The following is a 72,089-nucleotide window of genomic DNA, read 5'->3' on the forward strand; positions in this document are numbered from 1 at the left end:
AGCGGAAATCTCTCATGTTGTTGCATATTTATAGATTGGTAGAACCATTCTGTTGAGGTGTCGTCAAGCCTTACTTCTACCTTTTCAATGCTTGGTTTTGCCTTTTTCTCTACCAGTCATGGGCACAGACATGGTCCTTCAGGAGTTGAGGCCAACTTTGCCAATCTATCTGCCTTCTCATTTTTCTCTCTTGGGATTCTATGGACTTCAACATGTCTGCCCTCCAATCTAGCCTCTACCAATAGATCCTTAACCATCTGAAGGTATAGCTTTATCGAATCCTCCTTAGTCACATACTGATTGGTTGACTACTAGCCTTGAGTAACTTTTTATCATTGCTATATATGGCTTGATAACCTTTCGGATATAGAGGGCTTGAACCATTGCCTAGTACTCTGCACCATTATTGGTAGCTGAGAAGTTTAATCTTGCACCGTGCCTCGAAGTGATTCCGTTTGGGCGCTTTATATACACACATATCCTCACACCATCCCTTCATGCACTTCCATCGATAAACAACTCCTAAATATCCTTAGAGAGTTCTGGATCGCTCATGTCCTTCAGAATTTCCACCAAAAAGTCTGCTAAATCCTGAGCCTTGAATGCTCTGTGAGGCTCCAATGAAAGCTCAAACTCAGCGAGTTTTAAAGCCCATTCAACCATCCTTCTAGATGTCTCAGATCTTTGGAGGATCTTTCTCAAGGGCATGTCAATTTGTAGCACAATTGGGTGGCCTTGGAAGTAATACCGAAGCTTTTGTATAATTAACACCACGACGTATGCTAGCTTTTCCAACCTCAGGTATCAGGTCTCAGCATCTCGCAATATTGTGCTCACATAATAAACTGGGAATTTCTCCCCATCTTCTTCTTCGATCAAAATTGCACCTACAGATTCATCGACCACATTGATGTACAAGTAGAGTGTTTCCCCTGCTTCTAGCCTGCTTAGCAATGGATATGTTAAGAACTTTTTCAACTCCTCAAATGAAGCTTGGAAATCGGTGGTCCATTAGAAGTATTTCAATCCCTTTAAGCTCTTATAAAACGGTAGGCACTATTTTACCGATCATGATATGAAACGTCCCAGTGCGTTCACCTTACCATTAGCTTTTGGACATCGTTGAGATTTTTAGAAGGTGCGATCTTCAGGATTGCTTAAAGTTTTTATAGGTTGGCTTTTATCCCTCTCTACAAGATCATGAACCCTAAAAATATTCCTGAGTACACGTCGAATGTGCACTTCTCTGGAATAATCCTCAAGTTGAATACCTTTAGGGTCACAAAGACCGTGTTGAGGTCTAATGCATGTTCTTCCTCGTGCTGTTCTTGGTGATCATGTCATCCATATAGACTTTCATTTTGTCCCCAATTAGATATTTGAACATATCGTTCACCAACCTCTGGTACGTCGCTCCATCATTGAGTTTTTTAGGAGGTGTCATATTCAGGATTGCTTAAATTTTTTATGGGTTGGCTGCTATCCTTCTCTACGAGATCATGAACCCTAACAATATTCCTGAGTCCACGTCGAATGTGAACTTCTCTAGATTAAGCTTCAAGTTGAATACCTTTAGGGTCACAAAGACCGTGTTGAGGTCTTATGCATGTTCTTCCTCGTGCGACTCTTGACGATCATGTCATCCACATAGACTTTAATTTTGTCCCTAATTAGATCTTTGAACATATCGTTCACCAACCTCTAGTACATTGCTCCATCATTTTTTAAGCTGAAAGGCATAACGTTATAACAATACGTTCTTTCATGGGTGGTGAAACTCGTTTTCTTTTTATACTTTGGGTTCATAGGGATCTGGTGATATCCTTGAGCCGCAGCACATATGGAATAGATGGAATACCCCATTGTTGAATCGATGAGCATGTCGATGCATGGTAGAGGTTAAGAATCCTTCGAACATGCTTTATTCGGGTAAATTTCACCAATGGTGTACAACCTTTGCCTTATTTCACACTTTGGTGTACAACCTTCAATTTGTCTTACTAATACGTACGAACTTATAGGTGACCTCCCACTATGGTGTACAACAGATAAAATGACCAGTCAATGCTCAGTCAACGTGCCACCTCAACTTTGACCGGTCAAAAAGTAAAAAAAATGATAAATTACTTATATACCCTTATTTAAGGAAGACTTTTCTTTATTAATTCTCTTTCTCTCTCTTTGCTTTTCCATTGCTCTTTGTTAGACTCTCTCTCTTTTCTCTTTTTTTTTTCTCTCTCACAAAATAACCATGTAAAAGCTTCAGTTACCAAATAGAAAGTAAACTTGAAAATCCAAATCCAAGTTAAAATCTCAATTTAAAAAACACAGATTAGGGGGTAAATTACATACGTGGTGTACAACCTTTACCCATTTTCACACTTTGGTGTACAACCAAAAATTTGTCACACTAAACTGTACAAGCTTCAGGTGACCTCCCAATAAAGTATACAGCCGGTTTTTGTGACCGGTCAACGCTGGTCAACTATGCCACATCAACATTTTTCATTATAGAATTAAAAAAAAGTGGGACCCACTCTTTATGGAATGACTAATATAGCCTTATTCCTTATAAAATTACTAAAATATCCTCCTCTTCTTCCTTCAATCCCTCTCTCCCATTTCTCTCTCTACGTCTTCTCTCTCACTCCTCTCTCTACCATTTCTCTCTCACTCCTCTCTCTTGAGATCCAAATACAGATAACTCTTATTTTCACCATTTCAGTGTGGTGATAATAAACCTTACATTTTCCTTTCTTTTATCTGATTCCTCTTCTAGTAACCACCCAATTTCCAATTTTGCACTTTTTTCTTCAGTAATTTAGTCTCCACTTTGCCATGATTTCGAGATTCTTAGACTCACCCAACTCTCCCAATTTGTAACAAACCCTTTCACTACTCTCTTCTGAATTATGATCTCATCATTACTAAACTTGGTCGCACCAAAATGTTTAACGAAATGGAGGAAATTCTCCTTCAGGTCAAAGAGGAAACACGTTTTACCCCTAAAGAAGCTTTCTTCTGCAACATCATCACTTTCTATGGTCGATCTGGCCTCTTTAATAATGCGTTCAAAATGTTGGACGGAATGCTGGTGTGTTAAATATGGACGCTAGCAAGTGTACTAGGTCGTATGGAGTATTTGGTAAGACCAAGTGTCGTATTCCACAGGGATTGAAACAAGTTGCTTAAATGAGTTACCTTAATTGTTAGAATTGAACATTTGGTTGAGTTGGCGTTTGTATTAACTAGCATGAATAGGTAAAGTAAACGCGATAAAAGAAAAGATAAATCTCAGAATAAACAAGCACATGCTTAGCACTGCGCCTACGAACAACTATAAACAGACTATTCCATTCATTGAAGTACATCCATATTCTTGATTTGAGTCTCTTTCTCAGTATTCACTAAGGTTCGGTCTCCCATTTCTAAAGATTCTAAGCAAGTAACAATAACCAAGTCTCCTTGCGTTAAGCACAAGCCAGCATTACGAAACAGAACGCATTCATGATTGAAACCTCAATATATGGTAGTTTTCATCTCCGTCCATTACGATATAAGCCACATAGTTAGTTTAGTTACGTCGGAGCACTGTCGTGCCATCCTTGATAACTAGCATATAGATTGGATCCTAATCTACACATTTTGCATACTATAGACAATCATTCATGGATGGAAATACTTTATTAAGCAAAATAGTTACTTACAGTCGTCGTTTATGGTTGGCTAGGCCTGCAAGACGAACTACTCACTCATTCTCATGAGTGAACAACTTGTTCTTCCCAAAATATTCCTTCTGACAGAAAACAAAAACAGAGAATGAAAAGAAAGGAGGCTGAAAACGAGGTGCCCCTTTCTAGCTAACTATTAAAGTATTTATAGGACACAAAAAAAACCTAAAACAAGGGCAAAATAGTACTTAAAGTATATTACAAATGACAACTAAATTAACACCCTCCACTTGGCACAAGATGGATGTTGCCTTGCCATCCACGTTTGCTCTCTCCTTTGTCTTGCTCGACCCACACGTAAATCCGTAACCCACCAAGTTGACCTGTTTATGCTGTTGTTTATGTTGTTTTGTTCTTCTTCTTAGCTGTTCGAGAGGAATCCTTCTTGAACTGTAATTTCTGCCTGTTTCTTCCATTTCTAGTTGAAAACTATAACTTTGAAGCTCTTTCCCATGAATGTTCAGCCTCGTAAACTTGCTCATTTTACTCGTATCAAATTACCCCCAACTTGAGCTCTTGTTTGTCCTCAAGCAACACATCACAAAAAGAGGTGAAGAAATAGGCAGTTTAAACAAGCATAAACAGGCCAGTAGATGCACATTAAAATTCCCAACTAATGTGATAAATTACATGTAGTAGAAATTTCAGGTTGATCTTTAACTAAGCACATAATTTCCCTGATCTATATTACGATCACTTAAGGTTGCTTCTGTTGCACTCTTTGCTCATGGTGTTTAGCTCTTGATTTGGCTGGTTTAAGTCTCTCGACAGCAATGCATGAACAATATAAGTCTGAACTTTGCCCTCCTGTCCAATAGGGAATTCAAACTATTCTTGGCATAATTGAATCATCACAAGGGTAAGGTAAGTTTGGGTGTGTAAAGAGGGTGTGTGGTGGTGTTTGTGGTTCTTGGTTGTTCTGCTAGCGACTTTCAGATGTATTCATGTTTCCTTTTTTTTTATTTTCCTAGAGGAGGAATGTATTATTATTATTATTATTATTATTTTATTTTTATTTATTTTGGATGGAATTCCCTTCTGGTGCGATAGATTTTGGAAACATGGTTTTCAAGGTGCTGACATTTTGAGGCATTTGTAGTTCAGCCATAGGTTTTGATTTGGGTGGTTGGGGATGGGTGATTGAATGTGGAACAAGTGTTTGATGGTGGGTGTATGGGTTGTTCATCTTCTTATACCAACAATTGTTCTATTCCTACTGAGAGGGCAGACAGGGCAAATTTTAACTTAACTATCACATACAAAACGCACTCCAAAAAAATAAATTTGCATAGATATGCATAATTTAGGCACAAGTCTCACTGGTTGTTTGCAACTCACTATGTGATCACCATATTCAGGAAATATATATGCATAGTGTTCAACCAGTCAATCCTATCTATAGAATATCACATCAGTCAAAAATTCTAAGTGCATGGCAACTTAACTGTCAAAACTTATTAAAAACAGCCTAAATGAAAATGGATGGGTGAGATATGGGTGTTGCACACATGGTGGTGGTTATGATGTGCTTTTTTTATGTGGAATGTTTAGTAAGGTGATGCAGAGGTGAAACAAGGTCAATGGGGTGAACAAGTTTACACGAACAACTATTCAGATTGCTAAGACGATGTTCTCCTACCCCCAACTTAAACAAAACACTGTCCTTAATGAGAAACAATATGGGTAGGAAGAACAAACACCAACAAAACAAGCACAACAACAGCAGCAGCAAGTCGAGCAAAGGAGAGAGATAGTTATTGATTACACAGTAGGAGATCGGGAGGACTCAGCATTCACTTTAGTGACAGGTGTGACCTCTTCTTCCATTGCATCATTCCTCTTGACTGGGCTCTTATGTGAATCATCTGAAACAATTATTTTAAGGGCAGTGTTCCTGTTGCCCTCTAAAACGGCTATTCGAGCGTGTAGGGCCTCCATTTCTTGCTCATAGGTGTTTATTCGCTGCTCCAGGACTCGCATGTTGATCAGCACCGTCTCCATACTTATTCTGGCCACGATGCGAAAGATTTTATCATCGCCATAACTGGGTATTGTTTCTTGAAATGCTCGGATTGGTGACACATGCACAGGCTGGGGCATTCCGTCCTCGGACCTCCTTCTTTTGGAAGTGCCAACCAGGTCCTTGTCCTTCTTCTTGTGGTGCTCAGCCTCTCTCCATAGGTACCAAGTACCCTTGATATCACAGCAAATTTCGATGCGCTTCATGACCTGTAAATTCAAAGGTTCCATGAAGGGGTCAATTGTGGGTAAATTACATACGTGGTGTACAACCTTTACTCATAATCACACTTTGGTATACAACCAAAATTTTGTCACACTATACAACCTTTTAGTGACCTTCCACTAAAGTGTACAACATGTAATTTTGACCGGTCAACGCATGGTCAACGCGCCACCTTATCACTTTTAACCTCCTAGCAAATAAAAGTGGATCCCACCTGATGCTAAATGACTAATTTACCCTTACTTATATTTTTTATTTTTATTTTTCTTTTATATTAATTCTTTTCTCCCTCCTCTCTCTCTCCCCTATCTTCTCTCTTCCTCCTACGCGTATTTCCCCCATGGTCGCCGCCTTACCCCCTCTGTATTTTCCCTTTGTGTTTTCCTTCATCATTCTCCATCTACTATAAGTTTGCTAGTTCCTACAGCTTAAGCCAGCCATTTATAATAGATTCAATTCAGATCACAACTCAAGTCGGAGCGGCTACAGCAGATGAACGGCGACGAACAAGTCGCAACGATGAAGACAGAGGTGGAGCAATGACGACGATCCGAAACCGTCAACAACAAAAACATAATCAGAAATCGAAATCATAAAATAAAGTTTCATTAATGAATTTCCTAAAACCTTAAACGGACTTACGAAAGTCAACTTGGAGATGTGAGACAGATTCCAAACGTGAAAAGAAGGATTGAAATTGGAAACTGAGGAACAAAAGCTTCAAATTAAAATCAACAAAGTCAAAAACTCAATCTGATTAAATAAATTAAAAGATAAAGGAAAAGAGAAGAGAAGAGAAACATACCAGAATAAAGCCTAAAGAAAGAAAGAAAAAGAGAAGAGAAGAAACTGGAAACTAAATTAAGGATGTTTGTTTGTTTCAATGAAAAATAATTTACTGAAACCAAAGAAAAAATGGAGCTAAAATTATTAGTAAAGAGAAGAATAAGACACTTGCGAAGGAATTAATGGAGCCTACCTCACTAAAACAGATCCCATCTCTTTCTCTTCTCAGCTTCAAGATTGGATTTTTATTTTTATATTCCAAGGTGGAAATATGAAGTAGAGAAGAAGAAGAAGAAGAAGAAGGAGCCAGTGGAAGAGGCGTAGGGGGAGGCGGAGGCGGAAGAGATATATGGGGAAAAAATAGGAGAGAGAAAAGAATTAATATAAAAGAAAAATAAAAAAATAAAAAAATATAATTAAGGGTAAATTAGTCATTAGTATTAGGTGGGATCCACTTTTATTTGTTAAGAGGTTAAAAGTGATGAGGTGGCGCGTTGACCAGTCAAAATTACCTGTTGTACACTTTGTAGAAGATCACTAAAAGGTTGTACAGTTTAGTATGACAAAATTTTAGTTGTACACCAAAGTGTGATTATGAGTAAAGGTTGTACACCACATATGTAATTTACTCGGCCAATCGTTAGTGTGGTAACCTTGGGGTCAAAGAACCCAAGGTTTTAAGCAATGGTCGTGATGAAGGGACCACAGTATAGACCAACGACATTCTTCTTCTATTGCAATGAGGCGATGTAATCCGTGAAATAATAGCCCACATTCAACGGCTTTTGGTCTCGCAAACAAGCTAAGGCGAACAGGTCGGTGGATAGAACAGTTGCTTGGTGTGCCATGCCAAAAAGTGAGCTAGCGAGTAAATGATGCATATATTTCAAGGAATAACTCTCGATACTTGAGGCCTTTCAGGAGATCGGATTGTATTCAGTCTGACCGGTGATAGAGTGCCAGAACATAGTTGCGTCAAACTCCTTAGGGATTTCACGAATTGCTAAGACATAAGGTTCCTCCTCCAGTTTAGACTGGTCAACGAGACCAAGAAACACGTTCATCTTATGCACTGAGCAGTTCATATGGTTATCCATAAGACGAAACTGGTAGCGCATGTGGTGATTAGGGTCGTGTACTTGACATCTCTTTGGAATGTGGAAATAAAATCCATCGTTAGCTCGTGGTAAGCAAGTTCATCGATGGCCAAAAATCATCACTCTGACTTCTTGGTCCAAACCGACCTCTCGCAGGCTTTCCCAACATATTTGCCTTGTGGCGCAGAGCTCTGTGTTCTGAAAAACCTCGAAGTTCTTTTGCTCGATCTCATCGGAAAATGTTAGGAGTTACTTAGAGAGCACCAGTGAGTCCTGTGTGCTAGAGCTCACGCCAGCTTTCTTCTCCTTGCCCTTGTTCGCAGTGGCAGACCTTGTGTTCTTTCGAGCCATGGTGTAGGAGAGAAGATGAAGAAATTCTTTCGAGAATTATGGTCAAAATGTGAACGACATAGTAAAGTTGGTGCCTTTTAAGCACGAATTGAGAGAGGTATTGAACCATCAGGGGTGGTTCAAATGGGTTTGACCAATCAAAATCCTTATTCCACTGCGAGAATAGGGAATGCATTCATCGTGTTTGGGCACAAAGGTAACTGCATCAGTGCATTGTGACCATTGTGTTTGGTAGCCTGACGTCTGACAAATCCTAATTAAAGGACAAGACGGCTCATGGCGGTGGCTGTCTTTTGAGTGGTGAACAAAGTAGGCATTAGGAATGATTGTTCGTACATCCCTATGTCCTTGAGGGTTTATTTATTATGCCTTAAAAACTTGAAAAGAGAGGATTAGATGGAGTTAGAAATAAAAACTTAGATATAAGCATATTATAAACTTACGTCAATAGACATACCTCAGTCGATGATGTATAATCTTTATTTTATGTAATTTTAGATTTTTTTTCATATTGAGAGAGAGAGACTTACCTCCCCCACTTTCTACGGTTTGGTCAAGCAATGAGTGATTCCCACCGACCCAAGAGGTTCGTGAGCTAGGTAGTGTTTCAATCGTTGGCCATTGGCCTTGAAAACTTCCCCATTGTTGTTCTGGATCTCTATGGCTCCATGGGGGAATACGTGATGGATGATGAATGGTCCCAACCACCTAGATCATAGTTTCCCTAGGAATAGTCACATGCATGAATTGTATAGTAGGACATGCTCGCCTTCTTTGAATTCCTTGGCATGAATACGTTTATCGTGCCACTATTTTGTCTGTTCCTTATACCTTAGTGCGTTTTCATAGGCAAACAGTCTGAATTCATTCATTTCGTTTTATTGTGCATGCCTGTTTTGAGCAATGCCATGTTCATCAAAATTTAAAAATGTGAGTGCCTAATACGCTTTGTGTTCGAGCTCTACCGGTAAATGGCATGTCTTCCCGAAAAGAAGTCGAAAAGGAGACATCCTGATGGGTGTTTTATATGCGGTCTGATAGGCCCACAAGGCTTCATCGAATTTTAGAGACCAGTCTTTTCGTGCGGAATCGACTATTTTCTCTAGAATTCGCTTCAACTCCCTGTTTGATAATTCGACCTGCCCACTTGTTTAGGGGTGATATGGGGTGGCTACACGGTGAGTTACCCCATATTTTTTAAGAGTTTATCAAACAGGGTCTTGCAGAAATGAGACCCTTGGTCGCTTATGATTGCTCTCGGCATTCCAAACCTAGCGAACAATTATTTCAAAAATTTGATGACCACTCTTGCATCATTTGACGGGTATGCACTTGCTTCCACCCACTTGCTCACATAGTCCACAGTGACAAGTATATATTGATTACCAAAGGACATTGGGAATGGCCCCATGAAATCTATGCCCCAAACATCGAAGATTTCGCAAACAACTATGTCGTTTAAACGCATAGCATTTCTGGCCGAAATGTTACATGTGTGTTGGCATTCATTGCACCCTTTCACAAACCTCTGAGCATCCTTATAGATGGTTGGCCAAAAGAATCCAGCCTGAAATACCTTCGCGGTTGTTCGATTTGCTCCAAAATGACCACTTGCTTCCGAAGCGTGACACTGGTGTAAAATTTCTTCACCTTCTTCCCGACTTGCACACCTTTTGATTAGTTGGTCTGCACATAATTTAAACAAATGAGGTTCTTCCCATACATATTATTTTAGCTCAGAATAAAATTTTCGTTTTTGGTTAGTGGAATAACGGAAAGGTTTTATTTTGCATGCCAAGTAATTAGTGATATCAACAAACCAAGAAAGAGTAGAAATGGCAAACAGTTGTTCATTAGGGAAATGATCGAGGATATATGGTTGTTCATGCTCCGTTATGGCCTCAATCCTGGATAAGTGATCAACTGCCAGATTCTCAGAACCCTTCTTATCTTTTATTTCCAAATCGAATTCTTGAAGCAGTAACAACCATCTGATCAGCCTGGGCTTGGCATCTTTTTTGGCGAACAGGTATTTCAATGCAGAATGGTCAGTGTAGACTGTTACTTTGGACAACACTAGATAAGAACGAAATTTTTCAAATGCATAAACTACAACCAGAAGCTCCTTCTCGGTGGTTGTGTAGTTTTGTTGGCCTTCATTTAAGGTCTTGCTGGCATAATATATAGGTTTGAATTTCTTATCAATTCATTGGCCAAGAACAGCTCCCACACTTATATCGCTGGCGTCGCACATAAGCTCAAATGGTGCACCCCAATCTGGTGCAATTAGAATAGGTGCGTGTGTTAACATACACTTCAACTGTTCGAAAGCCTTTTTGCACTATTCATCGAAGATAAAGCTTGCATCCTTGTGTAGTAGTGCAGATAATGGCTGGGCAATTTTGGAGAAATCCTTGATAAATCGTCTGTAGAATCCAGCATGTCCCAAGAAACTTCAAATATCCTTGACGGTTGTTGGAACAACCAATTTCTCAATCACCTCCATTTTAGCTTTATCGACTTCCAATCCTTTGCTTGAAATTATATGGCCTAAAACAATTCCCCCCATCACTATGAAATGGCACTTCTCCCAGTTTAAGACCAGTTGTGTCTCTGTACACCTTTCCAGCACAGCTCCAAATTCTGTAAACAAGATTCAAAGGTCATTCCATAGACTGAAAAATCATCCATGAAAATTTCAACAGTTTTTTCAATCACATTATCGAATATTTCCATCATGCATCTCTGGAATGTCAGAGGTGAATTGCATAGCCCAAAGGGCATTCGTTTGTAGGCAAAGGTCCCATAGGGACAGGTGAAGGTCATCTTTTCCTGGTCCTTAGTAGAGATGTGGATTTGGTTATATCCTGAATAGCCATCCAGGAAACAATAGAATTGATAACCAGCTAGTCGCTCCAACATCTGGTCAATGAAAGGTAGAGGAAAATGGTCTTTTCGTGTGGCCTCATTCAGCTTCCTATGGCTGATGCACATACACCATCCTGTGATTGTTCTCGTAGGGATGAGCTCGTTCTTTTTGTTTAAGACCATGGTGGTTCCTCATATTTTTAGAACAACCTGTACAGGACTGGTCCATACACTATCCGAGATAGAATAGATGATTCCAGCCTCAATCAGCTTTATCACTTCCTCTTTAACCACTTTTTTCATGTGTGGATTTAGTCTTCTCTGCGGTTGAACAGTTGGTCGATGATCTTCTTCCATGAGAATTTTATGTAGGCATATAGTTAGACTGATCCTCTTTATGTCTTCAATCTTCCAAGCCAGAGCTTCTTTATGTCTCCTCAAAATGGTGAGCAATTATTCCTTCTGGTCTTTTGTTAGTGTGGCAGAGATGATAACAGATCGACTGTTAGGTGGATCTAGGAAGGCATACTCCAAATGATCGGGCAGGGGCTTTAGCTCCAGACATCTTGACTCTTCTTCCTTCTTAATGTTTTGTTTTGGCAGAACATCATCTTCCTCCTCCTCCAGGCAGCTTTCATCTATTTCCTCAGTGTGTTATGATTCGAATAGTTGTTCGGTTCTTCAGTCTTATCGGCATCATACTGTTCTTGTAAAAAGGATTGCTCATCTCGTGTATCTAGAAAATAGCATGCATCATCAGAAGCAGGCGCATAACGAACAACTTCATGCATTTTAAACACCACTTCCAGTGGCTAGAAATGGTCATCCCAAGATTATTGGGACTTCCAAGTCTTCAACAATGTCCATTATCACAAAATCGATAGGTAAAATGAAATTTCCGACCTTAACCAATACGTCTTCAACTATGCCCTTAGGATATTGAATAGATCGATCAACTAATTAAACAGTGACCTTTATAGGTCTTGGTTCTCCTAATCCCAGTTGCATGTAAATTTAATAGGGCATAAGGTTGATGCTAGCTCCTAGGTCACAAAGGGCATTTTGAATAGTTAGTGTTCCTATCGAACAAGGTATGGAAAAACTCCCTGGATCTTTCAGCTTCTTTGGAAGCTGTTGTTTGGCTTGTAAAATTGATGAGTTGTCCCTGTTTAGTTGTACTATAGCTATGCTTTCAAGCTTCTTTTTGTTGGTGAGCAGGTCCTTTAGGACCTTGACATACATTGGCATTTCTGATAGAGCTTCAATGAAAGGTATGTTGATATGAAACTTTGTCAACTGTTATAGGAAGCTCTTGTGTCTCTTCTCACAGTTCTGCTGCTTCAGTCGATCAGGATACGGTACTCGTGCCTCGTATTGGGGGCACAGTTGGTTCTTCACTGGCCGGTTGCTTATCTTTCCTTTGTTGTGGTTCAGCTGTTTGCGCCCTCGACTAAGTGTTTTTTCCTGCATCATTATTTTCAAAAGCGTTAGGTATTTCCTTACCTCCTCTGAATGTGATAGCATTGACTTCTTCTTTTGGGTTGGTCACAGTGTTGCTTGGGAGTGTGCCTTTCTCTTTCTAGGCAATGATTGTCGCAAATTGTTGCATTTGAGTCTCAAGGCTTCTGATGGATGACTATGTTTGTTTCATGAATTGCATCATCATGGAATCTAAGTCAGGTTTGCCTTCTTGCTGAGTGGTTGATTGCCTTTGGTACTGTTGGTTAGATGTGCTGGCCTGCTGTGGCCGATAAATTGTTCTTTGGTTATCTTGCCTATATGGTGGTTGAGAAGCTGGTTGTCTTTGGTTATCCTGCCATAAGAAGTTAAGATGGTTTCTCCAGCCAGGATTATACGTATTTGAATAGGGGTTGGGTGGTTGTCTAGCGATGAAATCACACTGTTCTTTCATGGATGCACCTGGTTTGATTCCTGGACAATCTATGGGCCTGTAAGGACCACTACAGAAATCACAACCCTCAGATGCTAGGATCTCAACTGGAAAAGGTGTTTGTGTGTGAACAACAGACACATTCATTTTTCCCATGGTTTTGACCAGCTGGTCCATTTGGGCAGAAAGCCTTGTGATGGCTTCACTATTTGAATCGTTTGACACCCTCTTCCCATCACTTCTCACTGAGTGCCAATTGTAATTAGTGTTTACAGCTTCTTCAATCAACTCGTATAAATCTTGAGGTTCAAGTTCCTCCGGATTCCCATTGGCAACTGATTCAATCTGGATTTTGTATGCATTGGTCACCCCATTGTAGAAATTTTGAACCTGCATCCACATGGGTATGCCATGATTCAGAACTCTTCTCAATAGTTCCTTATATCTCTCCCATGCTTTAGATAGTGATTTATCATCTTCTTGAAAGAAATGAGGAACCTTATTTCTTAGCTTGATTGCTTGTCTTGGAGGAAAATACTTCATCAAAAACAGGGTAGCCATTTCTTCCCAAGTAGTGATTGAGCCTGGTTGTAAATTCTTCAACCAGTTCTTCGCTTTATCCTTTAATGATAACGGGAACAGCTTGAGTCTGATCACATCATCACTCTCATTTCGATTGGTCCGAAATGAGTTGCACATCATGATGAAATCTTGAATGTGCGCATTTGGATCTTCGTTCGGATACCCGCAAAACTGCACAGCTGTTTGTAACCTCTGAATCATTGAAGCTTTGATTTCAAACAGGTGGTTTCCTTCATTGGGTAGCACAATGCACGACGAATGGCCTTCAGTAGATGGTCTGGAATAATCCTTCATCCGCAGTCTCTAATTACCGTTGTTGTTATTATTTCCATTAACCCCATTGTTTTCACCATTACCCTCTTTATGGTTCTCTAGTTGTTCTGGATCTGATATCTCAAGCTCGTTTTCGCGGTTCATTTTGGCAAGTCTAGCTTGTCTGAATAGTCTCCTTCTTCTTCTGTAGGTTCTCTCGATTTCAAGATCCACATGCATAATGGGAATACATGTTCTTCGCATAAACAACTAAAGCTCGAAACAGACAAACTCAATAAACAGGTGGTTATGAGGTAACAGATTAAGCATACAGATTCTTCCAACTTAGATTTAACAATCCCCGGCAACGGCGCCAAAAACTTGGTGTGTTAAATATGGACGCTAGCAAGTGTACTAGGTCGTGTGGAGTATTTGGTAAGACCAAGTGTCATATTCCACAGTGATTGAAACAAGTTGGTTAAATGAGTTACCTTAATTGTTAGAATTGAACAATCGGTTGAGTTGGTGACAAAGTTGAAGCTTCTGGGAATTTTGCAGAATAAACATTGTCATCGTCTACTACATCTTTTCAATTAGAAATAAAAGGAAGAATTAGAGACCTATTAATCTTATAAGGATTAATTAAACTAATTAATTAGAAATTAATGAAGAATTAGGTGCGTTGTTGTGAAGTGTGAAGCTTCAGGTTATGAATTTTCATATTAGGGATTTTGAGAATTGATTATGGAGATACATATGGGTGGGAAGCCTATTGATTTGCTATTAGAGAAGGTTCTTTGTATGAATATATTGTCATCAGTCAAGGAGATTTATAGGTTAAAGACTTGCCACGAAGTAATAGATGAAATCTAAAACCAAGTTGACCATGTCCAGTTGTGGATGACTGGAAACTGGCCCGTCTACTGCTTTCTATCAGAACTGGTCGGGTATAGTTTCTTGTTTTTCATTTTTTTTGCAGAAACAAAGAGAGGGAGGGAGATGAAAAAGAAAGAGTGAGAGAATAAAAAATATTATAGTTGAGAGAGAAAGAAAATGTCTGAGACAAGAAATAAATAATGAAAAAGGAAAGGCAAATTCGGTGAAGGAGAAAAGGGGTAAAAAAGTAAGGTTTATATGGTGGGTCTTATTTAGAGGTAATAGGATAATTTCATATTTAGTGGGTCCCACTTTTCTTAAGGGATAGGTTGAAAATGGGTGACATGGCAATTTGACTTGTATTAGACGGTTAATTTTAACTGATGTACACCATAGTGGGAGGTCACCTATAAGTTCGTACATATTAGTGAGACAAATTGAAGGTTATACACCAAAGTGTGAAATAGGCAAATGTTGTACACCATTGATGAAATTTACCCTGCTTTATTCAGGTCCGTGAAGTCTATACAGAGCCGCCACTTGCCATTAGCCTTCTTGACCAAGATGACATTGACTCGCCACTTCGGATACTGGACGACCTCGATGTGACCATAGTCCAACAAATTTTGGATCTCTGCCTTGATTATTTTCTGTCTTTCTGGGTCGTGATTTATCTTCTTCTGATGAACACATTCCACTGATTCGTCGATGTTCAGTGAATGCATTATGACATCTGGTGATATGCCTATTACATTTGTCTGACACCAAGTGAAAGCAAAAATGTTATCCTTTAAGCAATTAAGGACATCGTCCTTTATTGGTTCTAGTACCTCTACAACTATCTAGACTGGCTTGCCTTCGGCTAACCAAACAATTTTTAAAGCTCCCACAGGCTCTGCCCTTTCTCTCTCCTTTTCTTTTTGATCTTTGACATAGGGCTTCATGTTACAGAATGCCATTTAGGTATGGTGGGCCACCACTTGGTTGCCCTGAGCTACAACAATACCCTTCTTGGTCGAAATTTGTCAGGCCAGATACCGATGGACAAAGCTCCGACAAAACTTAATAGTAGGGGCCTACACCCACTATTGCATTATAAGGTAAGGTTGTGTATATACCAAGAACTCGGCTTTAGTCCTCCATTTTTGTCATGAGTCTCCTATATCTCAACCTCGAGATGAATTCTAACCGACAATGAGATCATGTGTCCACTGCTTCCTACTAATGGGACCGTGTTGGGAGTCAACTTGTTCTGACTGCTTGATAAGCTTTCAAACAATTTTCTTGTGATCATGTTGATTGAGCTTCCAGTGTCAGCAAAGACTCTCCAAACCTTGAAGTCTACGATTATCATCTCGATGACTAAATCATCATCATTCCACTAATCCAACTTGTTTTTGAGATTGCCAAAATAAAAGTCTGACCAAGTCTTTCACATCTTTTCTAGACTGGCGATCTCTCTTCCTCTTGGGGCCCAATCCTCCTACTATAATATTGTTGACCCCTTTCGGCACTCTCCATTCAGCTTTCTTCTCCTTTTAGGAGCCTTCTCCGTACTCTTAAGGAAGTCATCTAACTTGCCACTCTCAGCCATCTTTTCCAGATTTGCTATCAGCTGTCTGCCATTCTTTATATCATGAATGTCGCTCTTATGAAAGTCATAGAAGGTCTCATTGCTGCCCCCCAAGGTCTTCTTAAGCTTAGCTGAGTACTGTATACGTAGCTTGTTGTCTTTTACCCAGTACAACACTTCCTTTCTAGGAGCGTTAAAGAGGATAAAGTCATGCCTCTTTGCTCCTGATGCTTTTATTGATCCTTGTCTTTGTGGTCTCTCTCCTCCCCTTCGACAGATTTTTATCATTGGTCAGACCGAGGCGATCCTTCAATAGAGGGTTTGATTTGTCCTTGTCCCAACTAGTGTAGCTTATTGTCCTCTTCATCATGTCCTGGAAGTCTCGGGGCCAAGTTGTGACAATACTTTACTGCAAGGCTCTGCTCCAGCAGTTTCCTGCCATGGAATCTATTGCACCTCTGAAATTGAACTCTTTGATACCCATTGCCGGAGCCTAAAATCGCTCGATGAACTAGGCCAAATTTTCACCTTCTGTCTGGACCATCCGATTTAGATCTTGCATTGTCTTTCCCTCGAGGATAGATGTTACAAATTGCTCGATAAAAAATGAAGCCATCCAGTTGAATCTCCGAATGGGACATGGGAGGAGTTGTTCATACTAGTAGGTTGTCAAATCCGTAAGAGTGGTTGGGAAGAGACGGAAGAGAATAAGCTCGGTAGCCGTTATTTTTTCCATCGTTCTTCTGAAGTTCTTCACGTGGGTTGTTGGATCCCATACGCCCCCGTACTCTTTGAAAGTGCTTCAGCTGACGCTTGATTTTTGTAGAAAGTGGGGCGCATGTATCAGTTATCTCCGAAGGTACTGTCTTATTTTTGGACTCCTGCAGATCCTTTTGGATGATCTCATATATTTCGCGTTTGCTGATGGGCCTGTCATCCTCCTCCTCGTCTGACATCTACCTTTATCCTCAACTTTCTCGAATTGGACGACACCTATGAGGCTCATTCTCACCTTCTCATCTCTGTCTCTAGAATGAGTCTAGGCTTCTTCCTTCTCCCCCTCTCCGGCTCTTCTCCTTGCCTAGGAATTTTTGGTGTCAAATCCATGTATTGGTCAACTTGGAGCGTGAGTACTGGCCTATTGCGCGCACCATTACATGTCCTTCGAATGGATGGACTTCGCATTTGAGAACACAACCTTTGAATTGATGGACTCCTTACATATTAGGCAGCCAGTCAGAAGAGATGATGGATTGTGGCACAAGTATTTTCACGGATGGCACGACGTATAGCCTCCCCTCACACTCTTAGTTTTTCCTTCATCTCCACCATTTTCGATGCGTGTTTTGCTCTAATGTCATCCATCTCATGTTGAACATGGTTAAGGTTCTGGCTAAATTGCCTGCTGATTTCGTCAAGGAGCCTCTCTTATTGAGGGTCTATATGTTCCCGATGGCGTTGGTCATGGTAGACCAGACGAGAATCTGGTTGAGATTACACCATGCCCTCCTCTTGGATGATTGGCCCTAGAGGGTGACTAATCGATTGGGCTCACTATGTAGGTGGAAATATTGCTCTCATGGAGGATGAATAAGTACACTCACTCACTACACCAATGATGTCGAACAATTGAACAATCTTATGGAACCTCCTTCATTGGCTTCAAATAAGAATAACAGTTAGTCATAGAGGCTGACATCAGGCACACCCGCTCTGATGCTTAAGTTAGTAAGGGTAATTTAAGAATATTGACAACTATTGTTTCTACACATTTCATATGAATCTTATACTAGTGGCTGTCAATAATAACTACAATTATTCTAAGAAAGTGTCCTAACAAGTCATCGGAGATGTCAACGTTCAAGTGACTCTATTATATCCTCATTTCATTGGGTCTAAGGCTTTCAGGCCTTTGATGTGTTCAGCGGCAAACTCAGTCATGTATCTCGTGTTCTTTACACGACCGTTCATCTTGGTCTAACAGTTGCCCTCTCTCAACCATACGACTACTAAGACGAACGATAAGAATGTCATTTATGTTTTTAGAATATATTCTTTTCTCTAAATCAAACGATTCTTGTAAATCTTACGGATCGGACGATTCTTGTAAGTGTTCCAGATCCGAAGAGTTGACATTGATCACCATGCAAAAGATGTTTTTATAAAATATTTTTTAAAGTATTACTCAAAAGATAAATTCTATTGTGGAGTGAATTAATGTGCCATCATCTGGATGGACAAAACCAGCATTGATTGACCAATGGTAAAAAAATTCCACTCAAAAAACTTTATTAGCAATAAGCCTTCAAGATCTACAGCATCACGTATTGGTAAACCCCTCCTTTGCTCATCGAGTTCAACTATTACGCCAATGGAGTTTCCGTTTCTAATTCTCAATATAGCACTTCCAAGACTCGGATTTTTTTTGTTCAGCAGTTTGAAAGGTTGACCTATTCGGGAATCTCTATTCCATGATCGGAACGGGGGGGGGGGGGGGGGGGGGGGTACACGTGGCTACTCTTTTTGTTTTTGATTAGATCAAGGGGAAATAAGAACAGTAGGAAAGAAGAGCTTTCATGTATTGGTCGATATTCACTCTTTTTTCTTGTTGATAGAAAAAAGAGTGAATTCTTTTTTCCGTGAAAAAAAAAAAGTTCAGCAAGGCTTGGACTATGCTATGTATGAATGATCTTTTCTATTTCATAGAAAGAAAGCAAAAGCGATTCCCGTAGTAGCGGCCTGTGGATTATTTTCTGGTGCAAAAACAGGCTTCCTCCTATCTGGATATTGATATTTTGTGCCTACAAACTCCCACTTTGATTCCACCATTTCCAATCTCATGACCATGCAAGGTACTTTAAAGCTTAATACATTGTTTTGAATTTGTCCAAAAAGCTTAATTAACCCCTGAACTTTTAAAATATCTCGATAGCTTCCTGAACTTGCATAAAATGTTTAGTTAGCCCCCTAAACTTACGTAAAATGTAACTAATTTATCACTCGATTACAAAACAAATAAGTTAAATGCGAAAAATGTATTGCACGCATTTAAAAAAAAAAAATAAAACAATCAAGATCGGGATATTACGGTTATAATATTTGAGAATACAAGATTTATAATTGAGCAAGTAACTTTATTTTTACTCTATTCTTGAATTATGTAATAACATTTTAAGACACATGGAATACATGTTCCGCATTTAACTTATTTTTTTACAACTGATCAATTGGTTACATTTTACACAAGTTCAAAAGACTAACTAAACATTTTATACAAATTCAGAGAGCTATCGAAACACTTTGAAAGTTTAGGAAACCAATCAACCTTTTTAGATGAGTTCACAACACAAATGATGTATTAAGCCTACTTTAAATATTCCAACATGCTACTTGGATTAAACATTACCAGCTACTATGGCTGCTCCCATTGAGCACTTAAAATATTTTGCAATTACCAGCACTTATATAATACTCACTCCGTTCCGTTCCATTTCATATTACATGTCTTTCTATAGTTGCACAAAAATTAAAAATATTAAGAAAGACTTTGTCGCTACTTATTTATTGATTCTATTATTTATTTATTTATAATAAATCCTTTAATCTAACTAATCTCTATAAACCCGGGTTTTTTTAGTAAAAAAAATGACTTAATATGTATTAATCATGTTAAAATAACATATTATAAAAACAAAAAAAATCTCTACAAAGACGAACCTGAGGAAGTATTACTTAAGTGCCTGCCCCATTGCCTGGGAATTGCTTTCCAAAAAGAGTATGGGAGAAACGCAGAATCCTAAAGATACTTGACAGAAAATGTCACTTCCCAACACAACTCATGCAAGAAATAGCTGCTAAGCCATCGCAATTCCCCTCATGGAGAACGGTGATGAGGGCAGAAATTTAACAATTAAAAGACAAAAGAAAAAATAAAAGCACGCTCACCCATGTAAAATATTGGGCCTAAAACAATGGAATACGATATCTCAGTTCAAAGTCGCATTAACTACCAAGAGTACAACATTCTAATCCAAGTTAAAGAGCATTTCTGCTGTCATATAAGACAGAAACTGGGTACTGCCCAAACTCAACTTCACTCGCTGTGGAAAACACTCATTTAATTAGTCACCAATATTGAAAAATTCTGAGTAAATCCACATCTTCATACTAACATAATCATGTGCCTGGTGCTGCAGCTTCCTTCTTCTCTTCCACGTTACTGCCTGGTTCATCTATCTTCAAAGCTGCTTTTGCACTATCTGGCTTCGCCACTTCATCTATAATACAAATTACAAATGACCATAATTACCAACCAAGTAATATGTAGATAAACAGGGAATGGAGAATGACAAAAAACTAGCACAAATTACACAAAGGACAAATGCTTATTGCTGTTGTCCTCAATTGAGACAGGACATTAAAAAACACAATCCTGACTAATCACATTCGAGAAACTTGCAAAGCAACTAAGCATTTCATACATGCTTATAACTTAAATTCAAACCCAATCCAAAATAGAAGTTTCCAATTGTATAATTTGTCACATCAATCATAGATCAGCTTCAAATATCTTAATTCCTACCTTCATCGTCGCTGTCATCAAATTCACCCATATCATCGCCCATGCCACCCATGCCCGGCATTCCACCCATGCCGCCCATGCCCGGAAGTCCACCCATGCCCGGCATTCCACCCATGCCCCCCATGCCTGGCATTCCACCCATCCCCGGCATTCCACCCATTCCCCCCATTCCACCCATGTCTCCCATATTAAAATTCTGCAAAAAATTCAAACTCGGATTTAAACAATGATTATCCTCCAAATTGAAAATTTCAACTCCAAACCAGCGAGCTAGCACTCACAGAAAAATCCATCCCTCCCAGGTCCAAGTTCCCACCTTGACATATGAAACCAGATGGAAAATATAAGCAAATCAACAATTATGAAATTCAGTAAATTCTACTCAAGAAATAAAACACAGGATAGGCAGGAGTATACCATCATCTTCATCTTCATCAACCCATTTGTCCCAATCTACTTTGACATAATGTGGTAGCTTGCCATCCCCGCGCAATAGTTTCTTCCACCAGGCTTTCTCTGCCTTCTCCAAAATGCAGAATATGCTCCTTACCCCAATATTAATTTTGCTTTCCTAAGAGAGAAAACAACATATAGGTGTTGGAAAAAAAAAGAACACTAATCTAGGGAACCAAAAGAAGTATCCAAATTTCTACTACTACTACACCAAAACGACATGTATGAAACCCTATAAAACTAATCTCACATGCTTAGACCTCTGTTGCATGGAAACCTGGATTTTGAAAAGTTTCAGTTCCTGAAACTCTCAGAAGCCAAACTTCACATTTCAGGTAACTTGCTACAATTTAGAAATTAGAAACTTGTTTCTCAAAATGCAATGTGTTTTTAGAAGGACATGACACATTATAGAATCTTCTAATCAGTTTATCATGTGCCAGTCACATGCATTATATCCATAAATTTTTATATAGCATCTCCCTCGAGCTTTGAAAATTAAAAAGCTTTCTCTAATTCTTTTCCTATTATGTGAACATGTAATTTTTCTTATTTTATATATGTAATTATAAATAATTTTAAAAATTATAAATATACCCTATAATTTTAGCCTTTACACGTTTCGTGTTCCCTATATTTTTTACAAATACCGTTTCCCAGTTTCCGAATTAGTTTCTGCTTGGTTTTCTTCCATGCAACATAGGCTTACACAAGTCATATAACAGTGATCATGTAACTGCCAAAGAATGCACTCATTTACATGATGAATTGACAGATATCTCCACTCATTTTAAGTAAAAAAGAGTAATTGTCAAACCATAAGAAATGTAACTGTTAGCCATGTTGCTGTGTACTAATGGATGATGCAGTTAACAGTCAAAATAGAATATACAGACATATCAATAGCAGCCCCTGAATGCACATTTCATATTAAGAATCTTACCTCAACATTAACCTTATCAAAGAGCTCCAACGTCAATTCATAGGAATTATTTTCTGCTCCAGCGCTAGCAGAGAATTTAAACACGCCTTCTGGCTCAAGATTGACCTTTGCATTTTTGGCATCTGGTAATTGAACTGTAATGAAGACTTTGTCCACTCTCTGTGCCCACTTTACCTCAGGATGACGACTGGAGGTAAAATCATAGAAATCATTAACAATTTAAGGAACAAACATTCAAGTATTAATCCCAAATAGGCAACCGTTGTTATCCAATTGCATACATCAGTTAAGTTCTCCATCTCCACCACATCATTAAATAAAAAAAAAATAGTAGATCACAAATAGATAATCTCAAGCAGCGTGTTAAAACAAAACAAATAACAGGCTAGCCTCTTCTCTGAAGCTCGGATTAGCATCAGAGAAACCACAAATTTCGAACTCCAATTCCCCATTCAGCAAACCATGTTTAATTGAAACCTCCAAGGGGAAAAAGTAAAAGGAGAACAGCAAAAACAAAAACCGACACTCATTGCAAACCCTATTCCTCTTCTTTCTCATCAAAATCCATATGAGCTATATTAATACACTCGGATAAACATTAAAACGACGCAGCGCAATAAATTAAACAAAACCAGCTAAGATTTGCAGAAACCAAACAGGAAAAAGTATTCGGGGAAGAAACTGAAGAAAAAAACGAAGCAGAGGCAAAGTATAGCTTGAAGAACATCTAGAATAATTTTTATATATATAAACAGCATCTGCCATAATTAATTAAAACAGATGTTTGAGGGAAGAACGGAAGCTTACCTCATATTTTTTTCTGTGAAAGGAAAGTAAAATGTTTAAAACCCTAGATAGCACAGTTTACTGGAAACGAAGGACAGCCTGTGTGGGATTTATAGGCAGAGGGAGAAATAAAGCGTGAGCGTAATTTCTTTCTAGTACTTTCCACTAGATTTTAAAATTGTAAATCCAGTGCGGCTGACTCTACCCTAACTATTGTACTTTTGGAATCCGAAATCCATTATCAAAAATCAAGATCAATTAAACAATGAACCGACGAAATTGAACGGTGTTGCGCCTCTCTGCTTATTCACAAAAATATCACGAGATACATAGTGATTAAGACGATGGGCTTTGAATTGCACTCGCCTGGTTTCCATGGATTTGTGGGCTTGCGAGTCCAAATCATGTCACTTATTATTTTGGATTTTTTTTTTAAATACTAAAACAAAAAAAATGTCAAAACACAAAAAATCCTTAAAATACTAAGGTATACATTTCTAAAAAAAAAATAAAAAAATCCACATATGTTTGCTACTGACATTTTATATAAGAATCAAAGATAACTAAAATACAATATTGATATCGTGCAGAATTTACGTCTCTGTTAGGCGTCGTTGGGATCGACGGGGGACACTTCAATGTCAAAATCAGTAATATTCTTTAGAGAATAAAAAAAATAATCACAAGGTAGGGTTTAGAATAATGTACCTCAATGCCTTGGGACATGGCTATTTATACTAGGATTCTGTAACCATCAATTAGTAACTAAAAATCCCTTCATTTAATATTCTTTTAATGTAAGATTGTTACATTATTTATGTCCGGTTGTTAGCTCATTTATGGAGCTATTTTTAGTCATTGATGATGTCAGTTTTCCTCTAGAAATCGGCATCGACATCCTTGAGCTGATCAAGGTTGAATGAATGCTGACCTCATAAAGGCTTTTGGCATTTACAAGGTGTATCTGTATATTGAGATTCCTTCAATGCGTATGGCTTCCTTTATACGCCATCTAGCTGGCGGACCTCGACTGGCGGGGAGGTTTAAATACTCTTTTGATCCTTTAATTATGAGGATCTTCATGGATTTGCTCTTGGATAATATTTGGATGCTATCAAACATACTTCAAAAAAAATACAACATTTTTTATACTTTGGATTATAAAAAAATAGACTTAACACATCAAAAGCCCCCTGAACTTGTCCAAAAAGCTTGATTGGTCTCTCATCATCTCAGCAATGATCCAATGTGTTGCATTTCTTACTTTTCTAAACTTCTATGATTTTTTTTCTTTCTTTCTTTTTAATTTTTTATAACTTTTTTACATAAACTTGAAAAAGGATGACGTCGAAGAAGTAAGAAAAAAACAATTGTCATTCTTGTCTAATCGTATGATAAGGTTCTCATGTTTATCGAACGATAAAGTTCTCAGCTCATCAAATACCTAGGTTTTTGGCTTTTTGATATGTGCTTAGGTTTAGGAATGGCTACTAGTACGAGTTTTGCAATGGATCGTATTGATGCTTTGTGTTCGATTAACTATCAACAATTTTAGGAAAAATGGGGCGGTGATTGAGGCTGATAGCATTAAAGATCAAAGGGAGAAGTCCAAATGGTGCCCCATATGTAAGTTTATGATCGAAAAGGTTATCAGTTTCCTCTGAATAAAATCAAGGCAAAAAGCATCCTGAGGCCCCTGATCTTTCATTGTTTGGTGCATTAAGCCCTCGATCTTTTATTTAGACACATTGAGCCCCTGATCTTTCACCATTTGGTGCATTAAGCCCTCGATCTTTCATTTAGACACATTGAACCCTTGATCTTTCATATATGGGTGTATTAGGTCCTTCCATAAATCAATTAATATATAGGTTTATTAAGGGCATGTTTGGTGTGACAACAAATGATGTTCTAAAAATAACAAATTCTAAAATAAAAAATATATTATACAAATTAATAAAAATTAATAAAAATAAAAATAAAAAATTTATTGAACACAATAAAACCTTGTTTTTCGATAATTATGTTCTAAAAATAAAAATAATGTTAAAATTAAAGCACATTTTGTAGAAATAAGAAGGGTAATTTTATCAATGACAAGTAACTACAAACAACTGTTCATGAAAAGAACTTTTCATGAAAAGCTCCAGAGAAAATGCGAAATGCTGCAGTTATATAAACCTAACCAAACATGCCCTTAATAAACCTATATATTAATTGATTTATGAAAGGACCTAATACACCCATATATGAAAGATCAAGGGCTCAATGTGTCTAAATGAAAGATCGATGGCTTAATGTACCAAATGGTGAAAGATCAGGGGCTCAATGTGTCTAAATAAAATATCGAGGGCTTAATGCACTAAACAATGAAAGATCAGGGGCCTCATGATGCTTTTTGCCTAAAATCAACAATAGCTTCTTTATGGCGACATGACAAAAAGGGTGTTTATTAAGGATCTAGGTTCGTATACATGCCTTTTTCAATTCTTCCATGAGTTAGACATCCAACATGTAACCATGGACTTTTAATAATCATTTAGTGGTTACAGAGCATATTACTAGGGACATGCATCCATTATATGTTCCTTTGTTCAAGATGTCAATCTAGGTCCAAATCCACAAATTGCCAGTCGATTTTATGTTGTCGAGAATAGGGAAAATAATTGGGGATTTGTTGCAAAAGTAGGTCCTAAGAACTTTTATGGCATATAGAAGTCTTTTATACGAATTCATGTGTATATGTATATTAGAGCATCACACAAAAGGAAGTTGAAAATGAAAATTCATAAGTGACTAGTTTGGGGTCCAACTTAGGTACGAGCATCTTCTTACATTTTGTTTCTTTTGTTGTATAATTGGTCACTCAAATCAATTTTGTGAAAAAGTTATGCGATCTTCCGATTGAGAGAACATGTTAGAAATTTGGACCTGGTTACAGGCAAACCCGATATGTGGTATTTCTACTGCTATTTCAAAATGTGTATTGATTTCGAGCATGTCTGACAAGATTTTATGGACTGAGCATGTTGGAGTACGCCCTAGTCTAGAGACGTTATATCTAACGAAACTGTTAATTATAAGGTAATAATATATTAAGTCAGCTTACTTGTGCAAAATGATTAATAGAGTGTCCAAGATTAGTGATCTGCTCAAGTTTGGCGGGTTGATGACCTTGTCAAGTTAAGCTATGAGACATCAAGATACTAATCTGAATATCTCTAGTCTGTTAGTGCCATGAGAATGATAGCTAACTAAATACTAGTATGTGTTTGATTGTATGGTGTTTCACCGGTTACAGACATTGTATGTCAAATCATGGGCATTAGGGTTTATGAAACAGTAAACTCTGGATTGATCTATATGAACACCATAAGAGGATTTCTTGCCTAGGGGTGTTGAAGGGTGTATACTTTGTCATGCCTCTTGAATTCCTCCTACCTCTAAATGGTGGGTCCGTAACCTTTTCTTTGTCTTTCCTCCTGGATTCGCCTCATCCTTTCTTTTCTGGCGAATCAGGAATCCTATTGATGTCGTCTATCTCCATGAACCTTTTGCATCTTTCCATCAGCTCTACAAGGCTCTGTGGCTTGTGCATAACTAGCTTTTCATGTAATCTCTTGCATCTAGTATTCTTTATCACCGCCTCCACAACTGTATTGACATCAATATTAGTAATTTTAATGCATAGTTTATTAAATTTGTCTATGTATTCTCTGAGAGGTTCTCCTTCTTTCTGTTTGAGCTCATACAACGTTCGATAAAATTCGTGGCTTAGTTGTTCCCAGTCGTTAATGGATCCACCAGCAAGTGATTGGAACTAATTGTATGTTGATCCCTTAAAGGTTGTGGAGAACATTCTACATAGGATCCCTTCATTAGCTCCATAGATGTCCATCAATTCCTTGTACTGCCTTGTATGGGCCTCCGAATTGTCTTCTCCTTTGTACCGAGGTAGGTTGGGAGCTTTGAATCGCATGTCCGCTTCATAACTAAGGATTCACACCGTAAAAGGTGAATGTTTGTTGACTTGATGGGCATATCTTTTAGCATTTTGGTTTTGCCTCAGCAATTCTTACTGGACTTGTGCTTATACAATAGCATTGAACCGTCGTGGTGAAATCGATCCTTGATTTCTCCATCTGTAGTTATCACGTCGGGGATCCGGCGAGTGCTTTGAATGGGAATGGAATCTATCTCTATATTGATGGGGATCTCGATAATATTCAGGCGAACGCTCTAGGCGTGATCGAGATCCACTATAAGAAATTCATTCTATAACGACCAAATTTAACGAAGGTACATAGTTAAAAATGCTTTTCTATGTGGGTAAAAAAGTACTCTCGCTAAAACTCTACATTATTAACGACCGTAAATTAAACTTCAAGTTAATAACATATATTACGCACGTTATTAATCTATCATTTGTTAACCACTAAAAAATACAATCGTGATTATTCCAAAAACTTGGCTGTAAAAACTTAAAAAAAAGTTATAACTTTTTTCTTCCTTTTGCCCAAAAGAAAATTTCATTTTGCTGAAATTAAAATAGGTTTGGCGCTCAAGATAATTAAGTTGGATAAAAAAAAACCTAAAACCATTTTAATCCCTAAAATAATTAACGCTAAGTTTTTATAAGAAATTTGCAATCCCAAAACCCCGCGTTACCATCTCCATCGCCGCCCACCCTATCACCATCTCCATCGCCGCCTACCCTGCCATCATCTCGACCACCTCTAATCATGTCGCACCTCTTCTAGTTCCATCTCCTCTGCATACTCTGTAAGCAGCAGCCTAGAAAACCTTTACCAATCACAAGGAAATGAGCATCGAAGTCGGTATCCTAGAAAACCTTCACAAGCAGAATCAGTGTCGAATCCAGAATTCGTATCACTCAGGTAATTTGGTTTATTTGTTAGATTTATGCTGATGAGAAATATTGTTCATATATCAGTGAGAATTGTTCTACTTATTTGAGAGAAGTTACAAAATAATTGGGTCAATTTTTGTTTTCTTAAACTCTGAAATTTGCAACCTATAAATTAGATTGATAAGTTTAAGCTTCAAGGTGGTTTATTACTAGTTAAGGTTAGAGAGATATGGGGGATGTGTCTATTAGTATTGAGGTAATGGTTTGGGCACAATTGAATAAAAGATCAGAGTGAAAAAGGAAAGCTACTTAATAATGGGATTTAAGTTTTTCAATCATAGGTTGTTGACGTAATTGAATAAAAGAACAGGGTGAGAAAAAAAATTATTGCAGAAGACGACGTCTTCTTCATCTTCAATGAAGCTAAAGGACATGGAGGCGACAGCGGGTCCAAACAGCAAGCTAGATGTGGACGAAGACGGCAGAGACCATCATGCCCACCACCCTCAAGAATCTGATCACTCAAGCGATGGAGGGTAATATGACATTCTTATAATATCCATTCATTTTGCATTTATCTATGATTGTTAATGGATAACTTGCATTGATTGTTATTCTGTACTGTACTTCACATTCTGAATAGGGGATTTTTTGGTGAAATTCCATAATGTAATCATTATTCAAGTTAAATCCTCCAAATTTGATCTCATCTCTATTAGTTTTTTTTTATAATTTTCATTGTTAAATGAATCTAAAAATCCATCTTGAGTTTGAAACTTTTGATTTCAGGGGCCACATTCTGAAAGTTAGAAAAACTTGCCTCTTTGAATAACGAGAACAAGCCAATTTAATCGCCTATACTCTTGCATGTTACACAAGCAAATGAGGAAAGACAATAATTTTTTTGAAGATCCTGCTTATGCAGTTTGGCTACGTAGTTGTTACTCATATTATCAACTGAGTTTTTATTTTCTTTCGTTCACTTTATATAAATGTTTTATAGTATGTGCTTTTGGATTGGAGACTAAAGGCGTATTGAGATTTCACAACAAGCACAGTGGAGGTGAAAAAGGAAGAAGAGAAAGAACAAAGGAAAATGATTATTAGAGCCCATGCCCAAGTTACAAGAGTAAAGTTTCTCATCTTCACTGACAATTCAATCAACTTTTTTGGCTTCTAGTATATATCTAGTTAATAGACAGTTGTAACTGGAGGCAACAGTACTTTTCAAATTGGCAGGTGAGCGACAAATCGATACTCATTTCCTTGTAGTTTGTCAAGCGTCTCCATGATTATTTTAGACATCATATGTAGTTTTTTTCAGGCAAAAGTACTAAAGAAATGATTGTTATAACTAAAATATATGAAGATAGGAACTAAGTTAAAATAATAAGTGCAATGCACAAGGTGGTTATGCTCAATTTTTTCACCACTAGTTGACCCTTTCCTTGATTCATTCCTTGTTATGGAGCATGTGCCTAATTTTGTTTTATCAGGTATTTGGTTTTACAAATACAAGACCATGCAATCCAATTGCTAGAGGTCAAGGTGAAATGGGTTCTAATACAATTAATCAGTTGGCCATTACTTTTTCTTCTAATCCGAGCTTAATTGCGTTTGCACAACTCTTGTGACCCCTCATGGAATAGCACGTGAGTGCAACGATCTCCCCATCTCATTTTAATGCTACCATCATGTCACGACATCCATGTTGTGTTTGATCTCCAGCTTAGTCACATCTGATAGTTTGTACACTAATATCATGCTAGTTGATAGATGCTGATATTTGGATGATGGGTAATGTGAATAATTGAATTGTTTGGGTAAGCTGTGGTGAAGGCTAGTGCTTATATTTTATGTTCTCAGTTCAAACCATCAATGTCTCTTGGTTTTGTTTCTTTTTCTAAACTAAAGTTTATAGAACAATAATTAGTATTTCCTCTTATTTTTGTTGTTGTTAAACATGTTGTAAGAGATGTTATCATGTTAATGAATATGCCTTCTTTTGTTGTCTAAAACAAATCATCTCTAATTTAACATTTCGACAAGAGAACACCATTGTTGATGAACCTGTGGCTGACCTATTGAAGTATCTGAAGAACATGCTTGATACTGTTGTTGTAAGAGCATGACTACTCATGTGGACAGAATCCGCTATAGCAACTTGTTCTAATAATAGCAGATGGTTGCTTCCACGAAAAGGTAGTGATAACATTGTGATATTATCCCAAGGACTAAAAGGGATATTCACCTCAAGAACGCCGCGTATTGATCCCCGAAGGGGAGCCGGCAGGCGGATCCCCACGAATCTGCTTGGAGAGATCCGCTGGCGGACCTATGAGGCGAATCTCTTCATTCACCTGATTCGCCGCTGTAACGGCTGGTCGCCGACTCAGCCATAAAGATCATTAATGAGTTATCAATTAGCTAACCGCCAGGTTAAAGATAACTTGTAACCGCCATTAATGGAGCATTAATGGAGGCTTTCTAGTTGCCTGAAGGTTACGACTTCCTAGCTATATATAGCCTGATTCCCTAGGCTATCAAGGTACACATTCTCACAACCTTTGTCAATTCAGTTTGTTTCCTTGATTCACCTTACTGACTTTGGCATCGGAGCTTCCCCCCGTCGAACCCAACGACGCCCCCACAGGGACGAGAGTTGATCGGAATTTCCCTACCAGTTATCAATCGGTGCGGTGAGCGTGGAATCCTTAATCAAACAAAGGGTTTTTCGTTCACATTAAGAAACTATGACGACTGGAGATCAGAATCCCTCTTCAGGGATTGAAACACCATTAGTTATACCATCTAGTGCTGGCCGCACAGATTCGACTGTTCCTGCAACGCACATCGAAAGTAGTATGAACCCTGATGCTTTCATCAACATGTGTGCACAAGCCATCGGAGAGCGGTTTGGACCCGAGACGGGGAATCGCCTGCGGTCGTTCATGACCCTTCCTCCACATTGGAGCATGGCGTCCACATCAACTGTATCATCCTGGCCCTTGTTAAACTTTGGACCAGGCGCCCAGAGTTCTTCATTTCTCCAAGCTCACAACACGGATTCCATGGTAACTACTACGGCGGCAGCTGGAGAACGACAAATCAATCGAGAGTTATTCCCTGGTGGCGCAGAAGGAAGTCAAAGGAATGATTCAACCCTTCTGGGCGGATCTACGGGTCCTGGATTAAATCCATGCGGGTTCGATATCCCAAGGCGCCCAAGGACGAATCTATCCCTTGGCGGATCTCAGGGGCGAACACACAAAAAGCGTAGAAGGGAGAAAAGTAGGCGGTCTAAATCACCTTCGCCTCGACGACCGAGATCCTCACGTCGGGGCAGATCGCCCCCATCTACTGGTCGTAGATAGAGTAAAAGGCCAGCGGAGACGCCCCATTCGAGTGGACCACCACCCCTGCCACCCTCAGGAATTGTTGGACACATCCCGTCGGGAAGCCATGGAGGAGGTAGTGGGCAGGCTCCCCCAGGAGGGGGGGGGGAGGAGGTAGTAGCGGAGGAGGAGGCGGACGCGGAAGCGGAGGAGGGCGTTCGCCATCAGATCCATCATCTGGGTCAAGTTCTTCTTCTTCTCCAAGCAGATCTCCACGAAGGGGTCGCCCAAGGGCGGATCCGGAGAATTTCGATGATAGAGTTAGAGCTCTGGTGCTCCGTATGAATGAGGAAAATGCCAGGCATAATCCGTTCGCCAATAGAGATTCGCCTTTCGCAGCTTGGATTGAGGCAGAGAAAACTGATAGAGCTTTTAAAATACCTAATCTAGCCATCTACACAGGTGTTGACAATCCGGAAGCTCACGTCAGAAAATACCGAATACTGCTCAAACTCAATCGTGCCACTGAGCATGTGCTCTGCAAAATGTTTGTCACCACGCTAGGAGGTCCGGCCTACGGATGGTTTCAGTCTTTACCTCCGGGCTCAATAAACAATTTTGATCAATTGAGCAGGGAATTTTGTGCTAAATTCGCCGGTTGTATTCCTCCAGTGGTTAAATCAGGAAAGCTTTTTGAGTTAAAGCAGAAGGCGAATGAATCCCTTCGGGAGTACGTAGACACTTTTAACCAATTGTGCATACAAATCATTGATGTGGATATCTCCGTAGCAGTGGAATGTTTTGTGAGAAACACCACTTGTAAAAGCTTGCAAGAAGATCTAATGCGAAAGAAACCCACCAGCATGGCAGAATTGATGGAGCGTTGTAAAGACTTTATCGAGGTGGATGACATTCGCCGAGGATCGCAGTCATCGCCCAAAAAGGATAAGGGCGAATCTCGCCATCGAGATAGACACAAAGACAAACATCAGGATTCTTCCTCTAGAAGCAGGCAAAGGGGTTCTAAGAACAAATCAACGTTTGTCACCTCTTTCACGCCTCTCAACGCTTCTAAAAGTGAAGTCCTTATGTGGATTGAGAACAGTCAGCACAAACGGAGCATTTCATACCCCGAACCAAAGGGGGGAGAGTACACCAATACTGCTAAAAATCCTAAGAATTATTGTAAGTATCACAGGAAAAATGGCCATGACACCGATGCATGTTGGGAGTTAGCTCGGGAAATTGAACGTCTCATTGAGAGAGGCAAATTTGATCGGTTCATCCAGAATGATGGCAAGAAAGGAGATGGTGATAGATCCAAAGAGGACCCAAAGAAGAAGGGGAAGGGTACCATCAATGTCATAGCAGGCGGACCTAGATACCAGCCAATGCTAAAAAAGGCAAAGACCACCGCTCTTGACAGGGCATCGTTAAATCGCCTCTTTGCCGATGTGGGTCCTGAAATATCTCCCCATGCGGATGCACTGGTCGTCACTATGATGGTGGAAGGCTGGGAGATGAAAAGGGTGATGGTTGATACTGGGAGTTCATGCAATATCATCACCAGAGGAGCTTTTGCCAAACTCATGATTGATCCAGTCCAGGTAGAGCCAACTGTGGTTGATATCTTAGGAGTGACGGGACACACTATCCAAACAAAAGGCCAAGTCACTCTAGATTGCGAGCTTACAGACGATGATCAGATCTGGAAAGGTGAGCTGGAATTTTCTGTCTTGGATGGTCAGTTAGCTTACAATATCATCCTCGGACGGCCCTTTATCTCCGAAGTCGCAGCCCTTATCTCCATACGCCACTTAACGCTTTACATCCCCACGACCAAGGGAGGTGTAATGATCAGAGGTAGCCAAAAGGTGGCCCAGGAGACATATTCGGCATCACTAACGATTCGCCCCCAATCTAAGGAGGAAGATGACGAGGAGCTCGTCACAATGGCCTTGGGCGAGACAGAAATGTACCTTATGACGGATGAAAAACAGGTGCGAATGGCTAAAGGGCTCAAAGGCGAAATTAAAAATGCAATCACCAAGGTACTCCGTGAGGCGGAGGATGTCTTCGCATGGAAGGATGAAATTCTCCCTGGAATCAGTCCAGACGTGATCACTCACAAGCTCAACATTGATAAAGATGCAGTTCCCGTGGCTCAGAAGCGGAGAAACCATGGCCCAGAAAGGCAGAAGGTGATAGAAGAAGAGATCACCAAGCTCCATTGAGGAGGTGCTTTATACTCAGTGGCTGGCGAACGTCGTTCTGGTAAAGAAGGCGGGCGGATCTTACCGCATGTGTATTGACTTTACAGATCTTAACAAAGCTTGTCCCAAAGACAACTATCCTCTGCCATGTATTGACATGCTTGTAGACGGAACCGCCGGTCACGCCATGTACTCCTTTACAGATGTGAAGTCAAGCTACCATCAAATCCCCATGGAGCCCTCAGATAGAATCAAGACCTCATTCGTAACACACCAAGCCACTTATTGCTTCAAAGTTATGCCCTTTGGGCTTAAGAACGCGGGTGCAACTTATCAGAGGATGATGAACAAGATATTCGCAGATAGTAAAGGGGATAACTATTCTGTCTATGTAGATGACACGATCATCAAAAGCACCACCATAGAAAGGCATGCAGATGACATAAAGGAGGTACTGGACGTACTCCGACGCCATAACATTAAGCTGAACCCAGAGAAGTGTACTTTTGGTGCGACGTATGGAAAATTCTTAGGGTTCATGATCAGCAAAAAAGGAGTTAGCCCAAATCCTGACAAGGTTAAGGCTGTCCTAGAAATGCAAGCACCACGGAACATCAGAGAAGTACAACGCCTTAATGGGCGGATCATAGCCTTGGGCAGGTTTATCTCTTGTTCAGCTCGCAGATGTCAGCCCTTTTACGAGGCCATTAAGAAGCAAAAGGCGTTCGAGTGGAATGAGGATTGTGAAAAGGCCTTCGAAGGAATCAAGCGGTTCCTCACGGAGCCACCCATGATGAGTCGACCAATGAAAGGAGAGGACCTCTACATGTATGTATCGGTTACGGATAGAGCTGTATGCACGGTCATGATACGAGAGGAGGATGGCCAGCAGTTTCCGATTTATTATGTGAGCAAGGTTCTGAAAGACGTCGAAACCAGATATTCTAAGCTTGATAAAATGGCGCTGGCTGTTGTCACCACGGCAATCCGCCTTAGACTATATTTTCAGGCGCATACTGTAGTGGTTCGAACAAATATACCGATGAGAAAGGTGTTGCAGAAACCAGACACTTCTGGAAGGTTGATGGAATGGGCAATCCGCCTTGGCGAATTCGATGTGAGATATAAAAGCAGGTCAGCTTTAAAGAGTCAGGTCCTGGCAGACTTTGTGAATGAATTCACTGATGAAGGGATAGATCATCCCAAGCCGCCGATAAAGGAGTGGACAATGTTCACCGATGGCGCCTTCTCAGCGGATGGAGCTGGCGTAGGCGTTGTGATCAAGGGTCCCCAATACATAAAATTACGGTATGCAGCAAAATTAAATTTCCATGCAACTAATAATGCTGCTGAATATGAAGCTCTGATATTGGGATTACGCCTACTCAAAGAAATCACTCCTGAGCGGATTGTGATCTATAGTGATTCTAAGCTAATGGTCAACTAAGTAATCAAGAATTATGAGGTGAAAGACGAGGTTCTGGCCAAATACGTAGCAGAAGTCAAAAAATTGCTGGATCACCTTGAGGCTAAGGAAACCAAATGGGAACTGATTCACGTACCAAGGGAGTCCAACACAGAGGCGGATCATTTGGCCAAAATGGCCTCTTGTGAGGAGAACTGGACAGATCCAGATTGTCCCTTCGAAGTTAAAATAGCTCCAGCCTTCGCTTCAGAGGAAGTATCCCTACTTACAACGGTAGAAGATGATTGGAGATTGGTCATCCGCCAATATCTGGTAAGTGGAACTTTACCTGAGGATAAAGAAGAGGCACGGCGGATAGTTAGGAGAGCGGCTTATTTCTCCATGATCAACGACGACCTTTACAGAAAATCTTTTAGCCACCCCTGGTTGAAGTGCATTCTGCCGGAAGAGGGACAACAAATCCTCAAGGAGCTACATGAGGGATCATGTGGGGCTCATGAAGCATCCGCCACCATCTTAAAGAAATCCAGGTTAGCGGGTTTCTACTGACCCACGGCCGAATTGGATGCCCAAAAATTGGTAGACTCTTGTCATAGTTGCCAGATTCATGCGAATGAGTCACATACTGCCAAACATCTCCAGAGGCCTATCATAGAAGGACGGCCATTCGCCCTCTGGGGAATAGACATTGTTGGCCCGTTTCCTCCGACTCGTCGACAGAGGAGGTACGTGGTAGTGGCAGTGGATCATTTCACCAAGTGGGTAGAAGCCGAAGCTGTCTCCTCCATCACTGCAGAACGAATGGTGGAATTCGTCAAAGACAACATCGTAGGAAGATACGGTGTTCCACATACCATCATCACCGATAATGGAACGCAGTTCAACTGTAGCGAATTCAAAACTTTCTGTGAAGGGTTGGACATCCTGAACAGATTTGCCTCCGTTTATTATCCCCAATCCAACGGGATGACCGAAGTCACGAATCGGACGATCGTGAAAGGGATAAAGAAGAGATTGGGAGAGCATGATAAGAAGTGGGCGGATCAGCTGACAAGCGTTTTATGGGCTTATCGCACCACTCCTAGGACGGCCACAGGAGAAACACCATTCGCCCTATCTCATGGTGTAGAGGCTGTGATCCCAGTTGAAATACAGGTCCCAAGTGATAGGGTGGCCTTTTATTGCGAAGAGGACAACGGCAAAAGGCTAAGGGAAAGTCTGGACCAAGTAGGCGATCGAAGAGACCAAGCCTATGTACGCATGGCGGCGTATAAGCAGCGGATCGCCGCTTACCATGATAAAAATGCCAAGCTTGTGGATCTGAATGTGGGTGACCTTGTGCTCCGAAAGGCCGACAAAATCCAGTCTCGAGAAGGCAAGGGTAAGTTAGGGCTCAACTGGACGGGTCCATATCAGATAGTGGAGAAGATCGGATTCGCTACATTTAAAATTCAGGACATGGAAGGCAACACATTGCCGCGCACATGGAACCTCCAAAATCTCCGCAAATATTTTGTCAGAAAATGAAGTGTACACACGGTCTTGAGTACTCTTTTTCCTTTAGTAAGCTTTTTCCCATGTGGTTTTTCTTACTAAAGGTTTTAACGAGGCTCACTTATAAGACCTGCTTACTGTAATAAAGCATTTCTCCCATTAATAAACATCATTTGTTCTATTATCTATGTTCTTTTTAAAGTTTATTGCAGCAATATAAATATTCCAGTCTTAAAAAGAAGGGGGGCATCCGACGCTCTCCACATAAACAAAGTATCGCTATCTCATAGCTACTTTTTCTCCTTGGACATAAGAGAATCCATCTTTGAGAAGATCCCAATCTCCGATAGAGTTAAAACGATCCTTGGACGCAAGGTCTTTACACTCTCTTACACATCCTTCCCAAAAAAGGATTCACAAGTCCTACGGGCGGGTCACTTCACCTTAAAGACAGGTAGCAAATTGATCCCCTAGGCAGCTTTACTTCCTTCAATGGAATAGAACACCTTCTAGCCTTCACAAAGGTCCATGCTATAGGGTACGGCTGGCCACCTACTCCAAAATAAATCCTAGATGCCTATATATTTACTTACGCAAACGTAATAGTAAAATAAATAGCTGCCATAAAGGATTAAAACAAATTGTACTTAACGATTTTTTACAAATCACAAATAAACAACTAAGTAATAGTAGGAGCATCCTCCTTTACACTATCCTCGCTTACGGCGCTTGCCTGGAAAGCCTCCTTCTCCACAGCCTCAGATGCGCCAGCCAAAGGTACCTCCTTTTCCACGGAAGATGTGGGACCAAGAGGAAGAGCGTTATCAGTGATCGATTCTTCACCCGCCTTGGGGGGCACTTCCTCAAGCTCCACTAGAGGGACAGTAGCGGAAGGTTTGCTTTCTTCCATGGGTCCCTTCATCCATCTCCGAACATATTCGCGGATGTATTCCTTGGCGTCCGCCATCTTGTCATATTTGGCTATGTCTTCTGGTTCGGGGACGGCGAACTGAGGATCTGTGAAATCAATCTCGGGATGCGCCAGAGAGAAGTACGCCATGAGCAGTTCGCCATAATAGAAGGCTTGCTCACCCGCCATATATTCAGCTTCACCGAGGGCGTCCTCATGATTCTTGGCGTCTGTCACAATCTTTTCCTTCAGCTTCTCAATCTCCGCATCTCTGAGGACTAAGGCGGCAGTGGCAGAGGCAAAGTTCGCATTAACAGAAGCAATGTGCGCATTGGCATCTGCTACATCTTTTTCTAGTTTTTCAATAGTTGCCTTATCCGCCACATTTTGAAGGAGCTCGGCCTCCATAGCACGTATGCGAGTATACATCTGTCAAAAACAAACAATCTCGTTAAGAAAAAAGAGCGAAGGGACAACTTTTTCATAAAAAGAAATCCTTTCTAGGGGATTCACCATAAGAAGCTCTGTTTTCCCCTTTTGCGCATGAATGGAGCCAGGAATTTGATTCTGATTCCTTTGCACTTCGCCCACCTGACCCAGGGCTTCATCCAAGTCGTTTATGATGGACTCATTCTCAAAAGATCCTTGAGCACAGTATCCGCCCATACCAGGCTTCACCATCTGCACAAACACTCAAGGATCAAAACTTAAAACTTGATGAAACATGTAAAAATAAAAGGCAACTTACCTGTTCTATCTCCCCAACATGCCTAGCGGACCTCATGGCATCCGCCATAAGCTTAGGGCCTCCAGTGGTTATAGGCTTCCTCCTTTTTAGTGGTGGCTCGACCACTGTTCCCGCAGGGCGTTTTCCAGTCTCCGTTTGAGGATTCGCCGCTTGATCTTTCCTACGCGCTTCAGCCTCTAAAAACTTCCTACGCTTCTCTGCAATAGCGTGATTGGCCTTAGATAAACCCCTGCCAAAGAAAACATTGAAGTAACCAAAGTTCAAGAAGGAGTAAAAGTTACCTTGGTCAAATTGCGTAATCTTGGAGTAAATGAATTGCTCCCCCTCTCGGCGAATCAACGGAATATCGCTCATCATGAAGGCTAAAGCGTTTGCGTATGTCCATGCATCCGCCTTGATCTTCTTCATGAGCTCCGCCACCACTTCATCACTATCGGTCAATATTCGCATATCGCCCGCCATATGTAAAGGCTTGGGATTCCAAAACGAGGGAAAACCCATGGATTCGCCCTCTTTTATCTTCACATAAAAGAATTTCTCATCCCAGCAATGGACATTTGACATTTTGTCACTAAAGGGCGAATATGTCCCGAATTTGGCGAAGGTGAGATAGGATTCACACTTCCGTTTTGAGGGTTTATGGAAGGCCCTAAAAACACGACCCGTATACACCACTCCTAAATTTGAGGCGAGGTAGCAGTCTAAAGCAATATCCAACCAACCGTTGGGATGTAGTTGGTTGGCTGTAGTATCAAAGTAGGAGAGGATGTCCGCCATCATCTTTGGGAGAGGGAGCCGGAACCCCCTCTCTACGTGACTGCAATACACAGTGAGAAAACCGCTAGGCGGACAGGAAGTTCGTTGATGGGCTGCGGCTAACTGAGTCTCATAATTATTGATCCAAGGATAGCGATTCGCCAGATCCACTAGATCCGCAGCACTCATACGAGACGGAGTAGACTCCGCTCGAGGATTCTTTTTCCTAGGTGGGATAGAAGAAGAGGCCATGGTCCCCGGAAAACACCTAGCCTTAACGGCCGGAGCGGTACCGGAGACGGAAGTGGAAAGAGCTGGATTCCTAGTGGAACGAGTCTGGTAACGATTACACGCCGAGTCACTAAACCCAGCTAAATCAGAGTTAATCGTGTCCTCGGAGGAAGAGGAGTGCTTCGATGACGAAGTGGTCCAACTAAAATCGACTTCTATTTCGGGAGAAGGGGTCGAATTAAAAAGCCCCGAAGTTGATCTAGAAGATGAAGACGAACTTCTAAACATCCAGAGAAAAGTTAAACAAAAGAAGATGAACTTACATGTGAAATCGGAAGCTTGGTGCGAAACTCTAAAAAATTCCCAGAAAAAGCTTCGAGCAATGAAGAAATGAAGAAATGAAGAAGAAAGAGAAAGCGAAAGAGGAAGAAGGATGTTTTCTCCTTCCTGGGACAGTGCGTCCACTACACGTGTCATTCATCCATTGGCATCGAACAGTGCGCTCATTAATGCAGATGTTTATGACGGCGCGGGGAAGCTCAAAAGCCCTAAAGGACTTTAAGGGCATTTGGGGGGGGGGGGGGGGGGGGGGGCTTCTGATAACATTCTGATATTATCCCAAGGACTAAAAGGGATATTCACCTCAAGAACGCCGCGTATTGATCCCCGAAGGGGAGCCGGCAGGCGGATCCCCACGAATCTGCTTGGAGAGATCCGCTGGCGGACCTATGAGGCGAATTTCTTCATTCACCTGATTCGCCGCTGTAACGGCTGGTCGCCGACTCGGCCATAAAGATCATTAATGAGTTATCAATTAGCTAACCGCCAGGTTAAAGATAACTTGTAACCGCCATTAATGGAGGCTTTCTAGTTGCCTGAAGGTTACGACTTCCTAGCTATATATAGCCTGATTCCCTAGGCTATCAAGGTACACATTCTCACAACCTTTGTCAATTCAGTTTGTTTCCTTGATTCACCTTACTGACTTTGGCATCGGAGCTTCCCCCCGTCGAACCCAACGACGCCCCCACAGGGACGAGAGTTGATCGGAATTTCCCTACCAGTTATTAGATAAAATTTGGTTGGGTAAATAATTTATTTTTCTTTGAGTTTCTGCATATTATACTAGTTCGTCCTATTTAAAAAAATATTATAGAGTCCCTCACATTTTCACAATCAACTACTTATTCCTCTTGTCCAAAATTCTATTAGTAAAATTTTATACAAAATGACAAATTCACTCATCTATCATAAGTTATTTTAATGTTTGATAAACTGATAAACTAACGAAAGTTGGAAGTTAGAGAGTAGAAATAGTTAGATACAAATATTTGACACTTGTCTTGTACAGGAGAAGCTAATGGCTGCATTTTTGCTTCCATGATAGCCACACATGAATCAATCATAGACCAGATGGTATGTGTTTATTTGTTGTTTTGCTGTAAAATTTCCAAAGTACTTACTGGGGTAACAAATTTGCTGAAAATGTGAATAATTGAATTTAGAGGCACTTCCAAGGACCCTTGTTGATTTATTGAGATAGGTATCATTCTTTTCTTTGAAATTATAGCAAAATCTCAATTTCATTTATCTGTGTCACTTTTAAACTTTCAATGTAATTTTTTTTTTTCCATTTTTTTAGTTTATCTTTATCAGGAATCTAGCTTCTTATTCATTCCCAAAATTCAAGTAAGTTATTATTTTATTATGAGAAGTATTTATTTATTTTCAACCACAAAAAAAAAAGTAGGGACAAAGAAAAAGTAGAGGACATAAGGTTTAATTATCTTCAAACTCAATTACCTTATAATATAAGAGTATATAATTAAAGTGTTACGATCTTGTTCATTATTACACAAAATAATGTTGGTTTTGGCCCATCTTACTAATATAGGATAATAGTTATTTCTAAGTCTTTTCTTCTTCTCTCTTATATCCTTACTCTTATTGTTTTATGTTTACATTTGTGACAGCGAGAGCTAATTTTTGTGTTCAGTTGGATTGGTCTTCTGAGATGAGATTTGGAACAAATTGTTGAAGTAGCTTTACAGACGTCATGGAGATTGTCTATGCCTTCGATTCTATCATGTTGTGTATGAAATAAGTTTATTTGTTTTTCTATTTTAGATAGAACAAGAACACATTTTGGTTTATAGTTTTGCACTTTTGTTTCTCAATTTTGTTAAATGACAAATTGGTTATATTGAATTTATGTTTCAGTTATTGAATTTTTATTTATTGTGTTAAATATTTAGATAATTCTAGTGTCAGCGCATTAATTCATGAAATAAATTACCGGTTTTTTAGTTGTAAATATAATTTCTAATGATGATACATATGGAAATAATGATAGTTTATTATCTTATGAAAATATAATACTAATGATGGTAGAGAATGGAAATAACGGCGGTTTATTTTTTTTATTAAAATGTTATAATAACGACGGTTAAGTATGGAAATAAAGATCGTTTATTCACTCATTAAAATGTCTTAATAATGACAGTGAAATTAGTTAATAATGACAATCATTATTGTCCTTAGTATTGAGTAGTAAGGACAGACTGTGTACAGTCGTTGTTTAGTTTTAACGGCGGGACACTGTATACTGTCGTTAATACCTTTAACTTCAAAGGTTTTAACGAGGGTGGACGATAGTATATACGATCATTATAAGTTAATAACGACGGTATTTATATAATTAACGATGATATTAACTCTCGTTATACATTGGTTTCTAGGATTCCCAACTCCTGCAATATGACCAGCATTATCTGCAACTAGTCCGACTGTCGTATCCTGCGTTTAGGGACCTGTTGCACCAGCAAATAAATTTCTTGGTGTCATAGTGGGCCCTGTTTTGGTGTAAGTTGCATTAATTCTGCTACGTGTGGGTCGGGAAGTTCCTCCTGGCTCCAAAAAGGAAGAATGCTCGGCTCATGTTCCTAAGATATATCCTCGGGACCCTAGATCCTCTATGCCCTCCCAAAGGTTCTGATAATTCCCAGGTACTCCAAATTTTCCTCCATGGACATGGGCTGGTGGTTTTCCATTAGTGTTTCCTCCGACGGGCGGGTTTTGCAGCATTTCTCTTGCTCGTTTGATGGATTCATTTCCTAAATTATGTCTAACAGATTCCACGATTTGTTCGAGAAAAGACACCAGTGAGAATTTATGCGCCGGCTGGATTACCCCATCTTCTAGAAAGGAAACATTTCTTGTGTAAGTTATGTTATTTCCACTCCAGCTAAGATTCATATGGTAAGGGGTCCTACTGAGGTTCCTACCGTGGACATAAGGGGGTCCCTCTAGTGATAGTCGGTATAGAGGTTCCTCTAGTGGAGGGTTGAGCCCTATTAGGCATGAAATTGACTAAGTTTAACTTGATATTTATAAGGGATTTGGGTGTTATTTATGCTATATTGCAAAGAGTAAGGACTGATTAATGTTTTTATGCAGATTAGTAAAGATAAATGATAAACACGCTGGAAACAGCTTGTTTCGCTACGGCCAAAGAGGAGTGGAGCCTTTCTTATGTCCAGCGGTCAAACGCCGGATTATCCAATGACGGACAGCGACAGATCAGAGGTGGCAGAGGCAGAGATAGAGCAGCAGGTGGAGAAGTGTAGAGGCGGCATTACCCAAAGAAGCATGATGACATGAAGTATCAACCCTTGAGTGTTCAAGGGTCAAAGGATCTTTAATCATTTCAGTTTATTTTGTTTTAGTTTTTAGTTGATGTTGAGCGATTTCCGCAAGTGCACGGTATACGCTTGTAGTAATAAAAGATATCGATCCCACATAGAATGTTTTTTAACAAAACTTATTTACAATCGGTTAAAATTACTTTAAGGTTTATAATATGGAAAAATCGTTTAATCGGTTTTGGTTTTGAAATTGCTAGAATGAGAATTAGATTAGAATGTGAAGATGTTAGAAAGTATCTGATTAAAAATGAATTTGCAAAACAGGAACGTTTTAGTACTTTAGAAAAGTAAACAAGTATTTTTGTTTGCATTAAGCAAAGAAAACAACTTTAAACTTTGTACGAATTATAAAGATGAAATAAATGACGGAACCTCTAATTAATAGGCTTTGAACGCGACAAAACCCTTATCCGGGATAATTGCCCTTAACCAAATTAAAACTCTACCGAGATAATAATTTGCCTAAGTGTTCAACAAAGTTTCCTTGTAAAGATTTTGAATTAAACTACGTTTTAATAAAAACACCAGCAGTCACTTTAGTGGATTGGTTACCATAAGTGCTGCATAAAAATCTATCGAATAGAACAGACTTTATTAGATGAAATATAAATTGATACAAGTTTACAGAGAACATGGAGCATTGAATTCTTCGACGGCGTGCAAGTGAACGGGTTGTCAATCCTTTCCTTGGGTTTCGTTAGAGTTTGTCAGGCTCAGGGGCGAATCCTCTACTCAATCTTCTCGCTGAATCTTCGTAATAGAGACTGGGTCGGTCCACTACCAAAATGTAAACTAAACTGGAACAATGTCTAAATGCTACTGATTTTGTTATTATTTTGTAAACAACGTGTGTACATCATATTGCTTTTGAACAGAATCGAAATCTAACTTCTGAATCACTTGATTCGGAATTTCTGCATAAATTCTACACTAATCTCTTTCTTCTACGCATATAACATTATATCATTATTATCTTCAACTCTCCATCAACTCTTTATTTATAGATGTTGAAGAGTCTTGATTGAAGTGTCGTGTCCGTTGTGAAGGATCCTGTCCGCTGCGAAAGGACGTCTTTATCCACCCGAACGATCGCGTTTCGTCGAAAACGAAAGTGTGTAACTAGGCTTCTAAAATCTCCTGCTCGTACCGAGAATTATTAAATTCTCTACCGAGAATGGGGGAGCATCAATTGAACTTCGGACGAAGGGAAGAAAGGATGAAGGATGCGTGTCGCGACCGTGAATAGGGGGGCCGCGGTCGCGGCACGGAGCTTTTTCGGTTTTTTGGCTCTTGTTCGTGTCTTCGACTTGACGTTATTAATTTTCGTCGTCTTTGACTCCTTTTGTAGGGCTTTTCTTCTATTTTTGAGCTCTTTTTACTCTTATTTGGATTTTACCAAACATTTATGTACCTTGCACGAAAGAAACATATTCGAGAGTAAAAGTATTCTAAACAGTTATAAATAGCATAAATTCGTAGCAATATTGATGTAATTATTTATGATATTTTAGGTATATTTTGGACTTAACAAATCTCCACACTTAATCTTTTACTAGTCCCGAGCAAAACTTCACTGAATTTATTCTTTAACTAATCTCTTTATGAAAATAAAACATATATCTTGGCATTACCTTTTAAATTAGTTAAGCCGAAAAGACTAACTTCGCATGGAAAATTTATATGCAAAATATCAAACTAACTTAGTATAAATACGATATATCATTCGTCTTGTATTTTCAATTTTGAATTGAAGTATTCGGGACGATATAAGCACGCATGTTATTGAGTTTTTCATCTCAAGTCATTTCAAAGCACTAAAATTTCTTTTCCCAAACCTAAACTAATATATAAGATATATTAAAATGAATAAGTACTTGTTTTTATTTGCTTGGTTACGCCCGAAATAAGGGTGGTTTCAACCGTAACCTTATACGTATTTTATAGCTTTGTGTTTGCTTAAGAGGTACCGACCATGCCATGGGTGGACGCAATCGTTACTTTAAACTTATACACGCTTAATTTTTATATTTTTTTTAACGTTCCTTCCATACCTCGATTGTGATAAGGGTGGTCGCAACCGTGGCCAAAAGTAAACGGTACTTAATTTTCTTCCCTTTCATACCTCGATTGTGATAAGGTTGGTCTCAATCGTGGCCAAAAGTTAAGAATTCAACTAATTGATTGATTAATATGAATTATAAAATTGTAACTTGGGAAAAAGAAAGATAGCACATTCATCCTATATTGACTTAAAATTCAACATGTATTATGGCTAAAGTTTCCTTAAAAACTTCAATTGGTGTTAATGTAAGATGAAATCAAACCGTGCTAAAAATTGTTAGTTCAATTTAATGCCTATAAACCTAATTGAAAACTTAAAATAAGATTTATTGTGTCATGATTTGCATGATATAAAATAGAGATTGAATAAAGAATTTTTACTTAAATACATTCACTCGAGACAATTTTACTTAAAATCGTATCGGAGATTCGTGAAAAATATGAAAAAAATATTACCCGTATAGAAATATTATTTCTAACGATAATGATAACCTAAACAAATAATCATATTAATTTATGGTTAATTTATGAACATATGAAAAATGAAAAAAAATGTGTTGCATATATTAGTGTTGTAAAATAAAATGTGTTGCATTTGTATAAAATTATTCGTTGCATTTGTTCGTATTTGTGTAGAAATTTGTGTAGAAATTAATATATGTATGTCTCCCCCCACACTTAAATTGGACCATGTCCTCATTGGTGCAAAAATAATGGAGAAAACATAAAATACGAAACAAAGATTGAAATTGAGCAAATTAAGCATTCAACATAAAATTAAAAATTGAAAATTGTACCAAACAAATGAAAATGAAAATTGTACCAAATTATAACAAGATAAAAATAAAATGAAAGGAAAACAACCTAAGCTTGAGGTGGTGAATCGGGAGGTGTAGGTGACGTCTCCACATTGCGGCGTCGGAAAAAGGAAAGCATCCGATGCCGAGTCGAACGATGTTCACGCCTCAAAAGGTTGAGGTTGTCATTCATCACCATATTGTTTTCAACCAAATCATCAATTCGTAAATTCATTTGACGATTGTTGGAATTGATTTGGTCCAAAATCCTCCGCAAATCTACCGGATCATCCGCTTGAGGTGCTTGGGGTTGTGCTTGAGCCGGTGGTTTATCTTCCTCTCCTTCCGCATCTCCGCCGCCTTCGGTACCTACAAATTGTGAACTTGAAGCGCCACCACCCATAGTGCCACGAAGATGGGCAATTCGGGTAGCATATGAAATAAAGACGGGATGTCCTTGGGAAAGCAATAAATGGGCTCGCTCAAGAGCCGAGATGTCCAAAAGCGGAACATACCCACGTTAGGTGGACATGTCATAGTCGGCCAATTCACCCCGAGCTCCCAACACAATACCGGTGATAAAATTACAAAGAGGGATTTGAATGGTACTAGCCCTCGAAGCACGGAACAAATTATCAAATAGTATGCCAATGCTATCAATCCTCAAACCTTTAAGCAAACTATCCAAAACATACAAATCCCGAACCTGAACCTTTGAACTCTCAATACGACCAAACAAGGAGAAACTCAAATACTTATGAAAGAAGAACACACAATTGTCCTTAATCAACTTGCTTGAAGTGTTTTTTGAATTAAAATAATCTTGGTCCGAAAGAGTTTGCCAAACCGCATCATTATCAAAATCTTTAGGCTTATCATAAAAATCAGAAGTAGGGAAACCAAACATATTTCCCATTGCTTCATAGTTAATGGTGTAAGGGATACCATTATTCCTAAAAGAAATTGAAGTTTTCTTCTTGTTCATGGACAAAGTGACCAAAAATTCCACCACATATTCATTGATACGCGGAAAACGCATATTAACGAACGCTTGCCAACCCAATGCTTCAATAAAGGCATCAATTCGAGTAGAGAAATTTAATGCTCTTACCGAATGGAAGTCTAAGAAGTGCATATCAACAAATTGGCGGTCGGCTTGAGAAAAATGTTTGAAACGAGCGGCTTCTTCCTCCGAATAGATGTCAAAATAAGCTCCACATTGAACCCGAAGGCGATTAGCTTCCGTAACAGCGGGCTTGTTACCAACACGCTTAGTTCTAACCATGGTGATGGTGTTTAGTGTTTAGGGTGTGAGAAGAAGAAGAAGAAGAAAAAGAAATTGAGAGAGAAAGCAAAGCTTGAAGATGAGTTTGGGGTTTTGGAATATGGAAGTGATTGAATGGAAAAGAGTGTTGGTCCCTTGTAGGGTTGCAAGTATAGTTCCAAGGGGGGGGTTAGGAACTATTTAAACTTTTTCGGAACTAGGGCAGACTTCTTTTTCTAAGGAAAAAGGTTTTAACAGCGGCGCTGAGTAAACAGCAAGATACTGGCTTAGTCAACTGGTGACTAGGTCAGTTTCTTAGCTTGAGTCAGGAGATAGCACTTAGAGTCTATTCCTGAGCTCAGATGTTCAACACGCACAACTCAACTTGACCTCTTTACTTGGTCAGTTTTTGGTTATTTTAAGCAAGAAATATATATAAGGAGTTAAAGGTAAGAAATACTTTACTCAGCAGATTTATCCAGGTTCGGCTTCTTCTAAGCCTACGTCCTGTCCCCGGAACATGTTCCGAGATTTCGAATCCTCTACTGAGCTCTTTAAAGGTAGAGCCTCAAACCTTTTACAATATTAGCAACTGAGTATGACAAGAGTACCTTCCTCTATACCTCTACTCAATCCTAATCTCTTGCTGAGTACTATAACCGAGTACTCAGCCTCTCCTTTCTATCTCTAGAAATGATAAGTGTTTGTCCTATACAATGATTTGCTAAGACACTTTAGACGATTGAAATAATCACTCTAGACTTTTACACAAATATATGAATTGTAGTGTAAGATTGCTTTGCTTCTTTGCTTGCAGAACTTGTGTAGAAATTTGGTCAGCGTAATGGCTTGATCAAGTTCTGTATCGAATGAAGCTTCTGATGGCACTATTTATAGAGACGTTTGGGCATCGGTCATTTCGAATTTCGAAATAACCGTTGGAGGGAAACGACTTCCTGTCGTTGTCATCCCGACTTGCTCAGAGCTATCGGCCAATCAGATTTACGTATCTTCTATCCTCGGTCAGCTTTTGGTCAGCTCGGTAGAGTGTCTCTCCATTTGTGGTAATGTCAACTAGACAGCATACTGTGTCGTCTGAACTTTACCCAAAGAGGAAATACTTTGTCTGGAAGTTTTCCTTAGCCAGCTGCTGTCTTGTACGTTTGTCGAATCTACTCAGCAGCTTCATCTTGAAGTTGTTCCCGAAGGTCTTCTAGATCCTTCTGTTGCTGAGTTGCGTTTTGTCCAAAGCGACAACGTTTTTACAAACGCGGGCCGAGTTGTACTGAGTTGTTTGACTTGGGCTTTGACACTTGTATTGGGCTTGGGCCTTTTAATTCTTGTGTCTTATAAACAATTTAACTCAACATTGAACAAACACATTAGTAGAATAAATCAAAGCATTTAAACTTAGTGTGTTTAGAATACGTATTTCAATTATACTTAAACAATTTTGTCAAATCAAAATTATGTGGAAAGGTGTTTCAACAAAGAGGATAGAAATTTGAGTGAATAAATTGGGAAGAGTAAAAGTAGATTTTTGGGGAAGAGTTAAGAGTAAGGGATTGGGTAAAAATAGAGGTGATGTGAGGTTTGTGTAAGAGGTAGGTTTATATAGTGTTGTATAGGTAGGTGAATAGGTAGAATAGGAATAGGAGTAGGCAAAATGTAGAGTTAAAATCGGATTGGAAAGGGCAAAAGATACGCGTGTCGCGACCGCGAATGGCAAAGCCGCGGCCGCGGCACGCGAATTTCAGGCAATATTCGCCCTGAAATCTTGCCAAAGTTGCTGCTCATACCGAGAATTAATAAATTCTCGGTAGAGAATTGGTAAAAATGGCCTATTTTGGTGCCTTTTGACATGGTTTGTGCAATTTTGTTGAGGAAATGGTTCCTGAACTTAATATGAAGGGTTCCTGCACTTAAAACTTAAATAAATGTCATTAATTCCAAGGAAAACCAAAGGTTTTACCTTAATAAATTGAATTAAAGTATAATAAATTGATTTATGAGTAGTTAATGAAACTTAAATGTTCATTTATGCATATAAGTTAAGAGAACCATATTAAATGCATAATAAGTGCATGGTAATACATATTTAATACATGAATTGAATAGATTAAATGATAACTTAATTTATTAAAAATAAATTGAGTTACAAATTGAATTAAATGTGGATATACGTGTGGAAAAATAGAAAACCATATTAGTTCATGTAAATCTTTTTTATCTTAATTTGATTATGAAAAATTAGAAAGTACCCATATGAAATATACGAAGCATAGATAATGGATCAAACGGATAAAAATTAAGAATTGAAATAAATAAGATCTTTATTATTGTAACATATGTACAAATAATGAAAACAAGCCAATAATTAAAACAAAACAAAACATATACAAAAATAAAAAATGAAAAACAGAAACTATTCTACATATTCATCCCTATCTAACGGGATATTTCTGGCCTTAATACGATCAATTTGAAACTGCACGAAAGTTTCACGTTCTGGTGCAGACAAAAATTGAGGCCCTGCTCGAAAGACACGTTTCACAAGTCCTTCGTGCTCGGGAAATTCATAGTCAATTGTCGGGAAGAATTCATCATCACTCCAGGGAACATCAATAGTACCCTTTGAACCGAGAATTATTCCACAGATTATATTGCCGAACCCAATCTTCTTATCTTTGGATCGAGAGGCGGCGACAAGACCCTCCATCAGAATTTTGGAAGAATCCACTGCATTGCCTTGGAATATATCTCCAAGAACACACAAATCTGTGCACGGACCACACTACTGAATGTGCGCCCGAAAAAACTGTGACACAGAAATTTGTGTAAATACAGCATGGAGTTGGAGCGAAAAGAGTGATTATAGGCGAGTTTTGAATTGAATCGCCAGAATCCAGTGAGCATTCTCCAAATGTCCGAGGATGTCATGTCTCGTCCAGGATGACGTTTGATTGTATCCCTCGGGGGAAAACCAAACCAAGCATGCAACTCAGGATAGCCAAAAGTGAAGATTTCGCCTTCTCGACGAAAACTGAGACATATGTTGGTCCCTTGTAAGGTTGCAAATATAGTTCCAAGGGGGGGTTAGGAACTATTTTACCTTTTTAAAATAAATTGGGCAGATTTCTTTTCTTCAAGAAAAGTTTATCTAACAGCGGCGCTTACCACTCAGCAAGACACTGGCTTAGTCAACTAGTGACTAGGACAGCTTCGTTGCTTAGGTCAGGAAATAGCACTTAGAGTCTATTCCTGAACCTTCTCGTTGGTAGCGCACAACTCAGCTTGACCTCTTTTACTTGGTCAGTTTTAGTTTGTTTTAAGCAAGCAATATGAATAAGGAGTTAAGGTTTAGAAATACTTCACTCAGCAGATTTATCCAGGTTCGGCTTCTTCTAAGCCTACGTCCTGTCCCCGGAACACCTCCGAGATTTCAAATCCTCTACTGAGCTCTTTAAAGGTAGAGCCTCAAACCTTTTACAATATCAGCAATTGAGTATGACAAGAGTACCTTCCTCTATACTTCTACTCAATCCTAATCTCTCCGCTGAGTACTTAAAACCGAGTACTCAACCTCTCCTTTCTACTTCTAGAAATGATAAAGATTTTGTCCTAAACAACAATTGCTAGAACACTTTAGATGATTGAAAAACAATCACTCTAGACTTTTACACAAATGAATAGACTTTGTAGTGTAAGAATTTTGCTTTGCTTTTGATGGAGAACTTTTGTATACGTTTGGTCAGCGTAGCGGCTCTTGCTCAAAGTTCTCTGCAGAATGTGGATTCTGAATGGACTATTTATAGAGAGCTGTGAGAGCTTCTGGTTATTTCGAATTTCGAAATAACCGTTGGAGAGAAACGGCTACAGGTCGCTTTCACTGAGTCTGCCAGCAGTTCTCGTTAGCCAATCAGATTCCAGCGTCTTCTGTTCTTCGGTCAGTGAGTCAATATGTTCCACCATTTTGGGTAATGTCAACCAGACAGCTTGTTGTGTCTTCTGACCTTTACCTAATGAGGAAATACTTTTTCTGGAAGCTGTCTTATGGTCAGTAGCTGTCTTGCACGTTTTGTCGAGACAGCTCAGCAGCTTCATACCGAAGTTGTCTACGTGGATCTTCTCGATCCTTCTTTACTCAGCATGCGTTTCATCACTTTAACGGTGACGTTTTGGAGATACGCGGGCTGAGTGATCTTTGGCTTGTTTGACTTGGGCCTTGATTTCCATATAGGGCTTGAGCCTTATGATCTTTATGTCTTATGATAAATTATAAACTCAACATTGAACAAACACATTAGTAACACTAAATCAAAGCATTTAAACTTAGTGTGTTATAGAATATTTACTTTCACTTAATTAATTTTGTCAAATCAAAATCCTGTGGAAAGGTGTTTCAACAAACTCCCCCATTTTGATGTTGGCAAAACTAATCAGCAAGGAACTCAGTATGAGCTCCCCCATGATAGTTGACCTTTTTAATTAAGTGAACTCCCCCGTAAGGATAGAACTACTGACTTAGTTTTATTCTAAACATTCTAAGGTTTGGCTGAATAAGCCTAAGATCAGTTTTCAGTTATAGGTCAGCTTATGGGTCATATTCTATTTTACTCAGTATTCAGCGGAAGTGATGTATAGTGACAGAGCGCGCTGAGCAAATTATTGTTCAATGAGTTCTTTATCAGAATGTTTCATAAGATCATAGTATGATGTCAAACATGTTATCAGCATATCATTTAGTCAATAAATATTATAAGTGTTAAGCATAGCTGATATAAACGAAGTATGATATATTGATAGAAGTCAGCAGTTGCACAGCAACAATAAATTAGCAAAAATTAAGACCTAGCCTAACTATTTCTTTTTCTTGCCCTGTGACTGACTTTTCTTGTACTGACGTTGCTCATGCTGAGCTCTAGCAGCTTGCGCTTTCTCCCCCGTTTTGTCAACTTCAGGGAGCTTAACGCATCGGTTAAGACAGCGCGAGTCAGTTCTTGTGAAAGCTCTTTGAGTTTGTCAACACTTTCATTTAGCCCATAAAAAATGCCAACGCCATCAGCGGATACTTCGACTGGTATATGAAGATCAGCAGCACTGAGCATATTCACACTGAAGGCTTGTGCTTTGGCTTGCCAAATGAGAGCTTCAGTGAGACCAGCAAAGACTTGGTGGAAGGTTTTTAAGAGTGCTGAGTCATAATGATGACGCTGGATATTGTTATGATGGATGTGAGTGAAGGATTGTTGTGCAAGAGATAGCAACTCATTTTGCTTCATTGAGTCAGTATCCATCTCTTGCTTGTTGAGATTAAGGAGCCGAATGGCCTCACCAATTTGCTCGACTGAGCACTGACTATAGGATACCATTTGCTCATTTGTCTTAAGTTGCTCAGTATGAAGCTGAGCAAAGAGCATCTTGAGTTCTGAGGAAGTGTCATAGTCAGTGTTCACAGCAGATAACTTCTGAACTTGCTGATGGAGTGAGTTCAGATGTTGAATTGTTGACAGCTGTATCTCTGCCAACTTAGCAATGGAATCTTGCTTAGCTTGCTGGGCTTGTAATGACAGGACGACATTCAGCAAATCCTTGAGTCCCTTGACTTCGTTGAGAAGTAGAGTGACTTGAGAGAGCTGAGTTACGGCAGGAATTGAAGAACCAGCAGCAGGCGAAGCGGAATGTTGAAGATCGTGGATGAGTGCTTGCACTGAGTCAAGGAGCTTTTTGCCGGACTCAGTGGTATCTCGATGTACATCAGTATGACCAGAAGAAAGTGGGGTGAGAGGAATACCCTGGTCAGTGACTGGATGACTTGGCTCAATCTGCACTTGAGTTGGAGGTAAGTGTGATTGATCAGCAGAGAGGTTGTTGATGATGGAAGTCATAACCCGAACACTGTCTGTGCTGACGGCAGAGGGATGAGGAGTCAGCATTATGCTTGAGGAAACAGCATGGGCAGTGCTTGGTTCAACCTGACTTTTAGAAGTGGTTGAAGTGTTATGCTCGGCATGTTCCTGTTGAGAAGAAACAGAGGCTTGTTTTTCCAACGGCGTTGTAGTAGAGGAAGTTGTGGGCCGTTTGAAAAATTTTAATTGGACGGTAGAAGGATCCTTTGTTGTCTTGGAGAGGACAAGTTGAGGAATGGATGGTGGTTGCACAGGAGGGTCACTGACTATTACCTCACTGGCCTTAACCAGTTTTCGCCTTCTACGTGGTGGAGTGGTATGATGAGCAGGTTCTATTGAGTGAGTAGGAGAAGGTTCCTTTTGCTCAGTCTGAATCTGGTCAGCTTGCTCTTCAACTTGTTCAACTCCCACAGCCAACTCAGTGTCAGTCTGCACAGCACCACCTGCTAACCCAGTGTCAGCGTCCTTAGCTTCAATTTCGCTGGCATATTCTTCAGACTCCTCAGCGTCATTCTGACAGCTGGTTTCATCATCTTCTTCTTCTTCCTCAGTATTATCTCCATCAATTTCTTCCTCAACTTGGGAGATGAAGTGGTCATCTAACTGGACCTCAGTTCCCTCAGCATCAGTGCCTTGACATTGAGTGAAGTGAGAATCACTCGGTACAATAAAATCCGTCGGTATGACGTCGAGAGGGGCCAGTGTTGAAGACTTTTGCTTCTTCTGAGGGAGCTCAGCAGCTGCCTCAGTGTTAGGCTCATCTTGTCTGCTTCTCTTCTCAGCTGACTTTCCAGCTGACCTCTGCCTCTTTGCTGGAGACACAACATTAGGTGTCTCAGCAGATTTTCTCTTGCGAGAAGCTGGGGCCTTAGTTCTTTGCCCTTTCTTAGGCTCAGCTATAGTCTCCTCAGTCTTATCAGCTTGGCCAGCAGCAGCAGCAACTTTTCCTTTCTTCAAAGGCTGCCCATATTTCAGTGCCCTCAGCGAGGCCGCTGTGCTTTCGGTTCCTCTGAAAGATTCCTCTCCTTCAAGGTCAATCTTGTGGTCGATGAGGATCCTGGTAATGATTGATCCCAACCTCATTGTACCCGTGCTGCGTAGGAACCCAGCAACTAGGAAGACGGGCATGTTGATGGGGGTGTACGTCAGCATGTGCCATATGAAGCACTGTTCAAAGTTCGTTGCTGAGGTCGTGCAGTTTATCTTAGGGTAAATGAAGTAGCTCAGCAGGTAGTGAGCCATCTTTTGGTGCTGTCCCATTGAAGATGCTGAGATCTCGCCTGAGTGACCCTCAGGTTTGCAGAAAGTATGGACGTAGTCGGTCTTGTCCTGATCTCCAGACTTCCTCAACCTCACTCCCTCAGTTTTAAGTTGGAGGAGATTTCCCAAGTACAGAGGGTTGATGAAGATCGTCTTTCCTTTTACTTTAGTGCTTAGATAGTCAGGGGAGTCATTGGCAACCATGAGATTGTGGTAAAACTCCCTTACCAGGTCAGGATACGTTTCATCTCTGACGGAAAACAGCCCAGTCCATTCGTTCTTTGCAATCCATTCGGCAAACGGTTGTTCATGTTGGACGAAGTGCTCAGAAACCCATCTGGAGGGCTCAACTTTCCATTCGAGAACACTTTCGAAGACTTTGGAGTAGGTTCGTATTTTCACAGCTTTCTCTTTTTCAGAGTTTTGATCAGTTTTACCCTTGCTAGAGGTGGAAGGGTTTCGTGAAGGTTCATCGGAGCTGGGCTTATTTTGGCCGGCACCGGAGACGTTGAAGGATAGCTTAGTCATGCTTCTAAGATGGAGAGAATAGAGGTATTTGAGAGAGAGAAATTTGGGTGATTTCGTAGCCTTAAAGATTTGTTGAGCGTAAGGAGTAAAAGATGGGGAATTTCCCATGATTTATAGACGAGTTGAACGGTGTGGATCTTAACCAAATCCATGTGTCAGTTGCCTTGGGATCATGTACCGACAGGGATCCTGGCATTTATGACACATTACGGCGAATACGTCATCCTAGGTTATACGCGTGCTTGGAAATTATGCTAACGGATTAATCACTCAGTATTTAGAATGTCAAGCGTTTGATATTCTGAGAGGTCAGTGTTGGTCCCTTGTAAGGTTGCAAATATAGTTCCAGGGGGGGGGGGGGTTAGGAACTATTTTACCTTTTTTAAAATAAGGTGGGCAGATTTCTTTTCTTCAAGAAAAGTTTATCTAACAGCGGCGCTTACCACTCAGCAAGACACTGGCTTAGTCAACTAGTGACTAGGACAGCTTCGTTGCTTAGGTCAGGAAATAGCACTTAGAGTCTATTCCTGAACCTTCTCGTTGGTAGCGCACAACTCAGTTTGACCTCTTTTACTTGCTCAGTTTTAGTTTGTTTTAAGCAAGCAATATGAATAAGGAGTTAAGGTTTAGAAATACTTCACTCAGCAGATTTATCCAGGTTCGGCTTCTTCTAAGCCTACGTCCTGTCCCCGGAACACCTCCGAGATTTCAAATCCTCTACTGAGCTCTTTAAAGGTAGAGCCTCAAACCTTTTACAATATCAGCAATTGAGTATGACAAGAGTACCTTCCTCTATACTTCTACTCAATCCTAATCTCTCCGCTGAGTACTTAAAACCGAGTACCCAGCCTCTCCTTTCTACTTCTAGAAATGATAAAGATTTTGTCCTAAACAACAATTGCTAGAACACCTTAGATGATTGAAAAACAATCACTCTAGACTTTTACACAAATGAATAGACTTTGTAGTGTAAGAACTTTGCTTTGCTTTTGATGGAGAACTTTTGTATACGTTTGTTCAGCGTAGCGGCTCTTGCTCAAAGTTCTCTGCAGAATGTGGATTCTGAATGGACTATTTATAGAGAGCTGTAAGAGCTTCTGGTTATTTCGGATTTCGAAATAACCGTTGGAGACAAACGGCTACAGGTCGCTTTCACTGAGTCTGCCAGCAGTTTTCGTTAGCCAATCAGATTCCAGCGTCTTCTGTTCTTCGGTCAGTGAGTCAGTATGTTCCACCATTTTGGGTAATGTCAACCAGACAGCTTGTTGTGTCTTCTGACCTTTACCTAATGAGGAAATACTTTGTCTGGAAGCTGTCTTATGGTCAGTAGCTGTCTTGCATGTTTTGTCGAGACAGCTCAGCAGCTTCATACCGAAGTTGTCTACGTGGATCTTCTCGATCCTTCTTTACTCAACATGTGTTTCATCACTTTAACGATGATGTTTTGGAGATACGCGGGCTGAGTGATCTTTGGCTTGTTTTACTTGGGCCTTGATTTCCATATAGGGCTTAAGCCTTATGATCTTTATGTCTTATGATAAATTATAAACTCAACATTGAACAAACACATTAGTAACACTAAATCAAAGCATTTAAACTTAGTGTGTTATAGAATATTTACTTTCACTTAATTAATTTTGTCAAATCAAAATCCTGTGGAAAGGTGTTTCAACAAACTCCCCCATTTTGATGTTGGCAAAACTAATCAGCAAGGAACTCAGTATGAGCTCCCCCATGATAGTTGACCTTTTTAATTAAGTGAACTCCCCCGTAAGGATAGAACTACTGACTTAGTTTTATTCTAAACATTCTAAGGTTTGACTGAATAAGCCTAAGATCAGTTTTCAGTTATAGGTCAGCTTATGGGTCATATTCTATTTTACTCAGAATTCAGCGAAAGTAATGTATAGTGACAGAGCGCGCTGAGCAAATTATTGTTCAATGAGTTCTTTATCAGAATGTTTCATAAGATCATAGTATGATGTCAAACATGTTATCAGCATATCATTTAGTCAATAAATATTATAAGTGTTAAGCATAGCTGATATAAACGAAGTATGATATATTGATAGAAGTCAGCAGTTGCACAGCAAAAATAAATTAGCAAAAATTAAGACCTAGCCTAACTATTTCTTTTTCTTGCCCTGTGACTGACTTTTCTTGTACTGACGTTGCTCATGCTGAGCTCTAGCAGCTTGCGCTTTCTCCCCCGTTTTGTCAACTTCAGGGAGCTTAAACGCATCGGTTAAGACAGCGCGAGTCAGTTCTTGTGAAAGCTCTTTGAGTTTGTCAGCACTTTCATTTAGCCCATCAAAAATGCCAACGCCATCAGCGGATACTTCGACTGGTATATGAAGATCAGCAGCACTGAGCATATTCACACTGAAGGCTTGTGCTTTCGCTTGCCAAATGAGAGCTTCAGTGAGACCATCAAAGACTTGGTGGAAGGTTTTTAAGAGTGCTGAGTCATAATGATGACGCTGGATATTGTTATGACGGATGTGAGTGAAGGATTGGTGTGCAAGAGATAGCAACTCATTTTGCTTCATCGAGTCAGTATCCATCTCTTGCTTGTTGAGATTAAGGAGCCGAATGGCCTCACCAATTTGCTCGACTGAGCACTGACTATAGGATACCATTTGCTCATTTGTCTTAAGTTGCTCAGTATGAAGCTGAGCAAAGAGCATCTTGAGTTCTGAGGAAGTGGCATAGTCAGTGTTCACAGCAGATAACTTCTGAACTTGCTGATGGAGTGAGTTCAGATGTTGAATTGTTGACAAGCTGTATCTCTGCCAACTTAGCAATGGAGTCCTGCTTAGCTTGCTGGGCTTGTAATGACAGGACGACATTCAGCAAATCCTTGAGTCCCTTGACTTCGTTGAGAAGTAGAGTGACTTGAGAGAGCTGAGTTACGGCAGGAATTGAAGAACCAGCAGCAGGCGAAGCAGAATGTTGAAGATCATGGATGAGTGCTTGCACTAAGTCAAGGAGATTTTTGCCGGACTCAGTGGTATCTCGATGTACATTAGTATGACCAGAAGAAAGTGGGGTGAAAGGAATACCCTGGTCAGTGACTGGATGACTTGGCTCAATCTGCACTTGAGTTGGAGGTAAGTTTGATGGATCAGCAGAGAGGTTGTTGATGATGGAAGTTATAACCCGAACACTGTCTGTGCTGACGGCAGAGGGATGAGGAGTCAGCATTATGCTTGAGGAAACAGCATGGGCAGTGCTTGGTTCAACCTGACTTGTAGAAGTGGTTGAAGTGTTATGCTCGGCATGTTCCTGTTGAGAAGAAACAGATGCTTGTTTTTCCAACGGCGTTGTAGTAGAGGAAGTTGTGGGCCGTTTGAAAAATTTTAATTTGACGGTAGAAGGATCCTTTGTTGTCTTGGAGAGGACAAGTTGAGGAATGGATGGTGGTTGCACAGGAGGGTCACTGACTATTACCTCACTGGCCTTAACCAGTTTGCGCCTTCTACGTGGTGGAGTGGTATGATGAGCATGTTCTATTGAGTGAGTAGGAGAAGGTTCCTTTTGCTCAGTCTGAATCTGGTCAGCTTGCTCTTCAACTTGTTCAACTCCCGCAGCCAACTCAGTGTCAGTCTGCACAGCACCACCTGCTAACCCAGTGTCAGCGTCCTCAGCTTCAATTTCGCTGGCATATTCTTTAGAGTCCTCAGCGTCATTCTGACCGCTGGTTTCATCATCTTCTTCTTCTTCCTCAGTATTATCTCCATCAAGTTCTTCCTCAACTTGGGAGATGAAGTGGTCATCTAACTGGACCTCAGTTCCCTCAGCATCAGTGACTTGACATTGAGTGAAGTGAGAATCACCTGGTACAATAAAATCCGTCGGTATGACGTCGAGAGGGGCCAGTGTTGAAGACTTCTGCTTCTTCTGAGGGAGCTCAGCAGCTGCCTCAGTGTTAGGCTCATCTTGCCTGCTTCTCTTCTCAGCTGACTTTCCAGCTGACCTCTGCCTCTTTGCTGGAGACACAACATTAGGTGTCTCGGCAGATTTTCTCTTGCGAGAAGCTGGGGCCTTAGTTCTTTGCCCTTTCTTAGGCTCAGCTATAGTCTCATCAGTCTGATCAGCTTGGCCAGCAGCAGCAGCAGCTTTTCCTTTCTTCAAAGGCTGCCCATATTTCAGTGCCCTCAGCGAGGCCGCTGTGATTTCGGTTCCTCTGAAAGATTCCTCTCCTTCAAGGTCAATCTTGTGGTCGATGAGGATCCTGGTAATGATTGATCCCAACCTCATTGTACCAGTGCTGCGTAGGAACCCAGCAACTAGGAAGACGTGCATGTTGATAGGGGTGTACGTCAGCATGTGCCATATGAAGCACTGTTCAAAGTTCGTTGCTGAGGTCGTGCAGTTTATCTTAGGGTAAATGAAGTAGCTCAGCAGGTAGTGAGCCATCTTTTGGTGCTGTCCCATTGAAGATGCTGAGATCTCGCCTGAGTGACCCTCAGGTTTGCAGAAAGTATGGACGTAGTCGGTTTTGTCCTGATCTCCAGACTTCCTCAACCTCACTCCCTCAGTTTTAAGTTGGAGGAGATTTCCCAAGTACAGAGGGTTGATGAAGATCGTCTTTCCTTTTACTTTAGTGCTTAGATAGTCAGGGGAGTCATTGGCAACCATGAGATTGTGGTAAAACTCCCTTACCAGGTCAGGATACGTTTCATCTCTGACGGAGAACAGCCCAGTCCATTCGTTCTTTGCAATCCATTCGGCAAACGGTTGTTCATGTTGGACGAAGTGCTCAGAAACCCATCTGGAGGGCTCAACTTTCCATTCGAGAACACTTTCGAAGACTTTGGAGTAGGTTCGTATTTTCACAGCTTTCTCTTTTTCAGAGTTTTGATTAGTTTTACCCTTGCTAAAGGTGGAAGGGTTTTGTGAAGGTTCATCGGAGCTGGACTTATTTTGGCCGGCACCGGAGACGTTGAAGGATAGCTTAGTCATACTTCTAAGATGGAGAGAATAGAGGTATTTGAGAGAGAGAAATTTGGGTGATTTCGTAGCCTTAAAGATTTGTTGAGCGTAAGGAGTAAAAGATGGGGAATTTCCCATGATTTATAGACGAGTTGAACGGTGTGGATCTTAACCAAATCCATGTGTCAGTTGCCTTAGGATCATGTACCGATAGGGATCCTGGCATTTATGACACATTACGGCGAATACGTCATCCTAGGTTATACGCATGCTTGGAAATTATGCTAACGGATTAATCACTCAGTATTTAGAATATCAAGCGTTTGATATTCTGAGAGGTCATTGTATTATTTAAGGATGATTTTAAGTTCAAGTTCTAAACTAATTTACTCAGTGTGCAAGATTACTCAGTATTGTATATTTAGTTAGTTTCAAGAGATACTCAGCAAACAATAAATCATTCAGCATGTAATTCACTCAACATTCAATATTCATTTAGCACAGGAATTTACTGAAGAGGATTAAACATACCAATTGCTTCTCTCAGTATGCTAAATTGCTCTCGTGCTAGAGGCTTTATAAAGATATCAGCAAGCTGCTCGTCTGTTGGTACATACGTCAGCTTGATTTCTTTCTTGAGTACATGATCTCTGATGAAGTGATGTCGTATACTGACATGTTTCATCCTGCTGTGTTGAATTGGGTTCTTTGAGAGGTCAATTGCACTTTTGTTGTCGCATTTGACTTCAATTGTCTTTGTTTGAACACCATAATCTTCAAGCTGTTGCTTAATCCAAAGGACTTGAGCAACACAACCTCCAGCAGCAATGTACTCAGCTTCAGTTGTGGACAGGGCTACTGACGCCTGCTTCTTGCTGAACCAAGATACAAGACAGCTTCCTAGGAATTGGCATCCTCCAGAGGTGCTTTTTCTTTCCAGCTTGTCTCGTCCATAGTCAGCATCAGTGTATCCGATGAGTGTAAAGTCATGAGTGTTTGGATACCACAGACCTGCATTTACTGAGCTTTGCAAATATCTAAGGATCCTTTTTACGGCTGTGTAATGGGATTCCTTAGGGTTAGCTTGATATCTAGCACAATAACATACTGAGAACTGAATGTCCGGTCTACTTGCTGTTAAGTAAAGTAAAGAGCCAATCATACCTCGGTATAACTTGCTGTCTACTGACTTACCATTCTCATCAGCACAAAGGACAGTGTCAGTGCCCATAGGAGTGGATATTGGCTTACAATGTTCTAGTTCATATTTCTTCAATATCTCCTTGGCATATTTAGCTTGACTTATGAATATGCCATTCTTTCCTTGCTTGATTTGAAGTCCGAGGAAGAAGTTGAGTTCTCCCATCATTGACATTTCGAATTCAGTCTGCATTTGTTTGCTAAATTCCTTGCACATAGATTCATTAGTAGCACCAAATATAATATCATCTACATATATTTGAGCCAGCAGGGTATCTTTACCCTTTCTCTTAATGAATAAGGTTGTATCAGCTTGACCCCTGACGTAACCTCTAGTCAGTAAAAAGTTGGTCAGCCTCTCATACCAAGCACGTGGTGCTTGCTTGAGTCCATACAGAGCCTTTTTGAGTTTGTAAACATGGTTTGGGAACTTAGAATCCTCAAAACCTGGAGGCTGATTTACATAGACCTCCTCGTCTATTATTCCATTAAGAAAGGCACTTTTGACATCCATTTGAAACAGTTTAAAGTTCATGTAAGATGCATATGCACATAAAATCCTAATAGCTTCTAGCCTTGCCACTGGGGCAAAGGTCTCACCGTAGTCAATACCTTCTTGCTGACTGTAGCCCTGAGCTACAAGTCTCGCCTTGTTTCTGACTACGTTTCCTTGCTCATCTAGCTTGTTCCTGAAGACCCATCTCATTCCAATGGTCTTTTGGCTCCTAGGATGTGGCACTAGCTCCTATACATTATTCCTCCTAAACTTATTGAGTTCCTCTTGCATGGCATTCATCCAGAATTCGTCATCCTCAGCTTCGGCAAAGTTCTTCGGCTCAAGTACTGAGACAAAAGCTACATTGCCGAGATACTTCCTTAGTTGATTTCTTGTCATCAGCGTATTTCCAGCTGAGTCAAGAATTGCATTTTCTGAATGCCCTCTTGGGACTCTTATCTCCTTTGGTAGACTTGTGTCTTGTTCTATCTGTGTTTCAACATTCTCTGCAGAAGTAGATAGGTCACTGAAAGTAATTTTAGGTTCACTCTTACTCTTGGTCAGCCGTTTTATGAAGGACTCAGTAGCTGGTTCTTGATCAGCAGGTGCTGAGTTTGGTTCATCTTCTGTCAGCGGCTGGTATCTTCCTGCAGGGTTAGTTTCATCGAATTGCACATGTATAGATTCTTCTAATACTTGAGTTCTCTTATTAAAAACTCTGTATGCTTTACTGTTTGTTGAGTAGCCTAGAAAGATAGCCTCATCAGCTTTTGAATCAAATTTGGCTAAGCTATCTTTGGTATTTAAAATAAAACACCTACAGCCAAAGGCATGAAAGTATCCAATGTTGGGCTTTCGTCCTTTCCAAAGTTCATATGGGGTTTTCTTAAGTATAGGTCTAACTAAAGCCCTATTCAGAATATAGCATGCTGTGTTGACAACTTCTCCCCAAAAATACTTTGGAAGCCTATGCTCATCCAACATTGTCCTGGCAATCTCAACCAGAGTTCTGTTCTTCCTTTCAAAAACCCCATTTTGCTGAGGCGTTCTAGGAGAAGAGAAATTGTAGTCAATGCCGCTGGCTTCACAGAATTCAACAAACTTTTGGTTCTTGAATTCTCCACCATTATCACTACGGATATGAGCTAATTTTAGGTCTTTCTCATTTTCAATTTTTCTAACCAAGTTTGAAAATGTCTCAAAAGTCTCATCCTTGCTGGTCAGCAGGATAACCCATGTGTACCGAGAGAAATCATCTACAATAACCAAGGAAAACCTTCTTCCACCCAGACTCAGTGGCTGGACTGGACCAAAGAGATCCAAGTGTAGCATTTCTAACGGACGCTTAGTTGAGACAATGTTTTTACTTTGAAAAGATTGCTTGGTTTGTTTTCCAGCTTGGCAGGCATGGCATAATTGATCTTTTTGAAATTTAAGTTCAGGCAATCCCTCAACCAATTGCTTTCTTGCTAATTTGGCCAGGAGGTCCATGCTTACATGACCAAGTCTCCTATGCCATAGCCAGGAATTTTCTTCCTTTGTGACTAAGCATACAGTTTTTGAAAACTTCTTTTCGAGGTTTAGCATAAAGACATTGTCTATCCGAGGGGCAGTTAAGATTAACTCATTAGTTTTACCCTCGTATATTTTACATCCAGTAGCATCAAATATAACTTTTCTCCCATTGTCACATAGCTGAGCTACGCTGAGTAAGTTATATTTGAGTCCGCTGACTAGGGAGACAGATTCAATAGTAGGGTTACCTCCGACGGTTCCTGAGCCTACTATCTTACCCTTCTTGTTGTCTCCAAAACTTACACTCCCTCCTCGTTTACGTTCAAACGTGATGAACTGAGTTTCATCACCCGTCATATGCCTTGAGCATGCGCTGTCAATATACCACATCTTTGACTTCTCGGCACATCTTAAGCTTACCTGCATTGTAACTAGTTACTTTTAGGTACCCAACTCTTTTTGGGTCCTGACTTGTTAGGTGCAATAGGTATAGCATCATATTTTATTTTATGGCGGCATACATGGACAGTATGGCCATTCTTTCCACAGAAGTCACAACTGACCTTCTGTTTAGGATTTTTTACTGACTTGTCAGCACCCCAGTGCTGAGCGTGCCAGCACACTTTAGTAGTGTGTCCTAACTTCCCACAAAAATCACATTGGACTTTTCGCTGGGGATTTCTTCTCTGCTGAGTACCTTGGTACTGTGTACCTTGATACTGAGTTCTCAGCGGAAAATTGTTTTTGTTTGGAACCTTTAATTGGTTCTGAATGGTTGTGACATCCTTCCTCAGTTTCTTTGAAACTGACTGGACTTCAGAGACAGACTCATGAATGATTTTCATATTTTCATGCAAAACTGAGTTGTCTTGAAGAAGGTATCTGAGGTCACTCAGTTTGACCTCTTCTACTTCATCACAGCGCCGGCTGAGTGCTTTAATCTTCCTATTACACTTTTTAACAAGTGTATAGAGATCACTCAGGGCGTTACCCATTTCATTTCTGAGTTGAGAGAGTGAGATTACCTCATTAGATTGCTCTTCATTATCTGACTCATCAGATTGGTCAGCATGCTCAGAAATGCATGGCTCAGCAAGTTCGTCAGCCATAAAGCATATCTTCGCTCACTCGGTGGCCTCAGTTTCTGTTGATGAAGATTCATCACTGTCACTCCAAGTAGCCACCATTGCCTTCTTCCCACTTTTCTTGTCTTTCCTCAGCGTGGGGCAGTTTGACTTAATATGGCCATCTTGGTGGCACTCAAAGCATGTAATGGGCTTTAAGCTATCCTTTCTGTATTTGCTGTCGCTTGAGTCAGCCTTATACTTATCAAACTTTTTGTAAGGCTTTTTGGAATATTTGTCGTTCTTCCTGAACAGCCTCTTCATCTTTCTTGTAAACATAGCCATCTCCTCATCATCAGTTGAACTCCCGTCAGTGGAGTCAGCCTTCATGACAAGTGACTTCTGCTTCTTGTCATCAGATTTTTCCTTCACCTCAAATTTCTTCATTGATATCTCATGGGTCAGCAATGAACCGATGAGTTCGTCATATTTGTAGGTGGTTAAATCCTGAGCTTCCTCAACTGCTGTCTTCTTTGCTTGCCAGTCTTTAGGAAGAATCCTAAGTATCTTTTTGACTTGTTCTTCCCCAGTGAAGATTTTCCCAAGTCTCTTGAGCTCATTAATGATGTTGGTGAACCTTGCGTTCATGTCTGAAAGGCCCTCATCATTGTTCATCTCGAACAGCTCGTACAGTCTCATCGGCTGATTCACCTTGGATTCTTTTACTTTGTTTGTTCCCTCGTAGGTGACTTCCATCTTTTTCCAGATCTCTTGTGCCGACTCACAACCTGAGATTTTGTTATATTCTGCAGCATCGAGCGCACAGTGAAGCATATTGATAGCCGAAGCATGGTTTTGAAGCTTCTTAAGATCATCCTCTGTCCATTCAACCTCAGCTTTAACAACTGACTGGCCAGCAACAACTTTCACAGGTATAAACGGGCCCTGGACTATAGATAGCCAGACACTCATGTTTGTAGCTTGAATGAAGTTTTTCATCCTATTCTTCCAAAAGGTATAGTTTGACCCGAAGAATAGGGGAGGCCTGGTAATGGACAGTCCCTCAGGTAATATCTGAGTTGTCTGGTTTCCAGGGAGAAACCGAGTGCTGTTTTCGCCCATGGTATGGATCAACTCAAGGTTGTTAGACCTTTAGTAGTGAGCTTTTAGGCTCTGATACCACTTGTTGGTCCCTTGTAAGGTTGCAAATATAGTTCCAGGGGGGGTTAGGAACTATTTTACCTTTTTTAAAATAAGTTGGGCAGATTTCTTTTCTTCAAGAAAAGTTTATCTAACAGCGGCGCTTACCACTCAACAAGACACTGGCTTAGTCAACTAGTGACTAGGACAGCTTCGTTGCTTAGGTCAGGAAATAGCACTTAGAGTCTATTCCTGAACCTTCTCGTTGGTAGCGCACAACTCAGCTTGACCTCTTTTACTTGGTCAGTTTTAGTTTGTTTTAAGCAAGCAATATGAATAAGGAGTTAAGGTTTAGAAATACTTCACTCAGCAGATTTATCCAGGTTCGGCTTCTTCTAAGCCTACGTCCTGTCCCCGGAACACCTCCGAGATTTCAAATCCTCTACTGAGCTCTTTAAAGGTAGAGCCTCAAACCTTTTACAATATCAGCAATTGAGTATGACAAGAGTACCTTCCTCTATACTTCTACTCAATCCTAATCTCTCCGCTGAGTACTTAAAACCGAGTACTCAACCTCTCCTTTCTACTTCTAGAAATGATAAAGATTTTGTCCTAAACAACAATTGCTAGAACACCTTAGATGATTGAAAAACAATCACTCTAGACTTTTACACAAATGAATAGACTTTGTAGTGTAAGAACTTTGCTTTGCTTTTGATGGAGAACTTTTGTATACGTTTGGTCAACGTAGTGGCTCTTGCTCAAAGTTCTCTGCAGAATGTTGATTCTGAATGGACTATTTATAGAGAGCTGTGAGAGCTTCTGGTTATTTCGAATTTCGAAATAACCATTGGAGACAAACGGCTACAGGTCGCTTTCACTGAGTCTGCCAGCAGTTTTCGTTAGCCAATCAGATTCTAGCGTCTTCTGTTCTTCGGTCAGTGAGTCAGTATGATCCACCATTTTGGGTAATGTCAACCAGACAGCTTGTTGTGTCTTCTGACCTTTACCTAATGAGGAAATACTTTGTCTGGAAGCTGTCTTATGGTCAGTAGCTGTCCTGCACGTTTTGTCGAGACAGCTCAGCAGCTTCATACCGAAGTTGTCTACGTGGATCTTCTCGATCCTTCTTTACTCAGCATGCGTTTCATCACTTTAACGACGACGTTTTGGAGATACGCGGGCTGAGTGATCTTTGGCTTGTTTGACTAGGGCCTTGATTTCCATATAGGGCTTGAGCCTTATGATCTTTATGTCTTATGATAAATTATAAACTCAACATTGAACAAACACATTAGTAACACTAAATCAAAGCATTTAAACTTAGTGTGTTATAGAATATTTACTTTCACTTAATTAATTTTGTCAAATCAAAATCCTGTGGAAAGGTGTTTCAACAGTCAGTGCATTATTTAAGGATGATTTTAAGTTCAAGTTCTTAACTAATTTACTCAGTGTGCAAGATTACTCAGTATTGTATATTTAGTCAGTTTCAAGAGATACTCAGCAAACAATAAATCATTCAGCATGTAATTCACTCAGCATTCAATATTCATTTAGCACAGGAATTTACTGAAGAGGATTAAACATACCAATTGCTTCTCTCAGTATGCTAAATTGCTCTCGTGCTAGAGGCTTTGTAAAGATATCAGCAAGCTGCTCGTCTGTTGGTACATACGTCAGCTTGATTTCTTTCTTGAGTACATGATCTCTGATGAAGTGATGTCGTATACTGACATGTTTCATCCTGCTGTGTTGAATTGGGTTCTTTGAGAGGTCAATTGCACTTTTGTTGTCGCATTTGACTTCAATTGTCTTTGTTTGAACACCATAATCTTCAAGCTGTTGCTTAATCCAAAGGACTTGAGCAACACAACCTCCAGCAGCAATGTACTCAGCTTCAGTTGTGGACAGGGCTACTGACGCCTGCTTCTTGCTGAACCAAGATACAAGACAGCTTCCTAGGAATTGGCATCCTCCAGAGGTGCTTTTTCTTTCCAGCTTGTCTCGTCCATAGTCAGCATCAGTGTATCCGATGAGTGTAAAGTCATGAGTGTTTGGATACCACAGACCTGCATTTACTGAGCTTTGCAAATATCTAAGGATCCTTTTTACGGCTGTGTAATGGGATTCCTTAGGGTTAGCTTGATATCTAGCACAATAACATACTGAGAACTGAATGTCCGGTCTACTTGCTGTTAAGTAAAGTAAAGAGCCAATCATACCTCGGTATAACTTGCTGTCTACTGACTTACCATTCTCATCAGCACAAAGGACAGTGTCAGTGCCCATAGGAGTGGATATTGGCTTACAATGTTCCAGTTCATATTTCTTCAATATCTCCTTGGCATATTTAGCTTGGCTGATGAATATGCCATTCTTTCCTTGCTTAATTTGAAGTCCGAGGAAGAAGTTGAGTTCTCCCATCATTGACATTTCGAATTCAGTCTGCATCTGTTTGCTAAATTCCTTGCACATAGATTCATTAGTAGCACCAAATATAATATCATCTATATATATTTGAGCCAGCAGGGTATCTTTACCCTTTCTCTTAATGAATAAGGTTGTATCAGCTTGACCCCTGATATAACCTCTAGTCAGTAAAAAGTTGGTCAGCCTCTCATACCAAGCACGTGGTGCTTGCTTGAGTCCATACAGAGCCTTTTTGAGTTTGTAAACGTGGTTTGGGAACTTAGAATCCTCAAACCCTGGAGGCTGATTTACATAGACCTCCTCGTCTATTATTCCATTAAGAAAGGCACTTTTGACATCCATTTGAAACAGTTTAAAGTTCATGTAAGATGCATATGCACATAAAATCCTAATAGCTTCTAGCCTTGCCACTGGGGCAAAGGTCTCACCGTAGTCAATACCTTCTTGCTGACTGTAGCCCTGAGCTACAAGTCTTGCCTTGTTTCTGACTACGTTTCCTTGCTCATCTAGCTTGTTCCTGAAGACCCATCTTGTTCCAATGGTCTTTTGGCTCTTAGGATGTGGCACTAGCTCCCATACATTATTCCTCCTGAACTGATTGAGTTCCTCTTGCATGGCATTCATCCAGAATTCGTCATCCTCAGCTTCGGCAAAGTTCTTCGGCTCAAGTACTGAGACAAAAGCTACATTGCCGAGATACTTCCTTAGTTGATTTCTTGTCATCAGCGTATTTCCAGCTGAGTCAAGAATTGCATTTTCTGAATGCCCTCTTGGGACTCTTATCTCCTTTGGTAGACTTGTGTCTTGTTCTATCTGTGTTTCAACATTCTCTGCAGAAGTAGATAGGTCAGTGAAAGTAATTTTAGGTTCGCTCTTACTCTTGGTCAGCCGTTTTATGAAGGACTCAGTAGCTGGTTCTTGATCAGCAGGTGCTGAGTTTGGTTCATCTTCTGTCAGCGGCTGGTATCTTCCTGCAGGGTTAGTTTCATCGAATTGCACATGTATAGATTCTTCTAATACTTGAGTTCTCTTATTAAAAACTCTGTATGCTTTACTGTTTGTTGAGTAGCCTAGAAAGATAGCCTCATCAGCTTTTGAATCAAGTTTGGCTAAGCTATCTTTGGTATTTAAAATAAAACACCTACAGCCAAAGGCACGAAAGTATCCAATGTTGGGCTTTCATCCTTTCCAAAGTTCATATGGGGTTTTCTTAAGTATAGGTCTAACTAAAGCCCTATTCAGAATATAGCATGCTGTGTTGACAGCTTCTCCCCAAAAATACTTTGGAAGCCTATGCTCATCCAGCATTGTCCTGGCAATCTCAACCAGAGTTCTGTTCTTCCTTTCAACAACCCCATTTTGCTGAGGCGTTCTAGGAGCAGAGAAATTGTGGTCAATGCCGCTGGCTTCACAGAATTCAGCAAACTTTTGGTTCTTGAATTCTCCACCATTATCACTACGGATATGAGCTAATTTTAGGTCTTTCTCATTTTCAATTTTTCTAACCAAGTTTGAAAATGTCTCAAAAGTCTCATCCTTACTGGTCAGTAGGATAACCCATGTGTACCGAGAGAAATCATCTACAATAACCAAGGAAAACATTCTTCCATCCAGACTCAGCGGCTGGACTGGACCAAAGAGATCCAAGTGTAGCATTTCTAACGGACGCTTAGTTGAGACAATGTTTTTACTTTGAAAAGATTGCTTGGTTTGTTTTCCAGCTTGGCAGGCATGGCATAATTGATCTTTTTGAAATTTAAGTTCAGGCAGTCCCTCAACCAATTGCTTTCTTGCTAATTTGGCCAGGAGGTCCATGCTTACATGACCAAGTCTCCTGTGCTATAGCCAGGAATTTTCTTCCTTTGTGACTAAGCATACAGTTTTTGAAAACTTCTTTTCGAGGTTTAGCATAAAGACATTGTCTATCCGAGGGGCAGTTAAGATTAACTCATTAGTTTTACCCTCGTATATTTTACATCCAGTAGCATCAAATATAACTTTTCTCCCATTGTCACATAGCTGAGCTACGCTGAGTAAGTTATATTTGAGTCCGCTGACTAGGGAGACAGATTCAATAGTAGGGTTACCTCCGACGATTCCTGAGCCTACTATCTTACCCTTCTTGTTGTCTCCAAAACTTACACTCCCTCCTCGTTTACGTTCAAACGTGATGAACTGAGTTTCATCACCCGTCATATGCCTTGAGCATGCGCTGTCAATATACCACATCTTTGACTTCTCGGCACATCTCAGGCTTACCTGCATTGTAACTAGTTACTTTTAGGTACCCAACTCTTTTTGGGTCCTGACTTGTTAGGTGCAACAGGTATAGCATCATATTTTATTTTATGGCGGCATACATGGACAGTATGCCCATTCTTTCCACAGAAGTCACAGCTGACCTTCTGTTTAGGATTTTTTACTGACTTGTCAGCACCCCAGTGCTGAGCGTGCCAGCACACTTTAGTAGTGTGTCCTAACTTCCCACAAAAATCACATTGGACTTTTCGCTGGGGATTTCTTCTCTGCTGAGTACCTTGGTACTGTGTACCTTGATACTGAGTTCTCAGCGGAAAATTGTTTTTGTTTGGAACCTTTAATTGGTTCTGAATGGTTGTGACATCCTTCCTCAGTTTCTTTGAAACTGACTGGACTTCAGAGACAGACTCATGAATTATTTTCATATTTTCATGCAAAACTGAGTTGTCTTGAAGAAGGTATCTGAGGTCACTCAGTTTGACCTCTTCTACTTCATCACAGCACCGGCTGAGTGCTTTAATCTTCCTATTACACTTTTTAACAAGTGTATAGAGATCACTCAGGGCGTTACCCATTTCATTTCTGAGTTGAGAGAGTGAGATTACCTCATTAGATTGCTCTTCATTATCTGACTCATCAGATTGGTCAGCATGCTCAGAAATGCATGGCTCAGCAAGTTCGTCAGCCATAAAGCATATCTTCGCTGACTCGGTGGCCTCAATTTCTGTTGATGAAGATTCATCACTGTCACTCCAAGTAGCCACCATTGCCTTCTTCCCACTTTTCTTGTCTTTCCTCAGCGTGGGGCAGTTTGACTTAATATGGCCATCTTGGTGGCACTCAAAGCATGTAATGGGCTTTGAGCTGTCCTTTCTGTATTTGCTGTCGCTTGAGTCAGCCTTATACTTATCAAACTTTTTGTAAGGCTTTTTGGAATATTTGTCGTTCTTCCTGAACAGCCTCTTCATCTTTCTTGTAAACATAGCCATCTCCTCATCATCAGTTGAACTCCCGTCAGTGGAGTCAGCCTTCATGACAAGTGACTTCTGCTTCTTGTCATCAGATTTTTCCTTCACCTCAAAGTTCTTCATTGATATCTCATGGGTCAGCAATGAACCGATGAGTTCGTCATATTTGTAGGTGGTTAAATCCTGAGCTTCCTCAACTGCTGTCTTCTTTGCTTGCCAGTCTTTTGGAAGACTCCTGAGTATCTTTTTGACTTGTTCTTCCTCAGTGAAGATTTTCCCAAGTCTCTTGAGCTCATTAATGATGTTGGTGAACCTTGCGGTCATGTCTGAAATGCCCTCATCATTGTTCATCTCGAACAGCTTGTACAGTCTCATCTGCTGATTCACCTTGGATTCTTTTACTTTGTTTGTTCCCTCGTAGGTGACTTCCAGCTTTTTCCAGATCTCTTGTGCCGACTCACAACCTGAGATTTTGTTATATTCTGCAGCATCGAGCGCACAGTGAAGCATATTGATAGCCGAAGCATGGTTTTGAAGCTTTTTAAGATCATCCTCTGTCCATTCAACCTCAGCTTTAACAACTGACTGGCCAGCAACAACTTTCACAGGTATAAACGGGCCCTGGACTATAGATAGCCAGACACTCATGTTTGTAGCTTGAATGAAGTTTTTCATCCTATTCTTCCAAAAGGTATAGTTTGACCCGAAGAATAGGGGAGGCCTGGTAATGGACAGTCCCTCAGGTAATATCTGAGTTGTCTGGTTTCCAGGGAGAAACCGAGTGCTGTTTTCGCCCATGGTATGGATCAACTCAAGGTTGTTAGACCTTTAGTAGTGAGCTTTTAGGCTCTGATACCACTTGTTGGTCCCTTGTAAGGTTGCAAATATAGTTCCAAGGGGGGGTTAGGAACTATTTTACCTTTTTTAAAATAAATTGGGCAGATTTCTTTTCTTCAAGAAAAGTTTATCTAACAGCGGCGCTTACCACTCAGCAAGACACTGGCTTAGTCAACTAGTGACTAGGACAGCTTCGTTGCTTAGGTCAGGAAATAGCACTTAGAGTCTATTCCTGAACCTTCTCGTTGGTAGCGCACAACTCAGCTTGACCTCTTTTACTTGGTCAGTTTTAGTTTGTTTTAAGCAAGCAATATGAATAAGGAGTTAAGGTTTAGAAATACTTCACTCAGCAGATTTATCCAGGTTCGGCTTCTTCTAAGCCTACGTCCTGTCCCCGGAACACCTCCGAGATTTCAAATCCTCTACTGAGCTCTTTAAAGGTACAGCCTCAAACCTTTTACAATATCAGCAATTGAGTATGACAAGAGTACCTTCCTCTATACTTCTACTCAATCCTAATCTCTCCGCTGAGTACTTAAAACCGAGTACTCAGCCTCTCCTTTCTACTTCTAAAAATGATAAAGATTTTGTCCTAAACAACAATTGCTAGAACACTTTAGATGATTGAAAAACAATCACTCTAGACTTTTACACAAATGAATAGACTTTGTAGTGTAAGAACTTTGCTTTGCTTTTGATGGAGAACTTTTGTATACGTTT

General features: G+C 40.1%; 2 protein-coding genes and 1 non-coding gene across 13 annotated transcripts; 2 read left to right on the top strand and 1 right to left on the bottom strand.

Annotated features, from left to right (window-relative positions):
• The first annotated feature begins 13,375 nt into the window (after positions 1-13,375).
• LOC136221315 (small nucleolar RNA R71) lies at positions 13,376-13,482 on the top strand. The gene has a single exon (XR_010685088.1). It is a non-coding gene; the product is annotated as a small nucleolar RNA R71 (small nucleolar RNA).
• A 6,718-nt stretch (positions 13,483-20,200) lies between these two features.
• On the bottom strand, positions 20,201-23,197 carry LOC136218404 (uncharacterized protein Os08g0359500). Of its 2 annotated transcripts, XM_066005252.1 has the most exons (7): positions 23,038-23,197; positions 22,231-22,417; positions 21,252-21,405; positions 21,116-21,150; positions 20,835-21,030; positions 20,425-20,529; positions 20,201-20,352 (listed from the first exon to the last, which is right to left on the bottom strand). In XM_066005252.1, exons 1-6 carry the CDS (start codon positions 23,040-23,042, stop codon positions 20,429-20,431), a joined length of 678 nt encoding a protein of 225 aa, XP_065861324.1. In that variant the 5' UTR covers positions 23,043-23,197; the 3' UTR covers positions 20,201-20,352; positions 20,425-20,428. The 2 variants fall into 2 exon arrangements, with proteins under 2 accessions (XP_065861324.1, XP_065861323.1); XM_066005251.1 differs by having other exon boundaries at positions 20,201-20,529.
• A 4,372-nt stretch (positions 23,198-27,569) lies between these two features.
• Positions 27,570-41,202, top strand: LOC136218405 (uncharacterized). Of its 10 annotated transcripts, XR_010683766.1 has the most exons (7): positions 27,595-27,914; positions 28,228-28,422; positions 28,676-29,125; positions 40,351-40,415; positions 40,505-40,542; positions 40,642-40,688; positions 40,973-41,193. XR_010683766.1 is itself a non-coding variant. In XM_066005253.1 (4 exons), the coding sequence occupies exon 4, from the start codon at positions 31,563-31,565 to the stop codon at positions 33,453-33,455; it is 1,893 nt and encodes a 630-aa protein (XP_065861325.1). In that variant the 5' UTR covers positions 27,570-27,914; positions 28,228-28,422; positions 28,676-29,125; positions 29,383-31,562. The 10 variants fall into 10 exon arrangements, 5 of the variants coding, with proteins under 5 accessions (XP_065861325.1, XP_065861327.1, XP_065861326.1 ...); XR_010683763.1 differs by having other exon boundaries at positions 27,592-27,914; positions 40,351-40,542; positions 40,973-41,196; XR_010683765.1 differs by having other exon boundaries at positions 27,592-27,914; positions 40,351-40,542; positions 40,996-41,010.
• The last annotated feature ends 30,887 nt before the right edge of the window (positions 41,203-72,089 follow it).

Source organism: Euphorbia lathyris, chromosome 2, assembly GCF_963576675.1.
Source record: "Euphorbia lathyris chromosome 2, ddEupLath1.1, whole genome shotgun sequence".
In the NCBI taxonomy this organism is placed as follows: Eukaryota; Viridiplantae; Streptophyta; class Magnoliopsida; order Malpighiales; family Euphorbiaceae; genus Euphorbia; species Euphorbia lathyris.

Excerpts from the sequence above, each read along its gene's own strand:
- LOC136218405 (XM_066005253.1), top strand. The coding sequence starts at position 31,563 with ATGAATGAGGAAAATGCCAGGCATAATCCGTTCGCCAATAGAGATTCG.
- LOC136218404 (XM_066005252.1), bottom strand. Across the intron at positions 21,151-21,251 it reads TGATGAAGATGAAGATGATG|GTGGGAACTTGGACCTGGGA; the intron begins GTATACTCCTGC and ends TCATATGTCAAG. Across the intron at positions 21,031-21,115 it reads TGGGAGGGATGGATTTTTCT|AATTTTAATATGGGAGACAT; the intron begins GTGAGTGCTAGC and ends AATTTTTTGCAG.